Raw genomic sequence first — 72,089 nt, 5'->3', positions numbered from 1 at the left:
AGGGCGTTCAATTGTGTTTTTACCTTTCTTGAAGTAATAAAGCATAACATGCTAAAAACGTTGCTATTTTCTTCCATCTTCAATATTAAAATGATTATACAAAAATTCATCGATTTTGATTTTTTTAAAATGCATGTTGATATGACAGCTGTCACAATACAATATTACAAAATTGTTGCAGATGAAGTTGGAGACAACTAAGCACTACTAGAGCCATCTTAAGGAAAGAAATGAATGAACTTTTAGGCCAACCCAATATCTCTCAGCTTGATTTGTATGTCTGTTTGCCTCATGAGATAAAGATAAATATGAGGAAAAGGACTCCCACACACTTTGAAAACTTAGTACCACAGAAATATGGGTAAAAATCACTGGCATAAAAACTTACAGAATTCTTTAGACCAACTTTGTTACTATAAGACAAGTAGAACCCTAATCTAATACATAACCAAATTGGAATTTGGCGGAAAATAATAAGGTCCTAGTTTTCTTGTTCAGCATTTAGCATAAAGAGATTTCAATCACTGTGTAGAGGTGTCCTTTCCATTGAAGAATGCCTGGCCCCACATGTAAATGGTCCCACAGTCAATATGAGAGAGATGCGGCATTCCCTTCTGGAACTTCCCAGATGTTTTCAGTGCATATGAATTAATAGATATGGCTTTTGTATGACAAACACAAATCTGGGGACAAGTTCTGTCAGCAAATGTACTCAATTCTGATGTCAGTTGATGCAAACCATTAATTCATAAAATGTTAAATGTGGCAAAAAATAAAATAAAAGCAAGTGGTTGTCTGATTTTTAAAACTAGATATTTTTTGCTGTTAAAAATCATAATTATTTTTTTATTTTGCAGAATAGTTACACTTTTTTCACTGTTAATATCAAAAGTAAATGCAACAATTTATCTCTTATCATTTAAAATCTGTGAACAATATAAGGCTTTCTTTGAGTTAAAAAAATAAAAGGAAAGCAAAACAAAAAACCCCAAATTCAGAAACTTTCAGATGAGCAAATAGGATTTTATTTGTTTGCAGTCTGGTCATTTGATTTTCAAAACAAGGAAATCAGGTATTTGGAGAAAAAAGGTAGGCAATTATCAGTAGTAAAAATACATATAAATTTCTATTTTTATATACTATAGGGCAATTTTAAAAATAAACTGAATTCTTTTGAACCCACTTACACTTATGTACCCCTATTTACTGAATATGGACTGCTTAGCAGGTACTCAGGATATAAAAATATATAAGATGTTTAGAGTATGTTAATTTCTGTTCACAAATCCAGGTGGATAAGAAATAAGGCATTTTAAATTTTGTTTTAATCTATTTAATATCTCTCTTGAGTCTATTCCTGCTGTGTTGGCAAGGCAGTCAATCTCAATATATCCGGGTTTCCCCTATCCTGTTTCTATAATGCTATAAGCAATCCTAAGAGACATCTATGATTATGCATCTATCTGGAGAGAGCCCCCATTTATTATATATCTCTGATGATGACATATGTCTGTCCGCTGTTTGCATGGTGCCTGTAGGTCCTTCTCACCCATCATGGGACGAAAGCAATCTTATGAGGCTGGGGACTCTGGTGTCTCCACGCTTATCTTGGGCCTTGCTGCCAGGCACCTCGGGGGTCCTGGTTCTGTAACTGCCAGCCACAGACCTCTCTCCCCTTTTCAGCCCAGGCAACCACCTTTTAGAGTCTGGAGAAATCTCTATTTTTCTCATTTCTTCTTGCACACCTGCTTCACCATGTACTTCCTACAAACTTTATAAAGTCTACTATGGAGTTGAGTTCTTGGAAACAAAAGCCAAGGTTATAAGCTGCCTCTGCTTAGGGGCCCAGCCACAACTCCCTTGAGTCAATAATAATGAGTCTTCTCTTCCCCATACTTGTGGTTCTAATTTAGAACAGCACAGTGTTTTAAGAACTGTTATAATTACTTTCTCTCTAATTTTAATTCTTTTGCTCCTTGCACTCTAAAGCATTCCAGTACATAAGTTATTTTCCCCAAGAGTAGTTCTGATATTATGATCTCTGGTTTAAAAATATTTCCTCATTTTCTAATACCAATGAAATTGTCTTCTCATACCTCAGATATTTGAAATCTTCCATGTTAGTCCTAACATGACTCTTAAAATTTTCTCTTCCGCGTGTCTCTTTTTTGGTCCCTGTGCTACAGCTACACTGCAAAACAACATATACGCACTTCCCTTTTCTGTCTTGATTCATGATATTCTTTCTGCAAGAAAGGCCCCCATTCCCTTCATACTGATTTCTATATGAGAAAATCCTGTCTGTCTTTCAAGGGCCAGAAACCATGCTAGGTCCTTTATGAAGCCTTCTCCTATTCTCAAAGAACGCTAGCTTTAGGAAAAAGAATAATGAAACCAAAAACTGAAATGAATTTATGGCTGGTACCAGAAGAACAGAATAGGAAGTTAGTTTGGGAATAAAAGGAAACATGTGCGGTAAAGTCATAATCCCATAGCAGATATCAGGATGAGAGTGGATGGGGCCTGAGTGAAGGGTTATGGGAGACTAAGTGGTAACTGCCCCTGTTGAGGCCTGGGGTGGGAATGCTCAGCAGAAGGGCCAGGTACTGAGGAAGGGATGTAACAAGTCTGTTCTATGGGGCTGGCCGACATTAGCGCTCTTTCTAACTCCAACCTTGGGCAATGCTGTGCTCAATTTAGTGGCAACGCCTCCTGGTGATTTACCTAAACTCCAATTGTACTTTTATTATATCTCTTTTATGGCACTGAATTTAATAATAATATAATGAAGTCATTATTTATCTCTCCTATCTCTACTACTGGATTATAGACCCCTCAAAGGCTCACACCTCCTTCATTTTGGTGTCCCCTATCACAATGGGAGAGTACCCTACACATGACTCCCAGCCCCCCTGTTTTAAAAATGGAGACATCAAGGCATCAATATCCAGGATGGGGTCAAAGCCATCATAGCATTGATACAACAGTAAATTCAGAGACTGGTGAGGCCAGTGCCATAAACATGCCATCTGACTTGGCAGTCTCTAGATGAAATGGTGATGTTCTGAAGTTACCAGATATAATCTATCAATACAGCACATGCTAACTAGACAGCAAGTTCCAATATTTCTTTTCACAGTTCTAATTGTAGTTTGACGCTGCAGGTAAGTGAAGCCTGAGAGGTTCAACTCCTGGCTTATTAACCAACATCTGCAGGTGTAATAGGCAAAGAGCCAGATTCTCCATGTGACCTAAATCATCCCAACAGCAGGGATGAATGCAGCCAGTACACTTACCGTACTGAATAAATAATTTTTTTTCCATGATTGGAAAAAACACAAAGCTGCTTTAAAAGTCGACCACATTCTTCTTTAATGGAATGGAAAACCCTTCTCCATCAACTAACCTGTGAGCACTTATGACTTACTTTATAAATGAGACTCTTGGGATGACTCTGGGTAGAAGCAACATGATGAAGGAAGTCACTTTTGTTAGTTTTTTAAAAGTTGTCTTTTAAAATTGTTTGTCTGTTTTATTTATCTGTTGGTACTTTCCCTAACGATAACTACCTATTTATAAAAAGAGACCTCGTCACACATCAATTCAGGTATATAATACTCCTATCAGCGTTGCTTCTGCTCAAGGACTCTCTTACAGAAGGCTTTCAAACACAGTTCTAGAAGATTCTCCTTTCCATGGCATCCTAAAAGGCAGAGATTTAAATTTACTTTCTGTTATCTTTTAATAAAATCTTTTAATAAAATCTTTTCCCCTCTTTGGAATAAAAATTTTTAATGTGTTTTGGACATCACAGATCCTAACAGTTTCCGTACGTCATTAGTACACCTGACTGAATTAATGCTTTCTTTTAATATTATGCTTTTTACCTTATAACCCTCCTTCCCTGAGAGCCTTGAATTAAAGGATGGTCCAGTAATACATTGTTTGCCTCCCTCTCTTCTCTTTGGCTAAATGCTACATTAATTATGATACTCGAAGTGTTGCCAAATTCAGCAATACAAGCTTCACATGATTTGATATTTAACTTGCAGGAAAGGAGCCCAGATCTTTCTCTCTCTTTTTTATTTCCTCCCTGTGTGTTTACTGAAATAGGAAGTGTCATAACCAGCTTGTCTGTTTACTTTCAGCCCATTGTTTTGGAAAGAATAAGGAGAAAACTGACTAGCATTCAGAAGCCGCAGTCAAGAAAAGCACACGTCTTTTTTCTTCTTATATATCAACTTGTTTAATCAGAGCATTTGTACTTTGATGTATTATTATTATTTCTCTCTATGGGAATTGATTTATAATGTTACCTAATCAGTGTGTTTCCAATTTTAATCTTGGAGCTGAGTAATAAATATAAGACATTAATTTCCATAAGCCATATATATTTGAAAGCTTCATTTACATAGTGAGCAATTTAGGCCTATAAATTCTAATGTATTTCTATTCCTTTTGGGTTACTGTTTGCATAACCTTTTTATAGCTCTGGCAAACCATAATGCTGCCCAGTGTTGACAGATTTCTTGCTGTTGCCCAATGCATAAAAATGTGTTTTAAGTAACTCCCTTACACTCCTCAGTAATTTTTCTTTTTTTCCTCACTCACCATTGAGGGTAATTCCCTTTTATGAGATGAAAAATTCTATTTCTTTTCTCTACTAATTTCAGCATCTTATTTGGCAGTTTCCTCTGTCCTAGTATATGGTTCCAATATAGCTAGAACCAATACAATCCCATTTTTCCCAGGCAGAATGACTCAACTTTAAGAAAGGTGCAGACTCAGCTGTAAGCAATACCACCCTTTCCTCTAAGAGGTGGGGAGCATGAGACTGAGTGTAACTGAGTACGCTTAACACATAACCTGAGCACTTTTCAAGGTGACCTAAGGATGAATCGAAGATCTTACAATGGATAATCCTATTAGCAGTTTCTACTAGCATAAAATTTCAAATATTTTAAGAAATTTGCTTTTTATTGATATCTACCTTGAGCCTAATTAATAACATCTTAATTGTGGATAACGCTTAGATAGCACTTACAGTTTTTAATGACTTTTGTGTGCATTATCACATTGAACTTTATAATATTTTATAAGTTGTTGATATATTCAGGTTAAACATAAGGAGTCTATGGGCCAGGGATTTTAGTATTTTATCGTTATTGACACAAAGGGAATATTTATTGGGTTTAACTGGAGTATAGGAAGAACTGAAATATACACAGGTTGATACACAAATAGTCCTTAAGGTTTTTAAGATCTTAAATAATCTTTAGATCTTTAAGACCATAGTAAATGTTTCCCTGATTACCTGAGCCTTTTGATCTTGAGCGAGGATGAATTACAGGCAAGACACAAGAGCACTGGCTCATGACCTAAGCGTGCTCTCCTGTGATTCCATCCCAACAACTTTGCCTGAATCTCATCCAGGTGGCTCATGAAACAAAATCATTAGCTGCTGTTTCACAAACAAGGTGAAATAAATCAGGGGTCTGAGCTCAGTTCCTAAAACCCAGAGTCCATTTCACCCTTCTGCCTGTTTTAGGCACTCCTGGTGGTCAAAGATTAATTGGTACATGAAAAGAGTGTTCACTGCTCTCCATGGGGTCAGAGAGATTGATGCTGAAGAGGACGCTGTTCGTGTTTGGTAGATAGGATCAGAGGTAATGCAGCTCAGAGGCAAAAAGGCTTACAGGGAGGATGCTAAAAACCAGCGTACCACACTGCCACCTCATTGTTTCTCTGCAGGAGTGGAATTAGGAAGGCAGGGCGCTTAAATCAGACAAAGTTAGGTCCTTGCTGCCCCACTTAGGTGCTGGGCCCTTAGGCGTGTTGCTTTAACCTCTCCGAGCCTCAGCATGGAGAATGACTCGGCAGCAAGTGTGTACAGGTTTTTTCCTGCTGTATAATGAATTGCCACCAATTTAACATCCATTTATTATCTCACAGTTTCTGTGCATCAGAAGTCCAGGCACAGAGTAGATGGCATCTGCTCAGGTATTCAGGGGACTGAAACCAAGTTTTTGACTAGGGCTGCGGTTTTTACCTGGCACTTAGGATCTACTTCCAAGCTCACAGACCATGGGCAACATTCATTTCCTTGTAACGCTGCGGTCCTCGTTTGGCTGTTAGCTTCTGGCCTGCAACTGCTGTTAGCAACTAGAAGCTGCAGGCAGTTCCTTGCCATGTGGTTCCTCTGTGGCTCACAAGATGGATGTATGCGTTTTTCTAGGCCAGATGAAGCATACCTCTCTGATTTCCTCTTTTGCCACTAGCCAGAGGAAAGTCTGCTTTTAATTGGTTCTTATGTTTAGGTCATGCCCAGATGGATAATTTTCCTATTTTAAGGCAAACTATTAAATATAACCTAATCTCTGGAGTAAAATCTATTATATTCACAGATCCAGGATTTTGCAGAGCATACATGTTACTAGCAGGATATCTTGGAGACACCTTCAAATTCAACTTAATAAAGTGATACAATTTATGTGAAAATCACCTAGCTCCTGGCAAATACTTGGCATATAATAAATGATAATTCTTTTATAAAAGGAGGTTAAGACTTGATAGATTTTTAAAAGGTATGATTATTCTTGTAACTGTTATATGTATGTTTCTCATCAAGAGAAAAATTCTATGTAAGATACAGTTCTTCTTTCTCAACCACACTGCCTAGCTTACTACCGAGTACTTAATATGTGCTTAGTAAAGGTATTTAAATAATGTGAGCTATGTATGAGAGGTAAATCATCCATTCACACTAAGTAATTATCTTGACATTTTGAAGACTGTAGACCATTACTCAGAATTCTCTTGGGGCATTCATATTCATACTCACAGTTTTAACCAATATTCATTTATTAACAACTTACGCATTTTGATATACACATCAGACCACTGTCAGCTCTTGGACCTCTATCTACATCTGCATGCTCGTCATTTCCACCTGTGTGTTATCTACACATCCCAAATTAAATATGTCGTCACCCATGGAACTGTCCTCCCAAATCAAGTCCGTTTTTATAACTTCTATCTCAGTGAATGAATATATTATATTCTCCCCAGCTTCCAAACCCTGAAACCTGAGAATCATTTATTTTAGACTCTCCTTTTGATCCAATTGGCCAAGTCATGTCAAGTCTATCTCCTGAATACTTTTAATTATTTCTCTTTTCTTTGGCTGCACTAGCCCTTACCATTTTCTATCCGGCTACTGCAATGATATATTCCCATTGAGGTTTCCTATTCTCAGGTTCCCCAATCCATCTGTACATCGTTGTCTAAGTTATTTTTCAAAAGTATACATCAGATTCTATCTCTCATCAGTTTTCAATGACCCTCAACTGATGCTAAGAAAAATAAAATATGGCCATCCAGCTTTTAGTTCCTCTATTTGGCTATATATGAATTTCCATATAACAAGAGAAAGCATCCTTAAAAATATTTGAGGCATAATTTAAATATGATAAAACACAGGTATTGTATATGTTTTGATGAGTTTTAACAATATATATGTATAGATGCATATACATATTTGTGAAACCACCATCCAATTGAGATATAAAACATCAAAGTCATCTTTTAAAAACAAATTATGTTATGTTACTTGTCATAAATCTCAGAAAATCTCACCACGGAATGAAATTCAATTTTATTTCTTTCCTATGTAATTACACATGTGGGACCCTGTCCATCTCCCTTACCTCCCCCGCACCCCTGCAGCCAGGCCCTCATGCACATAGCTTATGCCTTACAGTCTTTCCTAGTTTTCTCAGATATCATAAGCTCATCCCTGCCTGTGCCTAGAGCATTCTTACAGCTTTCCCCACTCACTTCCTTCTGTTCAAACGCCACCTCCTCAGAGCTCAATCAACCCTCGTTTAAATGACTTGTGCTTTGGCCCTGGCTGGGGCAGCTCAGTTGGTTGGCTCAACGTTCCATGGACCAAAAAGTTGTGGGTCGGAACGCCTAGGAGAAGGCAACCAATCAATGTCGCTCTCTGAAATCGATGTCTCTCTCTCCCCACTTCCCCTCTCAAATAAACAAACAAACAAACAAATAAATAACTTACTTGTGCTTTGGGGAATGTTCTTGACCACCCTATTAAAAGCGGCACCCAAATCTCAGGCCTTCTCTTTACAAATATCACCATCTGACACAATTTGTGTGTTTACGTGTTTGCAACAGAATGTAAGAGGACTTCGAGCCCGAGTTTACTGCCATATTCCCAATGTTTCAAAACATGTCAAAGAATGGGTTCTCAATTAATATTTGTGAAAGGAAGGGATAAAATATAAACTCCATAACCGGACGTAAAAGGTCTTTCGTTATCTGTGACTTCCCTTGTTTTTTTATTTCACTTTTATTTTCCACTTCCCATACGCCCTAAGCTAACAGTCAGTTTCAACTACCTGCAGTTCCCTGAAGACAGCAGATTTCCCTTTACTGCTGAGCACACATTCTCACAGTTTCTGGACTGTCCGCACCCTTTGTCTATCTTTCCAATGCTTGCCCCTTCTCAGCTTGAGTTTCTTTCTCTCTGAATATCTCCCTGACTCCTTCAACATCCTTAGATCTTCCTGCTCCACGCCTCCTCCTCACATAACTCTTCTTAGAAAAGCTCCAAGAATGTCCAGTAAACATTCATATATCAGCAGTGTTTTTCTGCCTCTATTTGAGCTCTTTGAAGATATACGTATGTCTTTTCATCTTTGCATCACCGGTACTTACCTAGCTTACTATAAAATTTGAGCTCAATAAATGTTTTGCTAAAAGAAGATAACAGAAAACAAAAGAGGAAAGAAATAGGGAAGACGTAGGTAAGAAGAGAGGAAGAAAAGGGAAACATTAGAAAAGAAAACCAAGATAGATATTTAGTTAACAAAACACAAAGATTTGAATTTAGTCCATCAAATGTAAAGAGTCACAGGACTCAGCAACATAATCTATAGTTAATTCATGCCTATTCTCAGTTGTTAAATCTAAGGGTTATTTGTATTTAGAATTTCAAAATTCTTCTTTCTTTTTGGTGAGTGTGTGTGTTTCTAAAGGGAAAGGGAAAGATTGTACAGAAGACATATTAAATCGTGGTTTAGCCCCACATCAGGTTTAAATACTAGAAAATAGAAACATACATCTGTGTGATGTTTATACACATACAACCAACTTCCTAATGTTTTATGTAAATGATGGGAAACACAGAACATAGTCAAATGTGAAAATAATCTGTTTATGTATGACACCCAGTGAAACCCTACCTCGTTCATTCCTTCTCAAGGAAACCACAGTAAATTTTGGGGCCACTCTTTTTCTCTTTCACTCCTCTGCCTCCTGACCAACCTGGGTGCTTCCCCATGTAGGCCTTCATGGCATGACACGTCTCCTTCTCTTGTGAACCATGAGTAATAAAGCTTCTTTCAATTGCAGTGGCATCTTTGTGCCGTCACCTCTATAAATTAAAACCAGTCTTTATAAATTAAATTCCAGGTACATTCAAGACAGTAATTCAATGTAGGTAAAACAAGAACTAGTAATGAATCCTCGAATAATTTGAATAACTCTAATTATCAGTATGCTACATGCCCTTTCCCCCAAGTGCCTGTATTAGTAAGCATACCAGAAAAATTAAACATTGCCTGTAATATTAATCACACTAGAATAAAAGGAACTATGAGGAAAAGAAATGGAGGAATTCCCTGGGAAACACATACAGTACATGTTCACATCATTCTCTGGACAAAATCCATTTAACTTGTTTTCAGCCATCACAGTTGTTTTTCTGAATCATAAAATTCCCATTATGAAATAAATCCTGACATCAACTTGATTAGTATGATCATAAATCTTAACAGCAGCATGCATGCTTTAAACTGCATTTTTTTAGGCCACAATTACAGATTCTATTATTCCCCCTACCTACTGAAGTAATTAGATACCATTTCAATGTACTGCCAAATGTTGGCAATGCTTTTTTAATGCATGTAAAATAATCATTGGTTTAAAACCACTGGAACAAGGATTTTGAGAACTCAATGGCAATATATTAATATTAATTTTATTGATTAATTTTGGATTCAATTAAAAAGAAACCAAAATTATTCACAGTCTTTACTTATAAATGTATATACTTTATATATAACCTTTGAGTCCTTACAGGTATGGGCTCATCTGTATATAGATAACTAGTTAGTTACATCATTTGGATATGTTTTTAAAGGTAGCTTTGTATTTTAAATCAAAAGCTTTGTAATAAAGACTTTTTTAGATCACATTTACATAAATTTCATAAAGCAAAATGAATATTCATCAATAGCGTGCTGTTAAATGGGCTGTTGCTACAGGATGCTGTATGGGCATTAGTGCAAAGATGGAAGTTTGTAATTCAGCCTTTTGTAACTGGCTTGGTTAAATTGCTGAAGACAAGGAGTTTCCAGCTGATCAGAAGACACAAACAATATCAGTGCTCAGAATTTCCAATTGCAATGAAACCTACCTGCAATAGACCAACTTTGTTCCTGGATTCCAGGTGTGCCATTATTTGATTGTAAGTGATCTTGGTTCTGTCACATGACCTGAATAATCCTAATTTCATCATTTGTAAAGGGAGAGGTTAAAATTAATGATCTGTAAAGTCTTTTCAACTGCTAACCTAACAAATGTATAGAATTAAAGAGCTGCATAACATAAATATCTGGACTGCACATATAAATGGAGATAGAGAAGGTAACTCTATCATTCACTATGTTATTTACACACATTCATTCATTATCTCATTCATTCAGTGACTCATCATCCAGAAAACACTTGTTAGGTGTATATTAGAAATGCAAGAAAAATAGGATGAGTTACTTGCTTCCACGATGACCTCTCTCTACCTCCCTATAATCTTTGTTATAGCTAGATTATTTACTTTGAACTCTAGCTCATCAGATAATAGATACATAAATTGTTGAATAACTAGTGATCTTGGTGAGGACAATTTTTACTTAACGTTAAAAATTATCTTCAGTTCTTGTTCAACTTGTCTTGTGAAGTACAACCATGAGAAACTAAAGAGTAAATATGTTTTGAAATTTGTTTTTATGTGGGGTTGTTTTTATAATAAAGATGGCTGAATAGTTGAATGGGATTCCAAGCTAAATGATCAAGTCTTTTATTCAAAAACAGACTGGATTATCAATTATCCAGAATTATCAATTCCAGGAAATAGAGCTGGCTTTCATAGGTCCCTCAATAACAGGTACACCACAACCCAGAATCAGTTCAAAGATAAGGCTATCTAACCAATGAATAGAATAAGGAAGGAAGACTAAAATGAGTTTTATTTATGGACCACAAACACAGAACCTCAGAAACTCAATTTTCATTCTACTTTAAGAGATAACCCTTAACGATTAAAAATCAAAGTTGAAATAACATGACACCAACCCTCTTTCTTGTCTCTTCTTTTGGGACTCATTCACCTAATACATTCCTTGACTACTGGACACACACATACACACACACCCACACACATGCACACACACCCCCCATAAAGCAAGATGCAAATTAAGCAGAGAGTGGCCCACTGTGGACTGTTGACAGATGACAAAGGCCTGCAGCCGAATGCCTGGTGGAGAGAAGTCTAAGCTAACTGACTAAATATTCAATGTGATCCAAATCCTGATTATCAGAACAAGAGCTAGAATAGCTAATGCACAAACAGGCTCAATTTACCCTAATTAGTTCAGAGGCAGGCTACAAAAGACTTAATTAGCAGTTATTAGGTGCTGCTCAGAGAAGGAGCATAAATAATGGTTGGTAGCAAGCTATGCTTAAAAGTCTCCTGGCTGAGTGACACCAAAAAAAAAAAAAAAAAAAAAAAGAAGAGGAAGAAAAGAAAAAGTGAAATCAATTTTCCTCCATTGGATTAAATCTAAAATGACAATATGGCTCTTAACTTAAATTTCATTTATTCAGAGTGGATCATTGATTTAATTTTTTTTCTGGATTACTCAGATGCTTCAGGAGACGTTTGAAATTGTGGTGGTTACACTCTACTACAAAGAGAAGAACACTGGCTGTTGGGATGGTGATTGGCTAACAGTGTTCAGAAGAAAAGATGAGAGGTTTGCCCTAAACATTTCAAAAGTCAGCCTTTGGAGGGCCCCACATTGAGAAGGACCAGATGGGAAAGGCTGATGTACAAAGAGAGCAGGGAAACAGTGATGACGAGCTTAAGTATAAACTGGTGACTGGGGATAGCTCTGACTGGTCCAAGCCTGAATCCTGGCTGCACATGAATTGGGTTCCCTTCAGTTTAGCACAAATCCCCCTTCCTTTTTCTTGCCCCATTTACAGTAATCCCTCTCTATATCGTGGTTCACTTATCACAGCCTCACTGTATCACAGGATTTTTTAAAACATTATATTTAATTATTTATTACAGATTTTTTGCTATTTCGCAGGATTTTGCAGTACTGTATACGTATGTTGTTGAAGTTATGTAGGTTTAAGAGTGTAGAATATGTGTAAGAACATAAGTAGTGTTTATAAAAGTATGAAAAAGGTTAATAAGGGAGTGGGAAAGGTTAATAAGGGACGGGGAATGGTTTATAAGTGTGTGGGAAGGCTTTATAAAGCCTTAATATATATATAAATACTAAAATAAATGTAAGGTTCCTACTTCACGGATTTTCACCTATCGCAGGGGGGTGGGGGTGGGGCGTCTAGAACATAATACCCGCGATAAGTGAGGGAATAGTGTACTCATCATCATGTTTTTCATAGGGGCTGAAAGTTAAGTCTCCTCTTACTTCACAGTAAAATAATTTGTACCAAAAATACATAATGACCACATTAAGCCAAAAATAACAGGAATATGATATACCCTTCTCTACCATCTCAGTCTCTCTCTTGTTCTCTCTTTCTCTGACACATTTTTAGAATAATGATAACCTTCAGAAAGGTAAAAAAATTATATTATTCCTTTTGAGTTTTATAATATCCTGCAAAAAATATGGACTTGACATGAGTGAGGCCAGAAATTTGTTTTAGAACATTACAGGGTTCTTACATTTTAATGCATATTTGATTATATTTACTTAACATAACTATAAATGTTATCACTCATAAAACTGTTCAGCATGATCATAAATTATTTCATAGAAGAATACTGTTTGTAAGTGTATGTAAACACAGAAAAGCTGTCCTTGGAGAGTCTACTTTAACCAACCATTAATTTTGTATAATAACTGGCTTCCTCTTTAAAAAAATGCCAAAGGGCCACTTACAAAGAATGAGGGTGTATTAGTTTTCCACTTCTGTGTAACAAATCACCACACACTTAGCATATTAAAACAACACTCATTTACTAGCTCACAGCTGTATAGGTCAGATGCCCAAGCTGACTTGGCTGGGCTCTTTAGAGGTCAAAATTGAGATCAGGCTGAGCTTTTCTCCAGGAACTGAGAAAGAATCTTTTCCTACGATCATCCAGGTTGTTATTCACAATCCAGTTTCCTGTGGCTGTGGGTCTGGGGTCCTAGTTTCTGGTGGTTAGTTAGGCAAAGGCTGCTCTTTGTTCCCCAAAGTCCCCACATTCCTTCTTGCATGACCTGTACCATCCAGTGCGACAATGATACACCAAGTCCTTCTCATGCACTGACTATCTCTGGCTTCTCCCTAAGCTATGAGCCAGAAAAAACTCACTGCTTTTAAGTCCTGTGTGAGTAGATTGGACCCCTTTGAATGATCTCCTTTTGGATGAACTCAAAGTGAACTGATTAGTAACCTTCGTAATCTCTTAAAATTCTTTTTGTAACGTAACATAATCACAGGCACAATATCTCATCATATTTATAGTTTTAGGGATTAGGGATCAACCTTCCTCTGCATCCACACCTGCATCTGCTGGGGGAAGAGGGTGGGAGGGTGGCCTGAAGCAGTGGGAGAGCAGGTGGCTGAGCACATCTCCTAGAGACACAAGGAGGCCCCCAGGGGGAGGAGCACTACACATGAGCTGGGACTTCAAACTTCCAGTGTGTGCTCCATTGTCTCATTGGATTTCTATTACAAAACACACATTCAAAGATGCAAAAATCAAAGATTATGAAGAACTTTAAGATGGTGGCTACAGAATATTAAAACCCAGTGGGGGTGTTGCTTCTGAGTGTAGGAACCTGGGAGACTGTACTCATCGCATAGCCATAAAGCTGGTGATAGCTGTACTATTTTGTGGACATCAGTCACTTAGCAGACAATGCTTTTTTGCTTCAAAATACCTGTCTTATTCTTATGTTGCACAGATGTACTTAAGAAATGGGGCCTGATACAAAGGCATCTTATAGTCACTGAGGCTGTTCCAAAGGGCTGTCTATAAGAACTCCAAACCATTGACTTAAAGTATTTATTCTCATGGTGAAAGTGCCATTAGCATTTTACAAGGAATATGCAAAATTACCCTCTTTTCTATCTTTTTCTGTTGTTCTAGGTATTGTCTTAACTCCCAAGCTGGAAATCTAGCTTGTTTCACCATCACTGAAGTTAATTAAAAATAAATCAACTTGAACTTACATTCACTTTAAGTATTTCTTTTTTTTTTTTTAGCTTATCACACAATTCAATTCAAATTCTATTCTGTAAGAGAATAAGTTATGAGAATTGCACATAGTTTTCCCTTTTTTCTTCCTTTGCTGTCAAAGCTACTATAGATGGTACAAGCTTAATCCCAAGGAAACTAATAAAGTGAATTGTTCACACAATTACATGTTATTTTTCCTGTTATGTACAATTCTCTCTGGGTGCCTAATGCTGGATGATTGATCTATGAAGCCAGAGTCCTGTCTGATTTTTAGTTTGAGTATTCAACCACCTCTAAATTTTTGACAAGGTTGTTTAAAGAGTGGTGTGACTGAATTATAAGACCACTCAAAAATGACAAGACATGGTTTGTTCTGTGTGGGAAAAACAACTCTCATCATCTACAAAAAGAAAAAAGGAAAAAACGTAACAAAAAAATTTTTAAGTGTTGAGCCGAGGCAAAGATGATGCATTTTGGAGAGAATGGATCTGGGCTCTTGGCTAATATAAAACAATGAATCACAATGCAGCAGTGACAGCAGACAATGGGTCTAATTATCTCAAGAGAGAGGCATTAAATGTCTGGACTCCAGCTGTCAAGCAGCTGTAAACTTGTCATGTCTAGCATTTGCATTTTTAGAGTGAAACAGCAGAACTCAGTTTCACCAGAAGACCATAGTGTCAATGCAGAGCCAAGCCAGTGGTGCTCTTTAGGTGCTAAGAGACTTGCCTTAACAAATCTGGTCACATTTCCAGATACATGGCTCTACTCTAAAACATCAAATACTCATAGTGACACCTTTGAAACTTTCAAACAGTAAGCAGGTTCTGATTCTAATACTTGTGAGATAATTGATCAATACCATTGAATTTAATTCTACTAACATTTATAGAGCACTTTATATGGGGAAAGCATCATGCCAAGTGAACAGCTTCACTTGGTGGTTAACAGCTGGATTTTTCCTTTTGTGTCACCTGGGACAAGTAGCCTCATCTCTCTAAGCAAGGAAGTTCTCATGTACATCACGGCAAGAATAACTATCTAGATAGTGGTTGTCTTATTTTCCTGTTTCCCTGGAAGCAGACCCCCAAATTAGAATTGGATATAAATAGTTTAACTGCAAGGTGATCTCAGAAACAAGAGAGCCAGGGAGGGCGGGAAGAGAAGGCAACCAATGAAGGTTAGGCTAAGAAGCAGGTTGTCACTGTGATATCTGGAGTAAGGACTCACTCAAAGTATGGTTCATTGTTGACAAGCATCAGCATCATCTGGGCAATGACTAGTTAGAAATGCAAATTCTCAGGTCCCACTTGAAACCTACTGAATCAGAAAATCTGCATGTGGGCCCATCAATCTGGCCTAAAAACTCTGCAGATAATTTTGTTGCTCACTCAAGTTTGAGAACTGATGAGCTTGGAAACTTTAGGAGCATGTGAAGAATGCCTTTCCAAGAGTTATTCTGTTAAGGGGGAAAAAGTAGCTGGGATATTTATACACCGACTCTTGTCAGTCAATACTGAGGACTGTTGGAGAAAGAGTGTTGGAAATAAACATTAATTCTCCAGCACTTTCACCTGCAGTACCTTTGGGCAGAGTGGATTTCAGAGTAATTTCTTGGCAAAAAGATGTTGGTCCTGGCAGCAGGAAGTCCTAGGAGCATCACAATTTCCAGGCTCAAGGACATATGGATGGGACATAAACAGCTACAACTGGTGTCTTAAAGATTGAGATAATGCACCAAAGGGCATAATGTAGTGCCTACAACAATAACCCATTGTATATAAAACCTAAGAGTAATACAAAGGTTGTCAGTAAGCTGCAATTTTGCCTTCAAAGAATAGACAGTTTACAAAGAGAGTTAGGATGCATATGCATAAGTAGAATCCAAGGCAGGATGCAATCAAGGTCACAGGTGGTGGCAGTGCAGGAAAGAAGAGAGCATATCTGATTTGAGGAGGAAGGAAGACGCTCATGAATCGGTGGCATCTGAGATGGGAGGGGTAGGCTTTTTGGCTGAATGAGATGAAACAAGAGAGGCAACTGAACTGTGGGGCAGGACACGGGTCACCGTTATCACCTGCTCAATCGCTAGAACTTGAGCGTCTGTTGTATCGGGATATCTGAACTGCAAGTATTCATTAAAAGAAAATGCAGGTAACTTTCAGGGCTAACAAATTCAAAATGTAAGGATGCTAAATGTTAGTATTTCCTTACTCCTTCACATCTCCAATAGCCTCACTAGTGATTTTCTGGGAAAGAATTAAGGCTTCATGGTTGGAAAAGCACAGAAAGATGTTTCAAGCAGCTGCACAGATGTGCTGCTTTCCTGGGACTTGTATGGAAATGAGAAAGTGCTGACTTAATTTTTTTTTCAGTAGAATTATTACCATTATAACATCACTTTTATAGTCTCAGGCATAGCTGTCAATATGTACTGTGAGAATTTTGCACATATAAGTTAAAAAATCAGTTCTGAGGATTCTGAGGAGGAGGGTGGGATGGAGAGAGGAAATAGGTTAAGTAGAATGAATACAGAATTCCATATTTTTGTAGACTTTTTACTTGGGTTCCAGATCTCACAGCAAAATATATCCCTTTACTCTGCTACCCTACTTCACAGATTTCCTTGGTGTCCACCCCTCTAAAACCACTACTATGGACTAAATGTTTGCGTTCCCTCCCTCTGTACTGATACACTAAAGCCCTAACTTGAAATGTAAAGGTATTTGGGGAGTAATTCGGTCATGAGTGTAGAGCCCTCATACTCATAAATAGGACTGGTACCCTCATAGAAAAAGGCACAAGAGAGACTATATCTCTTTCTACCATGTGAGGGTACAATAAGAAGGTGGCTTACTGCAAACCACAAAGAGGATTCTCACCAGGACAGAGGAACTGAATAGATATTTTTCCAAAGGAGATATACAAAGGTTAGCAAGAGTAGGTTTTTTTATATATATTTTATGTGTGTGTGTGTGTGTACATATATATATATATATATATATATATATATATATATATATATATAAAATCTTCCTAATCTATTTATCCACTGACAAATATATACATATATGTGTGTAATGCACATATATGTATATACATATGCATATATGTAAATACATATATACATGTATATATACATATACACATATACACATATATTTAATATATATCCATATATATAAGGTGTGTGTGTGTGTGTGTATCTACGAGAAAGAAGAAAATCCTGCCATTTGCAACATGGATAAACCTTGAGGGCACTATGGTAAGTAAAATATGTGAGACGGAGAAAGACATACACTGTATGTTCTCATGTATATGTGTAATCTAAAAACCCTATGTCATGGAAACAGAGAATGGTGGTTACCAAGGGCTGGAGGTTGGGGGAAATAAAGAGATGTTGGTCAAAAGGTATAAACTTTCAGTTATAAATGAATAAGTTCTGGGAACCTAATGTACAGTATGGTGATTATAGTCAATATTTTATTATATGCTTCAAAATTGCTAAGAGAGTAGACCCTCAATGTTTTCACCATATAAAAGAAATGGTAATTATACTACGTAATAGAGGTGTTAACATACCAAGGTGTTAGCTAGTTCTTTTTTTTTTTTTTTTTTTTTTAGTCCCAGCTTCTTTTTTCGTTAGCTAGTTCTATGATGGTAATCATTTATAATATATGGTTGCATCAAATCAGTACATTGTACACTTTAAACTTGCACAATGGTATATGTCAATTTTATCTCAATAAAACTTGAAAAACATAATCTTTGCCTATAAATACATCCTGATGTAGTTGTATATGGGATAAAGCTAGTATATATACTATGTGATAAATGGTAAGTGGTATATAAAGGCATGTATTTAGTCCACTATATATCAGAGAGGGAGGGAGGGAGGAAAACGAGAACTTTAGTATAAAAGGTAGGAATTTGGCAAATATTAAGCTGTACTATGGTAACTACATGGGTTTACCAGCTGTCACAGAGAAAGCCCCCGTGTGGAAGGTGTAATGCGTGTCTTAACTGGCTCAATGTGCAAGTGTTCATATGAGAACTGGGTACCACTTCATTAAGATACAAGTTCACAGCTTTATGGAAGCAGTAGCAGTCAACAGTTAGTCACTTCTCTTAGGCTGTATAAGAAACAGATCTACTTAATGTACAGTGTAACTCAAGTTATAAAATTTTAAACAGGATACAAATTTTATCCTTCTTTTTTCATGGACACTCATAAAAATATTCCCTGTGCTGTTAATGAAATTTTTAACTCAAATGGAATATGCAATATGCAACACTGCCTGCCATGCAAATTTAGTTTTCATATGTACAATACACAAAGGTGTTCCTAAAGTTAGCAAAAGGAAATAAATTATGCATAGGCCTGACCCTTCTCCCTTAGCTTATTGTATTATATTTAGGTACTATGACATATGTTCAATATATGGAATAATTTTAAACCTTGACCTACTGTTATAGTTATATATCACACTATAACAAACTATTGCAAAATATAGTGACTTAAAACAAGATTTAGTATGTTGATTCATGACTGACTGAGCTCACATGGGCTATTCTTGCCTGAGGTCATTCAGAGACTTGCAGTCAGATGATAGAAGGGGACCAACTGAAAGGGTCAGCTTAGCTGCATGTCCATGATACTTCTTCTTCTTCTTCTTCTTTTTTCCTTTTTGAATTTTTACAGGAGTTTAGTTGAGCCAAACTGATGGCAATATGTCAGGAGGCAAGGTCTCAAATACTCCCCAAGATAGCTTCTTAACTCAAAGTCCTGGGCTTCAACTTGGGACGCGCAGAATAGCTGAGAATAATTGGTCATTTCTATCTATCCATAGAGCCTCTTCATTTGGGTGGATAGTTTTGGCTTCCTTATAGCATGGAGGCCTCAGTTTAGAATTCTTACATGGTGCCTAACTTTCCCTTGAACACATATTCCAGGAGACCAATGCAGAAACTGCGTGTCTTTTAATGACCTGGTCTTGGAATTAATACACTATCACTATGTAGGACATGTTTCCTGGGAAGCATGGTTCATTGCGGAATCCATCTTTGAAGACCAATGACCACCTTTGTCATGCTTTCCTTATTGATATATGATGATGCCTGGCTTTGGGAGACTCTTGTTATACCCAAATCAATCAGAGTCAAAAAGAATTAAGAATCCTCTTTCAAAAGAGTATCGAGAATAATCATTTAAAATTTTCATCAGAGCTTTTAGTAATTTAACAAATTATTTAATTAATGATTATTAATTATCTGCTATGTGTCAGAGACTGTGCTAGATGCTGATGAATTCTGCTAAATGGATTAGGCAACTCCATGAGGAAATTAAAGCTCAGGAGACTTGAGTGTAAGCAGGATTGGCTTCACCAAAGGCAGCAGAATCCTTGCTGATACAGGAAACAAGACAATGAGAAACAAAACAAAATCTTGTATTGCATTTTTATAAATAAGACTTAAAATGAATGCTATAATGTGTTCTGTAGTTTGACGATAAAAATTTGAGAGATGAATTTGTAATGTATCATAAAAATAATCCTTACTTTGTCTTTTAAAATAAACCTCAACTAAAAATATATTTATCAAGTATCATGCTAAGTAGCAGCAGTTCTCAAATTGTAAAGATTCTCAGACTCACCTAGAAAGCTGGTTTAAACATAGATTGCTGAGCCCCATTCCCAGAGTTTCTGATTTAGTCAGGTCTGGGGCGGGATCCAAGTATTTGTACTTCTATCAATTTCCCATATCATGTTGATGTGCTTTAGAGATGATGCTTTGAGAACCACTGCTATATGGTTATCTACAATGTAGATCAGTGGTTAAAAGCATAGATATGAAGTCACAGGCAAGATACTGCGTTGATTCTTAAAGCTGTTATTTAATCTTTTTGTCTTTCTTTCCTGATTTTTATAAAATATAATTAATAGTAGCTCCCTCATTAGATTGTCATGTGGATGAAATACATAGAGCAAGAGTTCAATAAATGTTAACCACTATTAATTATTGTTCTCTACAATATATAGTTTATTCTCATATATCTTACCTGAGGAGTTAGATGCTGTGGGTAATAGTACACTTGTCTGTTCTACAGTTATCTTCCAGATTCCCTCCAATCATCTTCCAGACTACACAGCTGACTGCTGTGAGCACGTCACCTTGCCCTGCCCCCTTCAGAAGAGTAGAAACAGTTTTCTCCCTCATCTACAATGCACAAAATCTAACAACTAAGTATTTAAAATAATCCACAGACTAAAAAATAAATCTTACTGTTTTCAAGCTAAACTCTTCCTGGGTTTGGTATTAAAAGAGAATTATGTTTGCATTAGTTGAGCTTTGCAGGATGCCCTGATAATGCCTCAGCAAACAAAATGTAATTGTAAAGCAGGGATGTTTCAACTGCTGTATGTATGTATGTATGCATGCATATATATATATATATATATTTTTTTTTTCCCTATTCAGTCTGAACTATAACAGTTAAACATGTACTTGCATTAAGGTGAAGATAAAACTAAGTTCCAGATTACTTATCAAGCTGTATGGTCAAGTATACAGCAATAGTTTACAAAAAAAAACAACCCAATAATAAATAAATCACAACATATTTATTCACTGTTAACAAATGTCATAATGCATACTTCTCCAATAACATAATCCTGGCTGGCTATGATGCTACTAGGAGTGAATAGAATGGAAATATAATCATCCTGCTTTTCTTTTCACTGCACCATTATGTGATCTATTGTTTCACATTCAATTCTTTTCTTTGCCTCAGTTTACTGACCCAAACTAGATTGACATTGTTCAAGATATTGTTTGTAGAACACTAGTACAGTGAGATGTTCAGTAGGAAAAGTTCCCTATAGTCAAAAAAGTTCTGGAAGCATTTCAAGCTCTACCTTTTCCTGCATTTGAAGGACTGAGAATCCCTACTGTAAAGAAAGCAGTGGAGAGTGACAGGGGAAAAATTGGAACAACTATAATAGAACAACAATAAAAAAAATATATTAAAAATTAATTTAAAGAAAGGATGGGTTGCAAATCTGGCAGAAGAGAAAGAAAGAAAGAAAGAAAGAAAGAAAGAAAGAAGGAAAGAAAGAAAGAAAGAAAGAAAGAAAGAAAGAAAGAAAGAAAGAAAGAAAGAAAGAAAGAAAGAAAAAGGAAGGAAGGAAGGAAGGAAGGAAGGAAGGAAGGAAGGAAGGAAGGAAGGAAGGAAGGAAGGAAGGAAGGAAAAAGTTTTTCAACTATAATAGACCCTGGATATTCCATATCAACTGAACTTTCAAAGGATATACTTCTTTGGGGAATGTTGCTCCAAGTCCTAATTGCCTTAACTTAGTGGATTGTAGACATTTATGAAGTTTCAATCAAGAATTCTTTATCTAGAAAAACTAGACTTCAAAAATGAGGCAAAATAATGGCATTCCTAGATAAACAAAAACAGAGAATTTTTTGCTAGTGCATCTGTCCTATAAAAGAAGTTCTTTAAGTTGAAAGGAAATGACAGTAGATGTGAAATTAAATACAGAAGAAAAAAAGAAGAGCAGAAATGATAAATATATGGGTAAACATAAAATACTATATATATATTTTGTTTCCTCTTAATTTTAAAAAGATAGCTATAAGATTGTTTAAAGCAATGACTATAACACTATTACTGTATTTGTAGTACGTAGATGTAATATATATAGCAATGATAGCACAAAGGAGGAAGAAATTGAGCTATTTTTTATTAGAATTAGCTCAGTATTAATCTGAAGTAGATTTGTGAGGTGGGGAAATAGGAAGATGTTGGTCAAAGAATACAAAGCTGCAATTATGTAGGGTGAATAAGTCTAGAGATCTAATGTATAATAATGTTCAACAGTATAATACTGTATTGAACACTGGAAATTTGCTAAGGAGTATATCTCGGGTGCTCCACCATATATAAAAAATGGTAACTATGTGAGGAGGCAGATATGTTAATTAGCTTGACTATTGTAATCACTGCATTATGCATACATATTTCAAAATATTATTCTGTACACCTTTAACATATACAGTTTTAGTTTTAAATGCATATTTTAATCCATAGTGTAAACCACTTTGAGAGGTTAACTCAGAAAAATTATAAGCTAAAATCTCAATGAAGTAATTTAAATGGTTTACTAGAAAAATATTGGTTTACTACAAAAAAGGAAATAAAAGAGAAACAGTGGAACAATGACAACAACAAAAATACATGAGACATACAGAAAACAAATAGCAATGTGATAGACATAAACCTAACCATATCAAAATTACATTAAGTATGAATGCACAAAAGACCCCAATCAAAAGGCATGAATCATCAGTATAGATAAGAAATTGAAAGATTTAATTATATGCTTGTACAAAAGACACAGTTTAGACTTAAAGACATAGACAGTTTGAAAGTTAAAGGACAGAAAATATATACAGTACAAGGCACACAGTAACCAGAAGAGACCCAAAGTGCCTATATTAAAAAAGGATAATAAAAAATTTTATTTCAAAATCTATATTTATAAGATGTATTTTTTGGAAATATTTAAGCATATTATTGAAAACGTAGATGCCATTTTTAAATGTACAAGTGGATACAATATATTTTTTTAAATTCTGTTAGGAACTGGGGAAGTAAAAATATTAGAAGTCTGCTCTTCTACACAAATTCTGCCATTGTGCAGAGAATTTATGTTTCATGGGCTTCTGAATGATCCAAAATCACACAGTTAGAGCAAAGTCAATACGAGAAGCCATGCTCTTTCTTGGCCCTGTATTTTTTGCCCATTTTAAAGAGGCACCACAGGATGATGATTAAGTTCATGGAATTTGGAGCTGCATATAAAAAATTATAACTCCAAACCTTGTCAACTGTGTGACTATGTAGAGTTTTCCTACCTTCTCTGTGCCTCAATGACATCATCTGTAAAATGGAGATTACAGTAGTAAATATCTTATAAAAATCCCGTGAGGCAATGCACGTAGAATACTTATAACAATAACTAGTACAAGCAAGTACTTCATAAATGTGAGATATTTTGACTGCAAGCTTTGGAATGTTACAATATGTGTGCAAGAGATAAATCTTCATCACATCTGCCAGCACATTTGCACAATGCTGGCACAGATCTCAGTGCTCCTGCCTCTGATGTTGAACCTACATCTGGACATCAAGCCATTTCAGAAGGCAGCATTAGAGATATTGAGTTGCAAAGAGGCAGCACTGGAGGGAAAACCTTGCTAACAAGCTAATATGTGCTGACCTCAGCAGCTTTTTCTGTTATTGCTGATAAGGGGAGACAGTGCAAAATGTGAGATGTGGGATACTCGGAGGAAAGTCTGTAGGATGCACATAATTTATTGCTTGCAGGAAGACTAGAATGGAACACTGGGTCAGCAGGATAGCCAGATGGCAACTCACTGACCTCAGAAATTCTCTTTGCAAAGCACATTTTTTCTAGTCCTCTGCTCCCCATTTCCCTTCCTGAATTCCACGTGCCTGGCTCTCCCAGACACAAGCAGAATTCTCTTGCCCCTGTGCCCGTACTCACATGGATTACTTGCTCTAAAATGTCTCCCAGGCACATGGCACTTTTCCTCTACCAATCATATTTTGAAACATGCTTTATAGCGTGCAAATCATTCAACAGAGCATTTAATATGTCCTGAACACTGGGATGAGCACTGAGAATACAAATTCACACAACTTTAGAGTTAACTGTGAGAGAGTGCCATTACCATGCTTTATTATGATTGTCTACAATAGAGGTTGGGCCAAGGTGTTCTGTGAGTGTAGACAAAGTATCTCACCCAGCTTGGTGATCATCAGCAACCCCCTCCTGACTTCCTGAATAGTTTAGTGAGTTATGGTTAACTCTAGTGCTCCCATTAGAATCTCAGTTAACTTCTCAAAAGAAATTATGCAGGCAGAAGGGATTAGCAACAAATATTCAACATGATGAAAAGCAAGGACCTATGACCAAAAGCTTCCTATCTAACAAAGCTATCATTTAGAATTGAAGGACAGATAAAGAGCTTCCCAGACAAGAAAAAGCTAAAGTCATCACCAAACCAGTATTATAAGAAATAGTAAAGGGTCTTCTTTAAGAAGAGGAAGAAGGAGGAGGTGGAGGAGGAGGAGATAGAGAAAGAGGAGGAGTAGAAGGAGGAGGAGAAGTGGAAGGAGGAGGCGGAAGAGGAGGAGAAGAAGAAGAGAAAACATGAATGATAAAATGGCAATAAATAAATATCAATAATTGCATCTAAAATACAAAATAAACAAACAAGCAGAACAAGAAAAAGAGTTCAGATTATGATAATGCTCCTCTGTACCTAAAGAGGGCTCTCTCCCAAACTATGGGACACTTAGAGAAAAGTGACCGCGAGGGTGGAGGAACTGAAACTAGGTTTAATGAAGTACGCTTAGGTCAAATTGAGATGTTTAGCTTGCTGAAGGTGATCGTGGCACCAACCTACATTAGCGGTGCAATCTGCTCTACTCAGTCTACCAATTTACATGTTTATCTTATCCACAAATCCTAACAGAAATACCCAAATATCTGGATACCTCATGGCCCAGTCAAACTGACACAAAATTAACTATCACAAGTAAGAATGGTTTCTACCTGTGGACTGGTTGATCTCCAGAAACCATGGTTAGGAATTTTAGTGCAACTAAACACAAAGACTTAGCCGAAAAAAGCCACAGATTCTTAAAAATAAAGAAAAAGTGTCACCATACTCAGAGATCTCTCTGCTCTCAAAGCATGAAGCCCAGCCAGCCATGACATTAGCTAAGGGTGGAAATGACGCACTGCATTTTACAATTGCGGTCTAACCCCACTTCCCAAAGCAAGAGTATCAGCAAAAGGCAAACCCTCTTCGCACCGGTTCAATTGCCATTGTAGTCTTCCATTTTTCTTCTCAAGACCAAACCCAGAAAACAGAAAAGAGAATGTGAGCATTTGAAATGTATTTTTAATTAGGGGACTTTAATCTGATCCAAAGCACAGTGCAACTTCATGCTCTGCCTGTCCTTGTTCCCATTTAATCTTCATTTTTCCATTTCTTGTCAGCTGTGCGTGCAGATGCTAAAATCTTATTTGTTTATCATGGGGCCAAGAAGATTTATGGTTGGGTGCATGTTTAGCTGCCTTCTCCACTCTCCTGGCACAGTTCCTGAGCTGCACAGCACAAGAACACTTAAACAGGCTTAAATGGGAAGTCAGTTCCACATGTTCCCTGTACTTCTCATCTGGTTATTTTTCAGCTTATGCTTTGGTTGAAGTTAAGGTAATTACAAAGTTATTGTTTGTCATTTCCATTATCTTTGGGGTCAGAAAGACATCTGTTGAAAGTTAGGATCATCTGTCATTGATGCCAGATGGTGGTCAGTTTCGAGCAGACAAAAAGAGGGAAGGAACTGAGTGTCTATGCAGTCTAGCCCTGTATGTGTGTTTATGTGTGTATTGTGCGTGCTGTGTGCATGTGTGTATTGTGTCTATCGGTGTGTGTGCATGCATACAAAAGAACTGTACTCTGCCATGAAGTCACAAGAAGTCTGTGCATTCTTGCAACACCACTAATGATAAATTGTAAAGAAACGTGAAATGCTATTGTCCTCAATATTCACATGGTTTTCAAGTCACTAAGGTAGAGAAAAGTAATGAGTCAGAAGTATTCTGAGTTTCCTTCCTGCTGAGCTATTTATTTTCTTCACTAACATGCTGAACATAGTTCTCTTTGCAGAGTTAAAATGAGAAAATGGTCTAAGATTTGACATGCTGTATCATTTAATGAAAAATATGTGATATATATGATTAGTGCTGGCTTTCTGAGCCAGCAAATATTGTAATGTTTGCAAATCCAAAGTTATCGGTTGATCCTTCAGTTCGCAGTTGGCAGACTCTTTCAGTAAAGGGTCAGGAAATATTTTAGGAATTGCAGGCCATACAATCTCTGTTGGAACTACTAAACTCTGCTGTTGTAGCACCAAAGCAGCCGTGGATAATGTGCAAATGAATGAGCATGGCTGTGTTCCATTAAACTTTATTTATAAAAACAGGCAGTAGGACAGATTTTGGCTAATTGGTCATAGTTTGCCAACTCTTCTTTGATTGACATTCCACTAAAAGTTTGTCCCTGAATAAATAGGCCATGATAGAGGCTTAAAATGTGATTGTAGAGCCAGAATGGAGAGGAAAAGAAAACCCTATATCAAACTGTATGGTTTTCTAGGCATTGAGCCTGTTATTGTTCCCCAAATTCTCTTTGAATGACATGTTTACCTCACTCCCTTTCCTAAAGTTTGTATCTACTGAGGCCAAGCAAACTTCTGTTAGGTTTATGTTCTACAAATCCAATTTTGTCCAAGGAGATAAAATTTTGGTTCTTATCTTTCTCTTAGCACCATGAAAATAGGAATGATGTTCAAAATTCTCTAGAGCTGAGCATTCAGATATTCAGAATATGTCTGCAGTCTCAACATTAAACATGTATTGTTTTTGTTTTCAAATCACATCATTTACCAAAATATAAACAAGCAATTGTGGGATCTGTTAATATTCTGTTCATTTGTTAGATAGGAAGAACTTCACTTAATCCTCAAAGAAGATATAGATGTGTTCAATTTATATAAATCAGAAGAAAAAAAGAAATATGTATATTTTGGGATCTAAAATTCCTCAACAAGCTCATTGAAGATATTGCCTTTAACATCAATTAGCTTTAATTAGTACAAACCCATATAAAATTACTTACTATTTAAAAGCCTTAGCTATGCCTCTGACTATATTCCTTCAGTGAGTGTTTCATTAAATTACATATTAGACAGATATAGATAAACTAATATAAATGTAAGTAAAAATGTGGTTATTCTTACTGCTGAGTAAGAGTTTTTGCCTGCATTAAACATTTGGTACTAGCAATTGGTCGATTGTTACAGGGGCAGTAATTGGTAAACATCATACATTTGCATTAATTACAATCACATATAAAAATAGCAATTTAAGATAAAATTTTAAATAATTAAAAGGTAAAAAAAAAAAACCCTATCGAACAATGTGCATAAATTTCAAAATTATAGAAAATTCTTTCACGTACTAAAGATTAATTTACAAGAATTGCTTTTAAGGATGTGTATTCAAAATCTAGTCTCCATGTTAGGAAAAAAGAGAAAGACTTAAATGGTTAAGTTCTTTACTACTGGGGACAATTGGGATAACCAACAGGTGTCAGCATTCAAGAAGATGGTACATCAGAATTATTCCACTACATATTCACTTAGGAGATAAAAGACAAAGGAAGTCTTCATGGAGTCATAGACTCAGTTGTTAATTTCCAGTGTTTCTTATCAAAAATACAAAGATATTGACAGACATACAAAAGTAATTATTAAGAGCTTTTCTAACACAGATTTTGTACTGTTGACCAATTGGAATGTAAATACTTTCATTGAAATAATTACCAGTGAACACAGCAAAAGTATATTATGTATATAGATGGACTATTAATTTGTTAAACCATGATTGCTTCCTTAATGCTTATTTGTGTATGCTATATTGTATTATACTCTGGCTGGTTTGGCTCAGTGGATTGAGCATCGGCCTGCGAGCTAAGTGTCGCTGGTTCGATCTTCCAGTCAGGGCACATCAGAGAAGGAAAACTCTGATTCCAAAAAAACCTCCGCTGCCTTGCAGCATACCTCTTCAGGGAAAAGGCTAAGGGAGTAAACCCCGACAGAAAATCCGGAGCCGGAGTCCCTAAGGCGGTTTGACGTTGTAGTCAACACCAGCAACTCCTGCGGCGCACCTGAAGCCAAGCTGTATTGACTCTGTCTTTCCCTTTGGATCCTTCAGCTGCGAAGAGAGGGGGGGTCTGCTGCATGGGCAACAGCTGGCCCTCCATATCACCCTGCCCAGGCTTTGTAGCTTCACTGGAGAGGACACTCCAGCGTCATCGCAAGATGTCGACTCAACACGGGAGGAGACAGATACCGATTATAAGCTCATCCGATTGGCGAAGGAAATGAGCGCCAGGGGTCTCCTCTGACGGTGGGAGAGGTCATCGCACCTCACTGGACAGCTACCGCCCGCCTCAAGCTGGGCAGCCCCCAGCCAATTAGGTGCCTTCTCGCCATGGCTCACCTGCCCCACTGGGTGCGTGGGGATCAGAGAGGCGTCTCTCAAAAAGTGGGCCACAAAACACTCGCACCAGGCAATTCCAAGCAAAAAAAACAAGAAAGAAGCCTCCAGCTCTTCGCCTCGCTAGCTGGAACATCAGGACCATGTGTCCCGGACTTACTGCAGACCTTCCGTGGATCAATGATGCCAGGAAAACCGCCGTCATCGACAGGGAACTGGCACGACTAAACATAGACATTGCGGCTCTACAGGAGACCCGGTTGGCCGACAACGGAACTATCAGAGAAACCAACTACACCTTCTACTGACAAGGGAAGTCTCTGGACCAACCAAGACAGCATGGTGTTGGGTTCGCTGTGAAGAACACGCTTGTTAACTCCATAGAGCCACCCACAGGAGGCACAGAGAGATTACTTACCCTCCGATTGTCAACAACTTTCGGCCCAGTCAGCATTCTTAGCGCGTACGCCCCAACCCTCTGCGCCACCACCGAAGAGAAAGAACAGTTCTACCATGCACTGGACGAAGCGTTATCCAAGATCCCCAGAAGTAACGCTCTTTACCTCCTTGGAGACTTCAACGCAAGAGTAGGAGCCAACCACATGGCCTGGCCCACCTGCCTCAGAAACTTTGGGAGAGGAAAGATCAATGAGAATGGTCAGCGACTGCTTGAGCTTTCATGTCACCACGGCCTGTGCCTGACAAACACATTCTTCAAGTGCAAAGAGATCCACCAGGTGTCATGGAGGCACCCCCGCTCCCGCCACTGGCACCAGCTTGACCTCATCATCACCAGAAGAACGGATATTGGCAGCACCCTCCTCACCCGCAGCTACCACAGTGCAGACTGCGACACGGACCATGCCCTCGTGGTAAGCAAGGTGCGCATAACGTCGAAGAGGTTGCACCACTCCAAGATGAAGGGTCACCCACGCATCAACACCAGTTGTGCCAGCAACCCAGTTAAGACCCAGCAATTCATCAACAGGATGGAAGATGCACTCGGCAAGGGAACGGCGGCAGATGACATTATCGAATCCAATTGGTCACGTCTCCGCGACGCCATATACAACTCCGCCATGATTGCTTACGGGAAGAAAGAGCGGAAGAACGCTGACTGGTACGAGGCTCACTGGGAAGAAATGGAACCCGTGATCGAGGCTAAGAGGAAGGCCCTACTGGCTTACAAGGTCACGCCCACTCCCAGTACACTTCAAGCTCTACGGGCTGCCAGGAACAAAGTCCAGAAGACCGCCCGCCACTGTGCCAACACCTATTGGCTAAACCTGTGCAGAAGCATCCAGGAAGCCGCCGATGTAGGCAACGCACGAGGAATGTATGAGGGTATCAAGAAGGCAACAGGCCCAATCCCCTCCAAGATCGCCTCCCTTAAGTCCAAGACAGGTGAGGTCATCACTGACCAGGAACAGCAAATGCGGCGGTGGACCGAGCACTACCTCGAGCTGTACGCGACGAAGAACACCGTAACAGACACTGCTCTTAACGCCATCCCAGACCTACCAGTCATGGAGGAGCTAGACACCCCACCTACTGCGGCAGAGCTCGGCAAAGCCATCGACCACCTCGCTTGCGGGAAAGCACCAGGAAGCGACGGAATCCCTCCAGAAATCCTAAAGAGCAGGAAACCAGTCCTGCTACAGCCGCTCCACCATCTACTCTGTCTCTGCTGGAAGGAGGGTTACATCCCCCAGGATATGAGAGACGCCAACATTATCACCATGTACAAGAACAAAGGAGACCGCAGCGACTGCAAAAACTACCGGGGCATCTCTCTCCTCAGCGTCGTTGGCAAAGTATTCGCCCGGGTCGCTCTTGCCCGCCTGCAGACCCTTGCTTCCCGCGTCTACCCAGAGTCCCAGTGTGGCTTCAGAGCTGGCCGATCAACAGTGGACATGATCTTCTCCCTACGCCAGCTGCAGGAGAAGTGTCACGAGCAGCGTAAACCACTCTACCTCGCCTTTATCGACCTCACGAAGGCGTTTGATCTGGTCAGTCGAAGCGGACTCTTCAGCTTGCTACGGGAGATTGGCTGTCCACCACATCTGCTTGCTGTGGTCATGTCCTTTCACAACAACATGCACAGCACGGTGTCCTACAATGGCGCAACCTCTGAGGCCTTCCCAGTCAGCAGCGGAGTAAAGCAGGGCTGCGTCCTCGCGCCTGCACTGTTCGGAATCTTCTTCTCCATGCTCCTCCAATACGCCTTTAAGGACTGCAGCGAGGGTGTCTTCATTCACACCAGATCCGATGGCAAGCTCTACAACCTGGCCCGTCTACGAGCCAAGACCAAAGTCAAAGAGGTGCTCATCCGTGAGATGCTCTTCGCCGATGACGCAGCCTTGACATCACACTCCGAAGAGGGACTCCAGCAGTTAGTCACTTGCCTTTCCCACTCATGCAAGGAGTTCGGACTAGCCATCAGCCTGACGAAGACGAACGTTATGGCTCAAGGCACGGGGACTCCCCCATGCATCACCATCGACGGATACACCCTGGAGGTTGTCAACGATTTCACTTACCTCGGGTCCACCATCTCGAGCTCTCTGTCAGTCAACTTGGAGGTCAATCGGAAAATCGCCAGGGCAGCCACAGTTATGGCCAAACTGAACCGGCGAGCGTGGAACAATTCCAGCCTCACTGAGAAAACCAGACTGCGCATCTACCAAGCCTGTGTACTTAGCACTCTCCTCTATGGCAGCGAGACGTGGACCACCTACGCAAGGCACGAAAGGAAACTCAACAGCTTCCACATGAGGTGCCTGCGACGCCTCCTGCATGTCGCCTGGCAGGATAAGGTCCCCAACACCGAGGTGCTGAAGCAAGTCAACATGAGCAGTTTGCATGCAGTTCTTAGTGAGAGATGCCTCAGGTAGCTCGGCCATGTCAAAAGAATGGATGCAGGCCGTATTCCCAAAGACCTCCTCTACGGCGAGCTAGCAGAAGGCCAAAGGATGACAGGGCGCCCAAAACTGCGGTTCAAAGACATCTGCAAAAAAAACATGACACAATGCTCCATTAATCTCAACACATGGGAAGTTCAAGCAGACGACCGCCTAGCCTGGAGGCTTGCGGTCAGGCAAGGTACGTCCCGCGCAGAGGCTGCGCGCAACGAGGAGGCGGTCCAGAAAAGATCGAGGCGGAAGCAGCGTCAGCAGCAGCAACAACAGCCATCTGCCTTCACCTGTACCAAGTGCGGCAGGGATTGTCACTCCCGAGTCGGACTGCACAGCCATTCTCGGCGGTGCAGATAGACTCTCAAGAAGCTACGCCATCGTCTCTCGAGACGGACGGCTGCCGACGACGACGATATTGTATTGGGGGATTTGAAGGTCAACAGTAAAATATATGTTAGGGTACCATTTTGTGAGCAGGATCTGGGACTTACTCATCTTTATATCACTCATAATGGGTAGAACAGTCTTAGTAATGCTCAGAAGTAGTAATAAGCATTAGTATTTATTAAATGCATGGAATCTACTAGGAACACATCATGTATAGATAAAAAGAAATAAGCTTAAGCACTAATATTAAAATGATCTACTGACCTTTAAAATATAAAATTAGTCTATATATTATATATAATAAGGTAATATGAGATGTTTACTATGCTTGCCCTCTGGCACCAAATAATATTGTCAAAGTTTCTGATAATGCTTTATAAACTAATTGATCTCTAAACCCCGCATATCTCAAAGACCATAGGGAAATTTGCTACATTTCCCCTCAAAAATGAACAATAAGCATTATTCTTTATTATATTACAACAGATTTCAAATACCCAGCTACATGAATCATTTTTGCCTTTTTTAGATGTACATGGGACTCCATGGCTTTAAAGACACACATCTAAAAGAAATGTGACAAACTGATGAAGATCTTAAAACTGATAAGCCATGTACACGCATATGCGACACAGCACAGTCTCTGAGCACAAAAAGACATACTGATATTTGTGTAACCTAAACCTTACCCTGCTTGGGGAAGCGACCCTTCATTGTTTCCTTTGTTCTTACAAAGGTAAATATGTTTTCACTTTCATCTTCTCTTTCATGGCAAGCATTCAAAAGTCCTGCATACATAACAATGATGTAACTGCAGGACACCCAGAATGCCTAGACCACAGGAACAAAGGACATATGTTTTCACATGCATGCCCATGAAGGCTGCATGTTCTGGAATGCAAAAGAAAAGGCAGAGTGGTGTAATAGAAAGTTAGTGACCCAGGTGTAAGGATACTTGTGTTCCAGTGTTAGCTTGGCAATTTGTCCCTTTTGGACCTTAAGCAAAGACCGTAACTTCTCTGAGCTTCAGTGATGTAATCTGTAAAGGGACACTGTGGCCATGGCTGAGAAGTTGGTTTCTAATACCACTCTCCAATAAAAGAAACCAGGGCTACTTAAAAAATATCTGATAAGAGGATTGAAGAAGAGAATATATCAGACAACCCAAGAACATCTTGTAGTGACAGAAAGTAAGAAAGACCTCCAAAAACAATATGATGAGCACAGGAGCCAACTGAAAAAGCTGCCTATGTCTAAAGCTAAAGCAATCTAAGCAACAAAATATATGATGTTGGGTTAAAACTCAAAGTATAAGCCAGAATATAAAATACCTATCCATGAATGTATACTTACATAAGTAAGTAATTGGATAAATAAGTAAATAGGGGCTAAGAGACACATCTCCAAATAATTTCCATAGGTTGTTCCCCCTCAAGGGTATAGTATAACTTCTTAGTCCTTAAGTGATGGCTACACCTTGTGACTTGCTCCCAAAGAGTACAGTATGGGCAGTGAAACCAAAAGTAACTTTAAGTGGAGAAACCTGGCAAAAGATCAAGGTCAAGACCATTAGTGATGAGCCATGTTGGTAGCATGTATGTTTGATATAATGTGATAAGAGGGCACTTTATCTTTATCCTCTTCCTCCCCAAAACTCATAACTGCAGTCTGATGATGAAAAAAAACATCAGACAAACTCAAATTGATAGACATACTACAACATACCTAACCAGTATTTCTCAGAACTGTCAGGGTCATAAAAAATAAGGTAAGTGAGAAACCATCAGAGCCAAGAGGAGCCTGAGGAGACATAACAAATAAATGTAATGTAATATGTTGGATGGGATCCTGGAACACAGAAAGGGGGTTAGGGAAACATTAATGAGATCCAAATAAAGAATGAAATTTAGTGAATAATAATGTATCAGTATTAGTTCGTTATTTGTGACAAATGGACCATAATAATATAAGATGTTAATAGTAGGGGAAATTAGGTGTGGGGTATATGAGAACTCTCTGTACTATCATTGCATCTTTTCTGTACATTTAACACTAAAATAAAATACAGTTAAGTATTTTAAAATGACATGGTTGAACTAGATTCTACATATTAGCTTTTTATTGTTCTATGACTTCAATAAGCATTATTCCTTTGTGAGTTGGGACCAGAAGAAATCTGTTTCTTATAGTTCATTATAAAGGATACTGAGCAATGAAAAGCATAATACCTATCCTAGCGAAAAAAGTCTGGTGAAACTACATAAACAGGTAACTTTATTAAGTAGAGCTATATTACTTACTGATAATTTAGATGTATAATTACTGCCCACAAAAAGGAATGAAATGTTTTTCACTCCATGTTTCCTGACAGGTACTTTTGGAATTGGGAGGGGGAGGGGGATTATTCACTGAACATAGCTATTACATGTAGTACAGGAAATGCCACTAGCACTTCCAATTGCGTAACCAAAGCATAGTAGTTTGAAAGGTGTAAACTTCCTGCAAATCCTGGTGCCAGGGTTTCTTTATGGGTTAAACCAGGCTAGGTCTTTGGAAAGACATCTGCCATCTTTCTTAGTGGCAGAAACTCAAGGAAAAGAGGTTTCTCAGATATCTTCAAAAATACTGATCTACCAAATAAAGAATGACATAATATGAATTTTCCTTTCCATTCCTAAATGATAATGAATAAAAAGAGGATTTTAGAAGGAATATATTTAGTAGTATAATTTTGACACTGGAAACATTTTAGCATTTTTTAATTGAATTTATTTGGGTGACATCAGTTAATAAAAACATAAAGGTGTCAAGCGTACCACTCTATAACACAGCATCTGCATACTGCATTGTGCACTCACCACCCAAAGTCAAGTCTTTTCCCACCACCATTTATCCCACCTATGTTCAATGCAGTGTTATTTACAATCGCCAAGATTTGGAAGCAGCTCAAGTGCCCATCAGTAGATGAGTGGATAAAAAAGTAGTGATACATTTACACAAGGGAATACTACTCGGCTGTAAAAAAAAAAAAGGAAGGGAATCTTATTTCAGCATTTCTGATTTTTTAGGGTGGCTTTGCTTTGGACATTCCATTATTAACTTTGCCTTTTCCTGTCATCTCTTTATCCATGAGGTTCTCTAAGTTCTCCACTCCAGGGCATGATTAACCAAACCATGTCTTGTCCTCCAAAGTGCTGGAAGGATGAGTAAGTGAGGAACTGTCAGGGGCCTTGTGAGATGTGATCTATTTAAATATGAAGTTATTACTGAAATCATCTCCATCTTGTTGATAAAAAGCAAAAATCTCAGAGCAGCACCTATATTTGCCAAACATGTCAGACAGACTGAGATATGATGCTCAGTGAAGGACACTTGTTGTAAGTAAAAGGAGAGCAGAAAAAAAAGTATGAAAAAGGAAAGCATTTTCCAACGGATTTTGAAAGCAATACTGCAATAGAAAGATAAAAAGGATATCTAGGGCACATATTTGATGATATTTTTTACTTTCTCTTTCATGAGATCTCCTGTCATCAAAATTTTGTTTCACTTTGAGTTAATACTTTTCTTTGGTAAATTTTATTTAACCATATTACACTGGCTCAGAATTGGTGATAAATGGAGTAAGACTAATGCTACTACCTTAATATTAACTCTATGTTTATTATTTGATTTTTTAAATATATATATTTTTATTAAATGGTACCAACACGTTTAAACTATTTGAAAGAATAAACTTTTTGTAAGAAGTATCAAATGCTTTTTAAACTCCTATTACTAATCTTAATTTTAGGTTATTTTGAATTGTTGAATCTTTAAAGATTTTCACTTTGCCCCTATAATCCAAATTGTCACAAGTCCTAATGCATAATAAAATTGTATTGATTTGAAAATACCCTATAAGTCATCTCTTTTGGTACTTCAAATTCACCTTGGCCCAAAGTATTTGCATTTGCTTGTGTGTTGTGTTATAAATGCTAGGGTACTGAACTCACATGGTTATGCTTTGCCTCTTTTGAGTTTCTAGGATTTTGTGCTGTCATGGTTGGGGTGTTAGTAGTAAAAAAAAAAAAAATGGTTTTCTTTCAACAGATATTATTTTTATGAATGGAATTCTCTCTCTCTCTCTCTCTCTCTCTCTCTCTCTCTCTCTCTCTCTTTTTTTCCTGCTTGAGAACCTGGTCTGCACGATGTTATCACTTGACTCCATGGAATTGTTTGTGTTCGCCAAGGAAAAGGTTAAAACATTGGGACTCTATTAATCTGTAATAATAGGGTGAAAGGGAAGGTCCTTTGTAGTCACCTGCCTCTTCTTTTACTGATAATAAAACTGAGGCTCAAGAAAATCCAGAGGAGACTTATCCAAGCCCACCAGAACCAATCAAGTCCATCTGAACCCAAGTTTCCCAGAATATGTCCCACAAGCTGTTGGTACTTCTCAAGAACTCTCTTGGTGCCATTTACCACACTCTACCCATTCAGGCCCATTACATGGTGTCACTATTTTTTTTTTAAGTTCCTGTCTAGGGTAAGTTGCTCTCCAGAATACCTCTCTCTGGAGTCTTTCTTCTTGCTGTTGTTGTTGCAGTTGTTCTATTACAGTGGCCCCTCCCCCCACCCCGTTGCTCTCCCCTGCCTCTCCGGGTTCTTTTAATAGAGTGAGCTGTTCTGTTGCTTAATACTAGAAAGCTCAGATTAATTTAAATGTGTTTACTTCTCACCCAGACTAACCATAGGCAAACTATTCTTGTTATTTCTGCCCTTGGATGTTGCTATGGAGCTGCTCTCAGGGGGCCACTCCAACTTTGGCAAAACCCTTTCCTCCTTAAGGAGGAAGCAGAAACTGGAGAGGAAATCATCAAGGCATGTGCATATCAGACCACTGATTGCCATGGAGCCTTACTCTCATTTTGCTGTTGAAGGAAATCAGAAAATATACGCTCAAGAGCTGTCTTTGTTACTTTCTGAGACAAGCTAAAAATTGAAAGCTCACTTCTCTCTCTCCTTCATTTTACTTCTGAGGAAACTTCAGAGAGTTTAGGTTGCTTTTATACATCTTTGCTGTTGTCTGGAAAGTATCTCTTTAATTCATTTTAAGAAGATTAAATCTCTGAGTGTAAATTATAAGGTATACCAGTAGACAGAGAAGCCCATTTTTAAGGGACATCTTCAAACTGCCCTAATTTAGAATAAATTGATCATTATAATACAGATTTTAAAAATAATGAACTTATGGGTTCAGTGGTATTCTATTTCGGCTGTGTACCCGGATGCTGTACTGCTCAGTTCACCCAAAGAGCCACTGTCTTCTTCCACTGTTTTTTCATGCCTTACCCTTCCAAAGCTGAGAGCTTGGTCAAAGAGGATGGGCTTTTTTTCTAATGGAGGAGAACTATATGTATTTAGGAATAAAAGTGCAGTTTCAATGAACTTCTAAAGCCTTCACTTCAGCAGCTAAATGCCATTTATTGAAATTCACAGGAAATAAATTAGAGCTGAGAACTTTTAAAGATCCATATTCATATATTCAGTTCTTAGTTAGGTGTAGTAAACTTAAAAACTTTGAGAAGCATACACTCTCTAATTACCTTAACCTATCCACCAACACTCCACCCCCACCCCCCAGGCAGGGTTGCATAGGGTTACTACAATAAGGTCAAGTGAATTCTACTCAAACATCATTCAAGTTTATGTCCAAGCTACCAACTACCTTCCCAATAGCTTAGCAATGCCATGTTTTATAGCGGTTCTGAGAGGGTGCCCTGTGGTCCTGTGTGTGTATTGAATGGGCATCTTTATTACATTTTAAGTGAAATAAAGATTAGAAAACATTGATTTACATGGCGGGTTGGTTCCCAGATAAATAAGTAGCAAAATACAATAATCATTTGTATGGAAAGAGTTTCTCAGTCATATTAGAAAAGACCAAGAGTGCAAACATCACATATTCCAGTTTAAAGAAAGCATAGTCACTGATAATAGCTCTGGATTAAAGAATGAATTAAGTTGGCAACATTAGTCTGACCATAAAGTTACTCTAAAACATTTCTGCAGTGAGAATCATATTCTGGAAATATTTTATTGGTTAGCAATTTGTGATTTTCTTTCTTCCGTAGCATTTCTATCATTAAAGCTAGACCATGAGGACCATGGCCCCAGGGAAAGGAACAACAATATATTAAAGGGTTTGCAATAGAGAGCTATAGAACTGGAGGTACGGCTGCACGGGAAGAAGATAGACAGCTTCTAGTGGCGAAAGGAAATGGCAGTAGGTAGTGCAAGGAGCAAGAAGTCATATTTGAGTTCTCTGTTTTCCCCTTGAAATCAAAATCTCTTTGGAATGAAGGGGATATTAATATCTAGATTGTCCTAAGTAAGTCCCAGTGGGTGATTTCAGTTCTCACTCCTTGGGATATGTGAGATTGAGAGCAGAACTAAATCAATTGTATAAAATAAAAAATTAAATCAATCATTAAAATAAAGAGGTTTATCATCATCATCATCATCATCGTCATCACCATCTAATTTTATTTAAGTGAAGTGAATTCATTTCAACCCTAATTGCTCATTTGCTTATTAACCCTGACTTCTTTGGTTTATTTCATAAACAATTTAAAAAATGTATCTACTTTTCCCCTCAATAACTATTTATGTACTTTAAAGCAAAAAAAAAAGAATCCACAACTGAAATTTTGAAATTGATGACATGATCTTTGGGTTTTTTTCTTTACTTTATTCAAGCATTTATGAAGTATTTGTCATTTTCCAAAGTTCTAACTAACATGTGAATTGAAAGCTAATTATACATATAAGTACTTTTAAATTAATACACTTATAAATTATGGATAGCAGCCAAAGGGGGGAGATCTACAAGAGAACCTCTTTATAGCCTGAGGCTCTGCTGAAAGGGGAGTCTGACATGGAGTTAATGCTTTCACATCTGCCCCTCCACTGGGATGGGCAGGAAGCGAAGGGGAAGGGGAGCATGAGACAGGGCATGTGTGGTGCATGCACAGGTGACAGAGAGAGCAGGAGAGTGCAGAACTTGTCCAGAGGGCCACTGGGGCCACCAGCTCACCTTCTCGCTAGAAGAGTGGGGAGAGGTACATTTCTGAATCAGTTATGGTAATAACGGTTTTTAAATGAACAGAACTACTGTTTTAATAACCAAATGTAATTGGAGATTTTAAAGTTAGACTTTATTTTTAAAAATAAAACCTATTATTTAAGAAAGGTGGGCAAGAGTTCAGCTGAACAGCTAGCTTGGGAAAACCAAAAAAAAAATTTTATGTTTTAGTCCAATGAGTTGAAACCCTCTCTATTGGATAGCAACTGTTCTTATTGACGGTTAAACCTTTGTACAGGCTTCTTTGTTTACACTGTTAATTTACTAAGAAAAAAACATACATTTACAGTCTTAAAGTAATTAAGCTTTAACCCAACACATACTTAAAATTTTAATCAGAATAGTTAGCTATCAAATTCTAAGTGATAGTTTCAACAGGGTGAGTTGTCCACATAACTGTGTAATAGCATAGGCCTGTAATAATTCTCTAAGCAGTGGACATAAAAAAGAAGAAAAAAAAAAACCTCTGTAATTTAATTTCCTCCTGCTTCTTGCCCTTTCCTTCACTTGATGAGTAAGTGAATTAAATGTACTAAAACCCTCATCACAATTTCCTCCCCGCCCCATGAACACAGGTCTGGCTCCTCTCAGAAATAATTGCCTTCCTTCTTTTTACATGCATCAATAAATCGAGTTACTGTGAACTGACATTGGTTAGAGAGAAGGAAAACTTCAGGTTCAGAGGTTTAAAAAAAATAGAGCAACTAAATGTCGCTGCTTATACAAGCTTCAGAGAGACAGCACCAGAGCTACATACTTGGTGAGCTAATCTTAGCAAGAATGATTTTGCAAACTGAATCTATTATGATGCATTATAATGTCCTTACTGGTATTCTTTGAGGTCAGAAGGACTCTGCTATTAAAGGCTGCCGCCTAAGACTGACCCTGCAGGTGCAGGAAGGAGGGAATCCTTGGCGTGTCAGGGATGTACTTTGTTCTGTGCCAGTGTGAATACTGTGGAAGTCTTCTGTTGATTCTAGGGAAATTTTCAGCTGCCTTTTAATTCAGATAAATCTGACCTAAATGTCTTCACTCAGAAGAAATAAAGAAAGGAAGAAAGAATGAAGGAAGACTAGCTTATGGCATGTGTCCTTGGTAAAAACCAAATGAAGGGCATTTAAAAAATCTATCACCCTCCTAACACTTTTGGCTTAGTCTAGAACAGTAAGTTTTAGAAGGCGTGTTAGCTGTTGAGAGGACCAAATCAATAAACAACACGGAGCGTAGGGCTTAACTACTGTTCCCACAAGCATACCTAGGCCAACTGGAAGAATTATTGGACAACAAATACTGTTATGTGACGATAAAAAGGACAGAGCATTAGGTGAGAAGATGACTGAGAACTGGATCCTGAAGCAGAAAAAATAATATTAATGGAAAAACTGGTCAAATTGAAATAAAACCTGGGATTCAGTTAATATATCAGTGTTAGTTCCTCAGTTCTGACAAAGGTGCCACAGTAGTGTAAGATAACACCAGGGAATGCTGAAACCAGGTGAGGGGTATACAGGGACTTTCTGTACTATCTTTGCAAGTTTTCTATAAGTCTAAAGTGATCACAAACAACACGTTTTTCCAAAATTATTCTAAACAAACACAGCATTAAAAAAATAAAGTGTCTGGGGTATTTTGAAATCCTGTCTTGTAAAGACGGTGCCTCAAGACCTGGACTGGCCAGCAGGCCACCTGCTTTTATTTTGTTTGAAAGTGAAACAAGCCTCTTTAATTCTAATGGTGTGCATTGTAATATTGACAATTGCAGTGGAGATACTCAGAGTCTGAGGTGTTTGTATGTAAAGGCTTATGCCTTTGGAATTGGATCCTGAGACCATAATCTCCCAGTCAATGAGGCATAGACACTGGAATGACGGGCGGCGCTATGAAAATTAACCTACTGGAATACCATGCAGTGAGGCAGCTTTCAGGTCTTGAGAGAGTTTTAAGTGAACTTGCAGAAGGCCAGGAAGAATCTGTGCTAGTTTCCCCAGCTACTAAAGAAAGCAGGGGATGTTGTCCAAAGATATTTTCAGAATGAGACCAAGTAAACAAGCTGTCAAGTATAGCTCTCCTTGTGGTAGGTGTGACCTCCTCAAGGTCACCTACTTGCCATTGAGAGGCTCAGGCATTCAGGCCTTCGGAGCCAGCCCTCCACCGTACAGAGACAGAAGGCAGGCAAATGGCCAGGTGGGCCAGAAACCTGCCTGGCTAAAGCTGAAAAGGGCTTGCAATTCTCATTCCTCATTCATTTCGGTTCGACTAGATTTTAGAAAACATTTTAAAATGTTGCTTCGATGAAACAATGTGTAGGCAAACAATATCCCATTACTAGAGCAAGATTAAGAAAGACTGAGGACCTCAAATCACTTTTGACTCATGGGGGTTAGGAAAAGTGTAGAAGAAAAGGGGCCACGTGAGAAGCCTGACAAGCTCTGGAGACACCAGTGTGGCAGCCTTACAAATGCAGAGACCTAAAGTAACCACACAGGATGGTCTGAAATTAAAGCCTTCTGAGTAAAAGCAGTTCATGATGAGCAGTCATATCATAGACCAGTATTTTTCCCTCGCAAAGACCAATCTTTACCTTAACTGAGCCTGCCTGTTGTCTTTTTGCCCCTGGGATAATGAACCTTTGGAATGTCAGATTTCCTTTTCCCAGGATCCCCCAAGCACAGAAACCACACCAGAGGGAGACCACAAATCCCCTCATTGTTACTGTTATCAAGTTAATTGTCGACTATTAGCCATACTGTACTCCCTTGTATAATAAGTGTCTATCATTTTACTCTCACTCCAGTCTCAGAGGTTTTCCTGCTTTGATTTCTCCTGCCTCTCTATCCTATCATGAATGGATTACTTGTAACCCCTTAGGCCTCATCTTTTGATTGTAATGTATAAAATAAGGTGTTAACGGCCCTGGAGCATTTTCTCAATTCGTTGAGATTTTGCTTCTTAGCAATTGTCTTCAGTTTGGCATTGAATTTAAAAAATATACTCACAAAAATTCTCTACAGCTTTGAATGTTTCTTACATTGACAAAAAGAAAACCCTGAAGCTAAGGACGTTTATGATTATGACATTTGCCCAATCTTAGCACAGACCCAGTTCTCATTTACTGTGAGTTTGGGATTGGAGAAATAGTTCTAGGTAAGATCTAGAAGCAGAAAAGTTCAGATAAAAGTCTGAAGATGGAATGTTTAGAACTGCTAAGAGCAGTTTGTGGTACCAATTATTATTTTTCCTGAGCTGTCCGCATCCTCTGTCAAGGAACAGAAGGACCTTCAACTTCAAGACCAAGTCCAAAACTGGTTAATTAGAATATTTGTATGTCTAATTAAATTTGAGAATGGCTCCTAATTATCGATTTCATTAGCATTAATTATTACTTTAAGTGGATAGGCATAGATTATTGCCATAGATTAAAATACATTTTAAGGTCAGTTCACAAAGGTTTTTTTTTTTTTTTTTTTTTTTTTTTATGCATAAGCACAGAGGAGACTCACTTTAAGTCATCTATTCTATTCAGGGTTCTATATGCTCCCACTAAAAATTAAAATTTTCTACCAGCAGAGAAACGATTTCAAAATTCCAATACCTTTCCCAAGGGCAGAATATTGATATTTACCTCTCTTAGAAAGGCTTCACCCTGGGAGTGCTTACAAATGTTACCTGAATTAGCCATCTTCATAATGAAGCTGACAGAGTCAAAACTGATCATCCTTGAACAGGTCCTATAAGTAGTAATGACACTTTTGATCTCCCTCCACAGTTCTTCCACAGAATAACATCATTGCCTTCTATATCAAATTCAAAAATGCCAATAAATAATCAACCAGCAATCAAAGGCCTTCAAAAAAGAGTCCAAGAATGTTCTAAATCTTGATCACAGTTATGAGGAAATATATATTCATAAAAATTCATTGTATGGTACGATTAATATTTCTGTAGCTTACTATATATGTTACCATTCATAAAAATGAGGGCAAAATAACAGTGTAAGAGTAAAAGGAATCCACAAAAATATAGCATTCACTTAAAAATTTAAATTTATATTGTTATCTTGTTTATCAAGTTTTTCAAAATTCTGTATACAAATTTCTTTGCCTTTATATGGTGTCTATTAGTGGGAGATGTGAAATGGGGATATGTGGTTTGCATTTCTTTACCATTCACCTGGTAATTTCTTCTGAATCTCTAATATTCTGTTCCTGTAGAACCCTGTGTATACACCTATTACATCACACATTATATTATGCTGCAATCACTTGTCTCTCTCTACAACTAGACTATAAAGAAGGGACTGTGTCTTGTTTATTAGAATATCTAGCACAAGCCTTAGATCATAAGAAATGCTTAATAATTTTTTTAAGTTAGCTTTATGGACATAAATTTACCATACCATAACAATGATCAGTTCTGAGAGTATATATAAGTTCCAGATATGTAACCATACCACTACCAAGATACAGAGCAGTTCCATCACTCCAACACCCCCTCATGACCTCTGTAGTCAGTTGCTTCCCCTACCAGCTCAGAACCCTGGAATCGCTCATCTGCTTTGTCACTAGATTTTAAATTTTCTAGTATTTTATATAAATGCAATTGTAAAGCATGGACTCTCTCTCTCCCCTTTTTAATTAGAATAACGCTTTCAGAAGTTTTCCATATTGTATAATGTATTACTAGTTCATTATTTCATATTATTGATTAGTCTTTCATTGCATGGATATACCACAATTCAATAGTTTATCCATTCAATAGCCAATGGATATTTGGATTGTTTGGATTGTTTACATTTTCTCACTAGCATTCTTAATCCTGCCGTGTATGCGATTCTGCCTGAAAACTTCCTTTAACTTCTCATGTGCAGCAAGTCTGTCAGCAAGGCTTTTTTCAGACTTTATTTTCTTGAAAGTATTTTACATTCATTTTCAAAAATATATTTTTACTGAATATACAATTCTAGGTTAATAGTTTTTTGTTCTTTAAATATTTTTTAAAAATTCCTCTACTGTCTGCCCTGCATAGTTTCTTACGAGCAGTATGTCATCATTTTTACTTTTTAAACTTTTTACATTATATATCTTTTCTCCTCTTACTGTTTTTAACATTTAACTCTTTATCACTACTTGTTGATGATTTTATTGTGATATGCCTTGGGGTTGTTTTTTTATGTTTATTTCTCATGTGATTTGCAGAGTGTATTGGATCTGAGTTTATAATTTAAAAAAAAATCAAATCTGGAGTGTTTCCAATATTTATATTTACATATATTTTTACTCCTCCCTTTCTGGAAGTCACATTACATATGTTAGACTTTTTTGTATTGTCCTACAGCTTACTGGTGCCTTTTCATCATTTAGCATTCTTTTCTTTTTCCTCTGTGCCATTTTGTACAATTTCCATTGCTGGGTCTTGAGTTTTATCAGTTTTTTCTTTTGTATTGTCTAAGCCATTGTTAAACATCAAGTGTATGATCTGCTATTAATTCGATCCAGTGCACTTTTTATTTCAAATACTGTATCTCTAATATGCAGAAGTTTAATTTGGGACTTTTTGGTGTCATTTATTTCCCTCCTAAACATGTTCACATGTTCCATTCTTGAGTATATTTAGTATATTTATGACAGCTGTTTTAATATCATTATCTACTAAATTTATTATCTCTTTCATTTCTGAGTCAATTTATATTGATTTCTCCACCATACTATATTTTCTTACGTGTTGGAACACCTGGTGATTTTCTATTGGATGTCAGGATGATAGAGTGATTTATAAGAAATACAGGGTGCGGTGGAAGGAGAGTCATAGTTGTGAGTACTTGAAACACAGAATTTATTCTTGTACAATATTATTATCTAATTATTGCATTATTTTCCATAGAAAAAACTGCAAACCTATTTTTTCCCCACCCTGTATACATTTGGCCATTTCTCATATATATTTGGTCTTCATCCATGGTTCTGGGCTCACAGTTCACAAAACCTTTGTAATTTCCTCAGTAATAAGGGCAATAAGAACATGTTTGTTTTAATATTGGTCTCTTGTCCTCCTGACAATACTTCAGAGCCCTAAAGATAAAATGGGTGTCTTGTTATTCTCCTGTGCACCACAATTGAGTTGATGTCAATAAGGTGATTTTTGGAAAGCAACTAAGGATAGGGAATGATTGATAGGGGGAACAACCATAAATAAAGGGGTAGAACTTTCAGTCTCATCCCCTGATTTGGGGAGGGGAGATGGGCTAGAGGTTGAATCAATCACCAATGGCTAATGATTTAATTAATTATGTCTATGTAATGAAGCCTTCATAAAAACCTAAAAGGATGGGGTCTGAAAAGCTTTCGGGTTGGTGAAATAGAATACTTCCACGTGCCACCATGTTAGGCCCAAGCTCCACACGGACAGAAGCTCCTTGTTAGAGACCTCACCCTATGCATCTCTTCATCTAACTGTTTATAGGTGTCCTTTAATACCTTTGTAATAATCCAGTAGTCTAGTGAGTTCTGTGAGCCACTCTAGCACATTAATTGAACCCAAAAACAGAGTCATGGGAACTTCTGATTTATAGCTTATTGGTCATAAATGCAGGGGACTGAGCTTTTAACTCGTAGACCCTGATACTACTTCCAGGTAGATAGTGTCAGAATTGTGTTAAAATTCTAGTGTCTGGAGACTTGCTTGTTGGTTTGCTACCGCCTTCCTCCTCCTACACACACACACACACACACACACACACACACACACACACAATGCATTTGGGTGCAGGATGTACATGGTCAAAGATTGTGAATTGTATATTCTCAATTCTTGGTTTTGTTTTATTCAGGTAAATGGTATTGCATTTTTTCCAGGAATGCAATTAAAGTATTGGTGTCAGTTTGATCATTTGAAGTCTTGCTTTTAGAGTTTGTTAAAGTGGGTCGAGTTTAGTCTTTAGTCTTAGGTTAATTTAGTTCAGTTCCTAAGGTAGCCTCTCAGGACACCATCTGAAGCCACGTGCACTGAGATCATTTCACTCTCTAGTTGGATTGTAAAATATTCCCATTCTTATGTGAATTTGAGAATTATTTGTCTTAGAGCTTTGTATGGTTCTTCCATGGCCTTAAATATTACTTTCCATATATGCCAAAGATTGACGGGGACTCACTACCGGTGCAGATCTCTGGAGTTCTCTCTATAAGGTTTCTCCTCTCTGGTAATCTGCTTCACAAATTCTAGATTTTGTTGTTGTTGTTGTTGTTTATCTTTTTAAACTCGGATCTCAGTCTCTTCAACTCATGTGGGTCATTAGGTTACAACTACGTATCCTTTCCCTACGCTGCAGCCTGAAAACTTAGTTTAGACAATAAATTAGAATAAATTTGGGCCTTATTTCATTTGTTTCTCTTCTTTCAGGACTCAGCCTCAAACTGCTTATTGTCCAAGGTCTGACACCATCATTTTATATATTTCTTCCAATTTTCCAGTTATTTAAGGTGTGAGAGTAAATCTGCTCCCTATTCTTTTCTCATGCATAAAATCATTCTTACTCTTGATAATTTTTTGAATGTAGTGAAGACACAACACATCACAATCATTTAATGTGCAAAGTACAAAATTTAAGAGGAATAGCTAAAAACTTGAACAACAGAATCAGTATTCAAGGATATCAAAATTATTCTGGTTAATATTAATTTCCTCATTTAGTCTCAATTAAATCAATTGTTTAGGTAAAATGGAAGGGGAAGTAAGGTATGGGAGCCAGATCTGGTTTAATAGCAGTTTATGTAAAATTATCTCAGGGTTTTTGATGATTTTAGAAAAGTTCTGTGTAAGGTGATTTATCAAGAAGATTATTTTTTTTAATGCAGTCTTCAAAAAAGGCCTTCATAGAAATATGTGATCAGATTAAAGGAATTAAGATTATCACTCTGTAATTTTATACTCAATTCAATTTTCTTAAAAATTTGAACATAAACTTAACATACAACCTAACAATTATACTCTAAGGCATACCTAAGGGGAAAAAGTGAAAACCTGTTCATACAAAGATTTGTATGCAAACTTTTTTAGCAGCATTATTCATAATAGCCCAAAACTGAAAATAATCCTAAAGTTTTTCAGCTAGTGAAAAGATAAACAAAACATTGTGTATTCATTTAATGGAAAATTATTTAGAAATTAAAAGGAATCAACTATTAATACATGCCTGTTTAGAAGACACTTTCATAAATATGCTCTACCACCTTTAAGTGGGTATTGATACACTAAATGTTTCTGGAAGAAGAAAACCCTGGTCTACAGTAACAGACAAATGTAGTATTTTTACAATCACCAGATACTGATTCAGAAACCAAAGATTTATCACTTCACATGATCTAGTCTCTATCTTCTCCTCTGCAATAGTAGTTACAATTCTGTTTTATTCTCTCCTCATTCTGATTTTTCTTTGCTTCTGGTGTTTTTAGAAATTTTGATAATTTATTTGATCAAAGGATAATTTTGTCTAGAAATCACTGATCAGAGAAACTTAAAAAGAGAAAGTGAGACAATGATGTATAAATCAGAAACATTTTAATTTTTAACTGACAGAAATTCAATTCAAATAGAGACAAAATATGAATAGAGATTATGTATTGGATGACTCAATATTTTTAAGATGACAAGTCTCTTCAACTGATCTACAGGTTTAATGCAATTGCTATCACAATCCCAGCAAGCTCCTTTTTAACATAGAATTTGACCTATATTTACATATATACACATGTACATGTATATATACATAAGAAATAAACTTAGATTTTTAACTCATTCCACAAATAAAAATCAATTAAAATGGATCATAGACCTACATGTGAAAACTAAGCTATAACATTTTTAGAAGAAAACGAAAGACATCTTTGTAACGTTGATTAGGTGAAAATTTGTTGGATATAAAACCACAACAAACACAATCTATACAAGAAAACAACTGATAAATTGAACTTTACCAAAATAATAATATTTCCTTTTCAAAAGACGTCATGGTGATAAAGGAAAAGCAAACCAGAGAACCTAAGGTAATATTTACAAAATATCTCGTGTCCCAAATATGCAATATACTCTTACTACAATTCAGTTAGAAGACAAACAACCCAAAGGGATCCATATAAATGGCCGATAAGCACAAGAAAAGACGCTCAGCATCATTAGTCAATAGGGAAATGCCAATTAAAATCACAACGAAATAACACTACACAAGTGCCCAGCAAAATAGGCTATGACTTAAAAGTCTAACAAATCAAGCATTGTCCAGGGTGTGATGAAATATTATTGATAGGGATGTAAAATGATAGAATCACTTCACAAAAACAGTTTGTTTCATAAGAATTTGAACATAAACTTACCATACAACCTAACAATTATATTCTAAGTTCTAAAAGAAGTGAAAATCTGACCACACAAAAATTTATATGCAAACTTTTTTAGCAGCATTTTTCATAATAGCCAAAAATTGGAAATAATTAAAATGTTTATCGGCTGGTGAAAAGATAAACAAAATATGGTACATTTATATAATGGGATATTATTCAGCAATTAAAAGGAACATGCCTCAACATAAAGGAACCTGAAAACATTATACCAAATGAAAGAAGTCAGACTTAGAAGACCAGACACTATATGATTCCATTTGTATAAAATTTTATAAAAATCAAATCTATAAGGGACAGAAAGCAGATCAGTGGTTGCTTGAACCTGAAGGTAAGAATAGGAATTGACAATAAAACAACACAAGAAAACTTCTGGGAGTAATGGAAATAATCTAAATTGAAATGTGTTTTTAATAGTTTTATAGCTCTAAAAATTTACTAAAAATCATTAAATTATATACCTAAAATGGGCATATTTTAGGATACATAACTTGTATCTCAATAAAACTGTTAAAAATGAGAATAAAAGGGAGAGGTCATCCAATCAAAACAAGTGGGTCATGAATACAGCTAGTTCTTTGGGAACCACAGTAACCCTTAACTTGAATATCATAAATCAATCTCTATAGCTTTCACCTCAACTTCTATGTGTGTGTGCATGTATACATGTATCTATCTGTGTGTCTATGGGTGTCTATGTTGCTGATCTATACTTCCTTCATGCCACTTTTTATTGTAAGGAAAACATGGCTTCTTGGCTTATATTTAATAGTATTTTCAGTGAAGGTTTACTGAAACCAACTCATTCATGGTTAAAAATTCCAGGAAAGAGCGCTAATTGTCTTAGTTTGGGTACTAATGTTCCTTTGTGTCAATCAATAATCAATAGCAATTAGAAAGCCAAGCTCTCTGTGCTATATGGTGTATATGTGTATGTGTTTTGTGTGTGTGGTCTTAATTACACACATGCACACACACACACAGAATCACTCCTCCATCTATTTAATCTATTTAACCTTAATTAATTCTATGAGGTAGATGCCAATATTTCCATGTTACAGACAGGGAAATTAACATGTAGAAATGTTAAAATACATCATGAAGGTCATATACCTAAAATGTTGGTGCCAGAATTTGAATGAAGTTTGTTAAGCATTGTCTGTTTCCCTAAAAAAGCACCTCTTCTTTTATCATTTCCTCTACTAAAAATTTGAGTGCTACATTAGTCCTCTATTAATATGTTAGATTGCCTCTAATTTTTCTAGAAAAAAGCATTATTTTCTGAACCCATCTTAAATATATACCGGTCTCCGAAATCTGAATAAATGAATATTTTCTCTCAAATCCAGGGCTTTCATTACCACAGTTCACGTGTTAGCTCCTTTTTTGCTCCATGCCACTAGTTCCCTGTTTTTGTTCAGGCTTTCTAATGTCTACTTTTCAACAGTTTTCTTCCAAATGAAAATCACTATTGGCATGGTAAGCATTTGGAGTTTTATTATTGATTTATGCCTTGGGTGAAGAGGTTAATTAAATGTGAATTTTAAGCCGACAACATGATCAGGAGAGTGAAGCAACTGGAATTCATGAATACTTTCAGTGCCATTAAAACTGTTTAAAATGAACAATGACTTGGAGGTGGGGGAACAGAGGTGGGGTGGGAAGATAGACCAGCCCTCTGTTATTTGTGACTGGATTAATGAAATTCTGAAGAATAACAAAGAAATCTTTCCAAGGCTTTTCACTTTGCATTTATATTGACATTAGCATGGAATATAATACATTCCTAATAAACCACTCTTCCGTATTCTTTTTGTTTCTTCTGTTTCAAACTGCAGCATAGAACATTGAGTTTACCAAACCAACTAGGAGGAGGGAGGTGGATTCATGTGTTATTATGTTAACTCTTAAAGACTCCTCAAGACAACTCTGTAAAGCTTGAAATGGATGTATAGACTCAGCATCTTCATTCTCTCTTTTTATCAGAAAGACCTTTTGGAGGTTATAATTTGAAAACCTGAATCCAGGGTGAATCTTATCTCAAACAGTTGCAGAAAAATTATTACACAGCAGTAATTAACATCAGGGAATGAGAAATCTGGATTTGGTTTCAAGGTAGATTATAATTCCCCTGTATTTAAATACTGGTGAATTTTGCACACCATTTATAACTGTAAACTCCTTCCTCTAAATCCCAGGCACAGAGTGGACAATCAGTTCTGGTTAATGATGTTCTAAAATCCTAGGAAATTTAAAAAAATACATGACAGTATTACATAAACCTAGTCACAGATACAAAAAAATAGGCAAATTGTCTAAATCAAGTGAGGCAGTTATTCAAGATAACTGAAAAATTACCAAAGACAGAATACATAGATATTAAATAATTACATGGCTATAGAAAAGGCATCTATTTTAGAAACAGAGTAGATGATTTATGGTATTTCAGTGTTATTGCAAAAAATATGTCCTGAACATTATCAACACTGCAATAATACTTATTGCATTTTAATTTACAGTGGACACAGCCCTATTAACAAATAGATAAGTAACTATAATACAGGATGTAGAAATGATGCAACATGCTAAATAGCACAGCAACACTTCAGAATCAATCCTAGAATACCAAAGAAAGCTACTGTCATTGTGATTCCATCCAGGCAAATATCAAGTATGCCAAGATAACAGAAAATATATAGACATGTACTGAGTTGGAATCAAAGACTCAGCAAAATGCAAGTTAAAAATCAGCCTAAGGATCAGATATTTCAGATAAAAGGGATTAAAAAACCTGACAAACACTAAACTAATAGCTAGATAAGGCTGAGGAATGGGAGCATGAGACATTTTCTTGTTAGAGACTGCAAAGCCATTTACGTAACCCTTATAAAAGGTCGTGCATTTTATATGCACAGGACAATGACAACAGCTAGGTTCTGGACGTGAGGTACTGACTTTGTGCCTTGAAAGCTGCTGTAGATGAAGGTCTAAGGCAATTACATCCAAGTCCAAGTCAAGGTTGCCTGCTTCAGAGTGGTCTAGGACTCATAGAATCTTGGAAGAGTTCTGCTGACCGGAGAGGCTAACTGGTCGAACCTAATGTTTCTCAGTCACCAGAATGATAAAAGGAACCCAATTTCCCTTTCAAATTTTCCTCTCCACTCCAGGAAACTCCACTGTATCCACAGTGAGTGTCACACAAGCACTTCTGCCACTCACTTGACGTGGCTCCAGGTGGCCAGTCATGCCTTCCCATGTGGGCCTCATTCTGCACCTCCTACAGGTCTGAGGCAGCAGGCTATCCTAAGAGCAGGGTTTCTCAGCCTTGGCACTGCTGACATTTTAGACCAAATTATTCTTTGTTTTGAAGGTGTCCAGTGCATTACAGGACATTTAGCATAATAATCACTGTCCTTTACCCACTAGTCTCCAGTAGCACCCCAGTTACGACAATAAAAATGTCCTCACATGTTGCCAAATAACCCCTAGAGAAGCAAGAATGGCTTGCCTTGTCTGAGAACCACTGCTCTAGAGGTTGCTACCTTTAATACACTGGCTTTGGGAGTCCAACTCTCACCCCAGCTAACTCCAGATTGTGTAATTATTAGGACAGTAAAGAACATTTGAAGATTAAAGAATATCTTCAACCAGAAAAAATATTGCAACTGACTCCTAAATGGAGCTGTTTTCAGGACCCATAGGCCCTTGAGTCTCTTAACAGAAGACTTCTTCAAGAAATTACAGAGCACAACCTCCATGTCCAGTCACAAGGATGCTTTGTTGCAGATTTCCTCACCACCTAGAAGTCGTCGGCAGCCGTCCGTCTCGAGAGACGATGGTGTAGCTTCTTAAGAGTCTATCTGCACCGCCGAGAATGGCTGTGCAGTCCGACTCGGGAGTGACACGGTATCTGTCCCCTCCCGTGTTGAATCGACATCTTGCATGAAGCTACAGAGCCTGGGCAGGGTGATATGGAGGGTCTGCTGTTGCCCATGCAGCAGACCCCCCCTCTCTTCGCAGCTGAAGGGTCCAAGGGAAAGACGGAGTCAATACAGCTTGGCTTCAGGTGCGCCGCAGGAGTTGCCGGTGTTGACTACAACGTCAAACCGCCTTAGGGACTCCGGCTCCGGATTTTCTGTCGGGGTTTACTCCCTTAGCCTTTCCCCTGAAGAGGTATGCCGCAAGGCAGCGGAGGTTTTTTGGAGTCAGAGTTTTCCTTCTCTGACCACCTAGAAGTATACTTAAACTTTCCTATATTTCTAGCAGACTAGTCTCCATAAGTCTGTGTCATAAATCTCTTTTTCCAGGCTCAGATTCATTTCAGGTGTAAACATTCTCTCCCTTCTGGGAAATCCTATCCTCTACCAATGTGTGTGATCCTGCTGTATGTTTTTAACAGAAAATTACTTCAAAATATAATAACGTGCGTGCACACACACACACACACACAAACTATACAGAAAGCAGCAAATGGGTAGCTTTTTTATATCTATTCCTTCTTAATTTTATATAAATAAGTGGTAACTTTTTTCATTTGTAACATTTATCAAAATTTTCTCCTGTGGAGGATTAAACTACATGGTGACAAAGAGTAATAAAGGACCAAAGGATGAGACTTGTAGGAGAGAGATTTCATGTCAGTAGAGATTCTAATGTGTAGAGCCATCCAAGATGCCAATGAAGGCAGTATGTTTCAAATCCCTTTGGATATTTCAACCAGATGTGGGAAGATATTGTGAAGGAAAGCCCATGCATTGGCTAGGTGGTTTTTCAAGACTATTCTTTGACAATATCCCTCTGTGGACCCTAGAAAATAATGAGAACATCACACAATCCAACAAGTCAAAATTTCAAGAAGATCTAACCCTCAGGAAAATGGCATACTTTTTTGATTCATCTGAATACAGGTGCCATTTGAATAATATTCAGATTCATTGACAAAAATCAAGAGACCAATTATTTGCTATATTCTGGCATGAGTGTGTGTGTGTGTGTGTGTGTGTGTGTATGTGTGTGTGAATGAATTCAGTTCATTAGGGGTAATTAATAACTTTGGAATCCTAATGAATTAAAAAAAATTTTATGGAAGTAATTATAGTGATATTGTAAAAATGGTAAAATTACTACAAATCTATGACTACAAAAATAAGGATGCATCTTAGTTCGGAGCATTGTATAGCATGTATCTCTCACTGTCTCTCCTCTACTACTGGAATGCCCCTTTTTTCACCAATTATGCCTATGAGAATAGCGTCATCTCCCTGTGCAAACAGGCTGCCCAGAAACAGCAAAGGTGAGAGCCTTGAAAGTTGGCTTAGCATCCATACCTATGGCTTCTAAATCCATAAGGAGGTTATGAAGGTGAAGTATTTAGGTAAAGGAGAGAAGAGGGAGAGAGTATGCTACCAGAAGCTTGATGATAAAGAAGGGTTGGGTACAGAAGATAAGGAAACACAGTGAATAGAAATTTAATTCACCTTTGGTTTAGTTCTTTTTCAGATTAATAGTTAGAGAGGTAGAAATATTTACTATATTATTTTTCCAACGTTTCCACCCTCCAGGTTACCTTTTTACTCTGGATCCAGCAATAAACTTGGCGTTCTTAAGCTATCTTTTTTTAAATTACATTTTATTAATTATGCTATTACAGTTGTCCCAATATTTCCCCCTTTGACCCCCTCCACCTAGCAACCCCACTCCCTCAGGCAGTCTCCACACCATTGTTCATGTCCATAGGTCATGTGTATAAGTTCTTTGGATATGCCATTTATGCCATTTTCTATACTGTACTTTACATCCCCATGGCTATTCTGTAACTACCTATTTGTACTTTTTAATCCCCTCACCTCTTCACTGATTCTGCACATGCCCCCTCCCACCAGGCAACCATCAAAATGTCTCCATATTCAGTCTCCATTTTATTTAGCTCTTTCTGTTGAGTTTTGATCTGTTATTTCATTTGGGCCATGTTTCTTTGTCTCCTCATTATGGCAGCCTCCCTGTGTTTGTTCCTATGTACTAGGTGGAGCTGCTATGACACTTTGTCTTGGTAGTGTGGCCTAACGTAGTAGGTGTCCTGTAGGGTCCAGTGGCACAGCGTCCCCTACCACCCAAGCTGGATGCTTGAGGTGTGCCCCTTGTGTGGGCTGAGTATACATCCTCCTCTTGTAGTTTAGCCTTTCTTGCTATTGGCAGGTTAATGGGAGGGATTCACTCAGGTCATTCAGCTGCAAGGACTGGCTGTGACCACTGATCACCAACCTCTGCCCTCCACAGAAGATCAGCTGTGCAGGAGGAGGGGGGTGGTGCTCTGATGTGGTTTGTAGCTGTCTACTGGGTCTGCAGGCTCTGGGGTTTCCTGGGTGGTGCAGGGCAAGGTCAGCCCCCACCTGTGTTTTGCCTGGGGCCGCACTGCCTGAACTATAAAACAATCTGAGATGGCTGCTACTTGCACTGGGCTTGGAGATTCCCAGTTGAAGTCAAGCTGTAAATCTAGGCTGGCTGCTGCTAGTGCTGGGCCTGAGGTCACTTAACAAGAGGCTCAGGGGCTGGGAACTCACTGAGGCCAGCTCTTGATTATTTGAAAGGATTAGGAAGTTGTGAAGTACGAGCCAAGACCAGCCACTCATATGGAAAAGCCCCTGTTAAGAGCTGTTTGTTGTGTGGGACAGAGCCTCAGGGGGTCTCCAGAGTAGGGGTGGACTGTGTTAGCCAGGTTGATGGAATCTCAGACATGGTACCCACCTACTGGCTCTGTTGCTCTGTGGCTCTATGGGGGGGAGAATTCAGAAAAGGGACAATGGCCTCTGCCCACCTTTCTGTCTAGGAGAAAGATGCCCTGGAGCTCCCACTTTGATGCCAGACATTTCAGTTCCTCCTTGTATGCTACTGGTGCCTTTCAAGCTGCTACCCCAGTACTGGAGCTAGAGGGAGTGAGTCAGATTAAGTCCATGTGTAGGTTCTTTAAGAGAAACTTCTAGGGACTCCAGAAGTTTCTCCCACTGACTTAATCCCCACTAATTTTTGCAGCCAGAAGTTATGGGGACTAATCTTCCTGGCACTGAAACCCTGGGCTGGGGGTCCCTGGTATGGGGCTGGAACTCCTTACTCCTGCGATAGCCCTCCCAAGTTTTTTATCCACTATACATGGCTGTGGGACCAGCCCATTCTGCATCTCCATCCCTCCTGTCAGTCTGGATGGATGCAATTTCTTTAATTCCATAGTTGTCAGACTTCCATTCAACTCTATTTCAGATAGTTCTGCATGATGGTTGTTCTATAATTTAGTTGTAATTTTGATGTGATTGTGTGAGGAGGTGAATCGTGTTTACCTATGCTACCATCTTGACTGGATTCTCTCCATAAGCATTATCTTGTGCAAATCTTTACAATAATGCACCATGGAAATTAGCAATAAAATGGTACTTTTTCTCCTTGCTCAGGGCATAGTGTATGTGGGTGTTTCAATCACACAAAGAGTGGTGCCTGAACCATTTCCATCCTATAATATGCTATTGATATTTGTTTTCTGGTGACTTGTTGGGGAAAACATAGTTTTGTTGATTTCCCAGCCTCTAGAATATGTATTTACCTACTGAAAAGTCAGGTTTCAAAAGAGCAAGTCTCCTGCAATAACTGCTTGCAAGGTAACTGGAAAGAAGCACAGATAGAAACTTCCCAAAGTAGATGAATAATAAAGAATTTTAAAGCCTCGAGAAGGAAAATGCAGAAGCAAGATTGCTTTTTGCGTCCTTCTTTTTATCTACACTATACTTAGAAAGTCTTTTCATTTTGCCACTGATTTCCAGCGCTAACAAAGAGAAAAATCTTGTGGTTATACATGGCTTATTATAGTCTAGTTGAACAGTTCAGGCCAAAAAAAAAAAAAAAAAATCCACTTAAATGACTGAATTGTTGAATTTTTTGCAATGGATTTCTGTATCAACCAGCCACCAGATAATTACTAAATGTCCTCATTTTTTTTTGTCCGTAAGTATACGTACATTTTTTGAATTAGAATAACTAAAACATGAGAAAATATTTACTAACAACTGCTTAAAAGGCATCATGTTTAATACAAAGGCCAATTTGGAAGGTCTCTGAACTAAAGAAAATTTTCCTGCTTATGCTCATCATAAAAGTGAAGAAAGCCTGACCTCCACCAAAAAAAAATCATTTAAGTTAATGGCAACAACAAAATCTCATATGCTTAGCCTCCAATGACTGGAAGATTTTGACATTTCAGATTAAGTGCTATACTACAGATGAGATCAGATACACTGACAAAGGCATGTTGTCCCTTTCCCAGGAATCATGTACCATTTAACTCCTTCTTAAAAACTGTCATCAGTTATAACAAGATATTTAATTCTTTTTCAGTTATTATAGCTCTGAACAATTTTACTCATTTCTAAAAAAAAAATTTTAAAAGGTGAAGTTTAAATTTGATAACTAGGGTAGGAGTTCAATCCACTTTGGGCTATATTTACCATGAAGTAATGAGACCCATTATTTTAGACAGGATGAAGTATGTAAAACAGAATGATCGATTAATCCTGTTAAGCTACACTCACAATAAAGTCATAGCAGTTAATGTAGAATTTACTTTATTAGACACAAAATATCTAATCATTATTGGACTAGAAGAAAAAAATGAGTCTTTCCTGTCCCCCTCCACTTGTATATTGGTGTCTTTTCTTCTAGGTATATGTAAAAGATTAATTCTGTACATTATTGAAACAGTTTTCAAGGAAAAAAAGTTAAATAAATTAAAGCCAAAATTCTCCAGTAGGCCAAATTTAATTACAGAGTAACCTCATCATCTATTTTCTCACATACAATATGTAACGATTTGCCACTCACAAGGTGTGTGCACTGCTATACTGCCTTATGTTGAGGTAGATGTATAAATATTTCACTCAGCATATAGTTAAACTAGATTTCAAATTACTAGAGAGCAGGAATTGCATTATTGGATCTTTAAATATGTTTTTATTTCTCCCTAATTTAGTGACTATGACCTAGAAATAAATATGTCATAAATATGGTTTCATACTGACTCTAAAGGAAATTCCATAGAATATTCTATGTATATATATATTCTATATATATTCTTATATATTCTAAATATATAAGATTTTTATGATTGTTGGTATTAGTGGAATAAGTTTAAAACCTTCCAGATTTACTTCTGTAAAACATTTATATAGATCATTTTACTTCTCTGATAAGCCAGTCTTTAGTTTTTGGTCACACCTCCTATGGTGCATTTTAATAGTAGACACAAATACGTTCTCTGGCACATTTAACCTAACCCATGGGCTTTAATACCTCAAACTGAATTAGAATTTGAGCTTTATCACTTACTAGTTGTATAAGCTTGGACATGTTCCTCAAACTTCAGTTTTCTCATCTATAAAAAAGGAGATATTAAATACTCTTTAGAATAAAAGTAAGTTAAAGGAAGTGACATATGTAAATTATCTAACACAAGTCTCAATATTTAGTGATAACTCCATGAGTAGTTGCTTCTTACCTTACTTCAGATCAAAATGCATTTTTAAAGATATGCCATTGTATTTCTATGAAAACTGAAGGTTATTGAAACAAATTCATCTTCTCTCTTTATTATATCAGATCCAGTCATCTCAATAACTATAATCACTCTTATAATAGTTACTGTATGCAGCTGGAAGCAATAAAACTGTATTTGCCTTTTAAACATCCATAACTTTGGTTTACTTATTGTATGCATTTTATTTTGGCCTCTATATGTCTAATTAATTCTCTGTGTAACTTCATGTGACTTGCTGCTGCAGTATTTCACTGTGTGTTTTATTCAGTACCAGTTATTCAGAATTAAGGATGTTAATTTAACTGAGATTAGAATGGAAACTCTCTGAGGTCTTCTGTTTGCTTGGTCCATGTCTTATCTGTGAGTCTACACAAATCATGACAGGATAATAATTCTGGCAGTGGCTGTCAACACAAAGATAGAAAGCTGAGTGAGGTCTGTGTCTTAAAATGTGTATCCTGAGTTGTTAAGGTTGTTAGATTCAAAGTGTTTCACTTTGAAAAAGGTTTGGACAGAATTTGGCAGACAACTACTAACTCAGGCCTGGAACTCAATTCACCTCTGAAATGAGAAAGGTCACATTTCTTTTCTGGTCCCTCACAAATCCCTCTTCTTCAACCTCATTTCTCCCCATGGCCCAAGGACCAATCACCCAGTAGACAGATGGTGCATTGAGAATGTACACAGGGTGAGCTGACTCAGCAGAAATATCCCCCCTTTCTGGTGGAGGGGCAGCTTCCATTTCAAGCTGGACTTGAAATCAATATGTCATTATAAACACATATGGTGCAGGGAGAGACAGGAAGTGGATACATACCCAGGATAAAGTAATTTGGAAACATTAGTTACTTTGAAATGTGCGGCACACCAAAGAGACATGAACGTTTCACAGTGAATTTCTTTGCCTCCATCACTGTCCTTTCTTTTTCTCACTTGAAGCAGTTTTATAGACAAGCATGGTTACTTGCTTAGGAGAAGTTCAAATTCCAGTAACATTTTCAGACTGCTTGTCCAGCTTCCAACCTCTAATTGTTTACTTTTAACTGTAACCCACTGTATTTGCCTTAGGGAGAAAAATTCCTGGTAAATTTAAAATTTAAAAAAAAAAAAGTTTGCTCATTGCATCCTACAAGTAATGAAGTTTTGCACTCAATTGTTTCTCAGCAGCATAACTATCTTGAAAGTAAACCCTTTGATAATGTTCTTATTCCAATTACCTCCTCAAAAAATTCAATAAGCTAGTATGACAAGCATACAGTCGTACCTAAATTGAGAAAGGAGCTAGAGCAGAATTTAGAAAATTCTCCTCTAGCTTTTCACACCATTCAGTCTTCCATAGATCTCCTTCAAAACATTTTTCTAATAAACTAAGGTACTTTGAACTATCCCACCCCAATTCTCCAACTTCCAAATTCCTTCTGAGATCATAGCTATCATTCCCCCTGTTCAACTGTAGAACAGTTCTTCTTATTTCTTTCCAAGATTTCTGCACTCTCTTATCTTCAGACCTGCCCCAAATTTAATTAGCTGTATTTTATAACTTGATGGCTATTCTGACTTCATTTCTATAAGGGAAGTATTCTGCTTTAATTTCTAAGAATGAGGATACATTTGTGCTGATCCAATTTTATTCTCTCATTGGATTGGGGACTGAAGTTTAGACTTGGAACTTAAATGGAGTCCAGCTAACTGGCCAATGTGGGGATTAAATATGTAACCCTAACCTCATTAACATCATGTTCCAACTAATTGGTTGACATGATTCTAATCTAGGCTGTCTCCATTACGCATTATAATCCCAGTCCTAATTCTAATATATTTTAAAAGACTTAATGTGAATATATTTAGGTCTTTTATGGAAAAATGTTTTAAGAAGAAATGCAACTATTTGTTGAAATTGGTTTTAAAAGATTACATTAAAAACTTTTGGGGACACTGCTAACCTAAGGTTACTAATTCTTTGGTCAGCATGTAGAAATAAACATTTAAAACATAGAGACTTCCGGCCAAGATGGAGGCCTAGACTGACGCACTCCATCTCTCTCCACAACTAAGAAGGAATACATCTACTGCAAAATCAGAAATAACCAGAAGTTCCAGAAAATAAATGGAAGTCCAACACATGAAGTTATAAAGAAGTGGTGCTCATCCGGATGGGTAGGAGGGGCAAAGTCAGGGCAGAGAGGTCAAGCTGTGTTGGTGGCGGCAGCAGCAGCGATGGCGGCAGAACGGCGGTAAGCACAGACACCCTTATTTAAAAAGAGGTGAGAAGTGCCTGGGGAGCACCCTCAGCTGCAGACCAGACCCATCACCTTGCGATTGCAATGCAGGGGGAAGGCATACTCCCATTGCCTTGGACAGTGAGGCCCAGAAGGGGTGGGGATAGAGAAAGAGACTCCTGGTCTCTCAGTGGAGAGTGAACAGAAGGAATCCATCTTGGACCCCCATCCCCACAGAAAACACCGCAGCGTGGTGGGAGGGGTCTCCTGGTTGTGACCAGTGCATGGGGCTCTGCCCCCTATAGCATAGGTGTGACAGCCCCACCCAGGAAGCAAAGGTAAACACAAAACTGTCAGGATGACACAGATCATGACAGAGATACTGGTGATGCAGCTGACCAGACAGCAAATATCTAACCTAATGAAGCAGCAGATAGGAAATCTTTCTGAGGCACAGTTCAGAGCTTTGGTTATGAAAATGCTTACAGACCTAACAGCAGATCTTAAACAAGATGGGGAAGGAATGAAGGCTAGACCAGCTGAAATGAGTGAAAACACATACAAAACAAGTGGTGCTGGAAAGAAAACCATGGATCAAATAAACAAATTAGAACATAGGGAAGGAACAAACAGTCAACCAGTGCAGAAAGAGGAAACAAAAAGAGAAAAATGAGAAAAGGCTCAGAAAACTATGGGACAGCTATAAGCGGGCCAACATCCGAATCATAGGGTTGCCAGAAGGTGAAGAAGAAGAACTAGAAATTGAAAAATTACGTGAAAAAAATAATGAAGCAGAGCCTCTCTAACTTGGGGAAGGAAATAGACTTACATGTCCAGGAAGCACAGAAAGTTCCAAAAAAAAAACTAGACCCAGGGAGAACCACACCAAGACACATTATAATCAAAATGTCAAAAATTAAGGATAAAGAGAGAATCTTAAAAGCAGCAAGAGAGAAGAGAATTACATTCAAACAGGTCACAATAAGACTATCAGCTAATTTCTCAAAAGAAACTCTGCAGGCAAGAAGGGACTGGCAAGAAATATTCAAAGTAATGAAAATCAAAAACCTACAACCACAATTACTCTATCCAGCAAAGTTGTCATTCAGAATAGAAGGGCAGAGAAAGTGGTTTCAGGACAAAGTAAAACTGAAGTTCATCAGATTCAAACCACTGTTATATGAAATGTTAAAGGGACTTGTTTAGGAGAAGGAGGATCAAAACTATGAACATTAAAATGAAACTGTATCACAACAACCACCAACAGAAGCTAGGGAATCAAAACAAAGGCAAACTAAGTAGGCAATGAGAGTATGAAAAGAATTATAGATATGGGGAACACTATGGGGGGAGGCCAGCAGGGTGGGGAAAGGGGGGAAAGGGAGGAAGATGGTAGAGAAATTAAGAAGCATAGTAGGATGAAGTGGAGTAGAGAGGAAGATGTTGAGAAGAACTATATGCACAACCAATGGGCATGGACTAAGGGGGTGGGGACAACTGGATGGAGGGGTGTCACTGGGTAGAGGGGAACAAAGAGAAAAGAAATTGAGAAAACTGTAACAGCATAATCAATAAAGCATATTTAAAAAAAGAAGAACAAAAATAAATAAGTAAGTAAATAAGTAAAACATAAACCTATGTAGTAAAGATTAGCTTGACATCAAACAGACTTTTCAATCCTTTGTCTTTTTTAGTGGTATAGTTGCTTACAATATCAATTCAGTCAAAAATGAAGAGAAGACTTTGGCTATCTAGATGGATCTAATACTAAATGCAAAACTTAAGACATCCTATGCTATTTTGTTTGCTGATTTAGCCAATTTAGAAGTTTCCACATTTTAAGGAAATAGTTTACTTAGCAAATCTCCAAAGATTGGTTTTAAATTCCAGTTACCCTTGTACCTGTATTCTCACCTATTCTTTCTTTCTTCTCTCTCTCTCTCTCTCTCTCTCTCTCTCTCTCTCTCTCTCTCTCTCTCTCTCTCTCTCTCTCTCTCTCTCTCTCTCTCTCTCTCTCTTGTTTTTTCTTTCTTTCTTTCTTTTCTTTGTTTCTCTCTTCCTTCCTTCCTTCCTTCCTTCCTTCCTTTCTTTCTTTCTTTCTTTCTTTCTTTCTTTCTTTCTTTCTTTCTTTCTTTCTTTCTTTCTTTCTTTCTTTCTTTCTTTCACCAATCTAATATGTATTGAATACTTGCAAAGTGGATGGCACTAGGCAAAAAATTGTGTGAAGATCTAGTGGAAGAATTGAAATATAAGCAAACAACTACAACACAGGCATAACATGATAGATCTTACCAGAAAGGCATAGAGGACTGTAAACATTCATATAATGAAAGAAGGTAAATTCCAGATATGGAAGACTAAGAGTCTTCCACAGAGTGGACTACCTTGCCCATAATATAAAGAAAAAGAATCTGGACATACCCAAAAGAAAGGAAAAGAGGAAGAAACCATGTGCATAAGTTAGAGAGCAGAAGACCTTGGTAGAAATGGAACTTATAGGTTTGGCTGGAGTACAGTTTATAGAAAGGTAATTTGAGATTAAATTAAAAATGAGCACTAGATTAATGAGACTTAAAAATTAGGTTAGGTTTTTTTAGATGGTCATAGAGAACAATTTAAAAGAATCTTATTTCTCATTTCCATTTTAGCAAGAAAATAATCTGTAAGGAAATTAGAAAACATGACACCATTAGTAAAGAAGTTCTGAATAAGGTAGCACAGTGAGAACAAAAGGAAGGAATAAATTAAGACATGGTATAATTAAAGTTGTGAAGTCCAGTTTTTAGAGGGATGAAGGCAAAAATGAGACAAGTTCCATATTATTTATAGAGTAGCACAAAACAAACACACACACACACACACAGAAAAATGAGGAAGATTAATTTAAATGGTCTATCACTCAAATAATTCTCCAGTAGAGGTTATATGGTCTGTTTTTGGATCATTCAAATGTATTAAATTGCTTTCAAAGGGAAGGCCATTGACTCTGAAATCTGATTGCTTCAGCATGAAAACTGACCAACCACTCATCCAATGGAGCAAAGGATGTCCTACCTGTTCCCCAAAGCAAGGTTTGATAAAGGTCAAAGTCATTCTTATGTTTTCAGCTTCATGACAATAATCGGGTCTTGGCTTGCAGACTTTACAGAGCTAGACCTAAGTTATATCTATTCTATGCACAGGTCTTGTACTAGATGCTAATTTCTGCTTCCCAGAAACTCATTGTTCAGTTGGGAAGAAGACCATTTTTTCTTCATTTCATTTTACTTCTTACTCCCTACTCATTTCATAATCCTATGAAATCTGATTTTTGTGCTCACTACTCAGCTGAAACAGCTATTTCAAGTTATGTCAATATAGTCACCACATTAAATAGCTTGTACTAAGTTCTCATGTACTGTGATATTGGTAATTACTAATTACCCTTCTGGCCTCTATCTACTTCCTCCCTACCACCCTTAGCATTTTTAGTGCAAGCAGATACAAAACAAACACACACATATTTCTTTTTCTTCTGCTCTTCCATTGATTTCTGTGACACTTTGCTCCACTAGTTTTTCTAACGATTCTCTTTTTCTTTCTCATTCTTTCTCTGGCCTTTCTCCTTTCTTTAATCCCTTTAATATACGTTTCTGCCATGTTTTTTTTCTGAGTTCTTCTGTCTCCTATTTAAATGCTCATTTCTTCATTGACTTATTCTACCCTTAGAGATGATCTCCCTCCTCCTCCTTTATTTATTAAGATATAATTGACACATAATATTTACTGTATAAGTTTAAGGTGTACAATGTGATAATTTGATACACAGATATAGCAAGATGATTACCACCATAATGTCAGTTAATATTGCCTCACACACTGTGGTTGTTGTGGCGGTGAGAATACTGGAGATCCTCTCTCTTATCAGCTCTCAAGGACTCAATACAATATTTTTTAATTTAATCTTTATTATATTGTTTTTGATTATCATTTAGTCCCCTCACAACCCCCCTTCTACCCAGCAATCACACTCTGTTATCCATGTCCATAAGTCATTTTTCCCTTTTGCTCAATCCCTCATCCTCCAACTTCCCCCGACACCACTAACTGTCATCCATTCTCCATCTATGAGTCTGTTTCTGTTTTGCTTTTTAGTTTAGTTTGTTCATTAGATTCCACATATGAATCTTATGGCATTTGCCTTTCTCTGACTGGCTTATTTCACTTAGTATAATTTTCTCCAGGTCCATCCATATTGTTGCAAAGGGTAAAATTTTCTTCTTTTTTATGGCCAACTAGAATTCCATTGTGTAAATATCCCATAGCTGTTTTATCCACACATCAATTGACGGACACTTGGGTTGCTTCCATTTCTTGGTGACTGTAAATAATGCTGCAATGAATATAGAGGTGCTTATGTTCTTTTGAATTAGTGTTTTGGGTTCCTTCAGATATATTCCCAGGAACGGGATCACTGGGTTAAAAGGCAGATCCATTCTTAGTTTTTTGAGGTATCTCCATCCTGCTTTCCACAGTGGCTGCACCAATCTGCATTCTCATCAACAGTGCTAAAAGTTCCCCTTTCTCCACATCCTTGTCAGCACTTATTGATTTATTGATGATAGCCATTCCGATTGGTGTGAGATCATATCTCATTGTGGTTTTAATTTGCATTTCTCACTAGTGATGTTGAGTATCTTTTCATATGTTTGTGGGCCATTTGTATGTTCTCTTTGGAGAAGCATCTATTCAGATCCTTTGTCTATTTTTTAATTGGATTTTTTTTTTTTTTTTGGTATTGAGTTTGTAAGCACTTTATAACTTTATAAATTTTGGATATTAACCCCTTATCAGATATATCTGTGAATATGTTCTTTTGTTCTGTGGGTTGTCTTTTTATTTTGCTGATGATTTCCTTTGCTGAGAAAACTTTTAAGTTTCATGTAGACCCATTTGTTTATTTTTTTCTTTTGTTTTCCTTGCCTGGGGAGATATACCCAAAAAAAATTTATATGAGCAATGTCTGAAATTTTGCTGCCTATGTTTTCTTATACGATTTTCATGTTTTGGGGGGTCTAACATTTAAGTCTTTGATCCATTTTGAATTTATTCTTGTGTGTGGTATAAGGAGATGGTCTGGTTTCATTTTTCTGCATGTATCTGTCCAATTTTTCCAACAGCATTTATTAAGTAAACTATCTTTAGCTTATTGTTTGTGTTCGCTTCCTCTGATGAATATTAATTGACTATAAAAGTGTGGGTTTATTTCTGAGCTTTCCATTCTGTTGCATTGATCTATGTGTCTGTTTTTATGCCAGTGCCAAGATGTTTTGATTATTATGGACTTGTAGTATAGTTTGATATTAAGGTAGTGTGATTCCTCCAACTTTGTTCTTCTTTCTCAGGATTGTATTGCTATACGGGGCCTTTGTGGTTCAATATAAATTTTTGAAACATTGATTCTAGTTCTGTGAAATACACCATTAGAATCTTGATAGGAATTGCATTGAATCTATAGATTGCTTTGGGTAGTATGAACATTTTAATGATGTTAATTCTTCCTATTCATGAACACAGTATGTGCTTCCCCTTATTTGTGTCTTCTTTTTCTTTTTTTAAATGTATTTTATTGATTATATTGTCACAATAGTTCTAATTTTTTCCCCTTTACTCCCCTCCACCCAGCATCTCCCTCCCCCAGCAATCCCCCCCCAAGTCCATACCCATGGTTCGTGAAAAATAACTATCCCTCCTTCTCAGATATTAAGACCCTTTGTAATCTTGTAAAGGACAATGGGCGAAGGTCTCAAGCTCCTCTAGCTGCTTCAAGCTAGACATGGTCATCATCCTACCTACCCTTGGGTCCAGAAAACCCTAATAATAGTGGGGGTGTGGAGGGGAGGGTGGCCTTCCCACATGGGAAAGGATCGTGCAGTCTCCAGGTCAGTTGACTGTCCTCGGGCAATGGCATGCTTGGTTTAACAGGCTGGCATCCTTGTTGTGTTCTGGGGGCAACAGATTTGGCGAAAAGGGTTAAAAGACATCATTCAACCCATAACTATGAGAAGACAAAAGGCAGTGATTAATTTTTCAATGTTCCACATTAGGAGAAAGAAAAAAAAGAAAACAAGGGCTTCTTTGGAGGAAGGTGTGCTAGGCACTTCTCACCTGTCTAAAACCCTTTTGCCCACCATACTTAGTTTGGGCTGAGAGAAATAGTTTAGGTTTCCCCCCCTCTCAGACCTCTGGGCCCTTTCTGTCCAAGCCATTAGGATAGAAAAGAGAAACCAGTTTTAAAGTGAAGCCCACAGACCACCCCATTCTTCACCAACCCAGCCACTTAGTTCAGCCAAACCGTTGAGTCTCAGGAGGCAGCGCTGCAGACAGGATTAAGTGAGGCTTATGCGTACAGACAATCACTCAGGTAATGCGGTCATAGGCTTATGCCCTTTGAAAACAGAAAACACATGTTAATTTATGTAACATAACCCACATACAAATCTCTAAATATGTAGGACTGTCTTATCAGAAAGACATCCAGTTGCAAGGCACTTGACATTCTACTTGCCTGCAACTTGAATATCTTTGATGATATCAGAGACATGGTTTAATTTTCAAGTGAAACCATTTTTTAAATGAGAAGAAACTTTTAAGACTATTAGTTGCCCTACTTTATAGTTACTACTGATCATTGTGATTTTCCTTGAATAATGATTTTTCTCCCTAAGATTACCCTCTTTGTCTTTAAAGGGACTACATTAAGTCCATTTATAATTTATCCTGTTCATTTGCATAAACATAACAAGAGCAGCAAATGATCACTTATGATCTTTAGTTCTGTTTTGCTGGAAGTTACCCAAGGAACATTTAGGGTGACCCTCAGTCTGCTCTTCATGGCACAGAAGCTGAGCCACATACCTGGCATTCATCCTTGCCTGTACACTAACCTGTCCTTTCCAAGTCTTTCTGGTTTTTCATTGTGCCTTAAGGTCCCTTCTAGCCATCTTTCAGGAAAACAACCTTCATTCCTTCCCTGGAAAGATTGCTGTGGACCGCACAACCAACCAAGGTAACAGGCCTTTTATCTCGTGGGCTTTTATTACCTTTGAAAGTGATTCCCAGTTCCTCAGGGCTTTTTGGTAACAACCTGAGCCCAAGTATGTCTCCTTTAGGCTTGACATTCCAGTCAAAGACTTGGTCAAAAACAAAAGAAAAACAAAGAACCTCTATTAACAACTGGTCTTATTAGTTCTATGCAAAGAAACTTATGTCATTACTTACTTGTTTAGAATGCCAAACTCTGGAGAGATCAAATAAGGAGAAAAATATACAACGTGAAGGAAAATCTTTGTCCTAATATTCACTGAACTGGCATTTCCATTCTTCATATTTTCATTTTTCCCCCACTAAAAAAAAAAAAATTTTGTTTCTTTTTCCATTACAGTTGTCTCACTTTTTCCCCCTCTTGCTTCCCTGCACCCTTCCCCCACATTCAGTCCCCACTCAGTTGCCCATGTCCGTGGGTCATTCATACATGTTTTTTGACTTGACCCTTCCCCTTCTTACCCCCATCTCTCCCTCCCCCCTCCCCCCCGTTACTGTTAGTCTACTTCTTGTTTACATACCTCTGGTTCAACTTTGCTCATTTGTTTGTGTTGTTCATTAGTTTCCTGTAATAGGTGACAGCATAAGGTATTTTTCTTTCATTGCCTGGCTTATTTCGCTAAGCATAATTCTCTCCAGTTCCATCCATGTTGTTGCAAATGGTAGAAGTTCCTTCTTTCTTTCTGCTACATAGAACTCCATTGTGTAAATGTACCACAGTTTTTTGATCCACTCATCTACAGATGGGCACTTAGGTTGTTTCCAGCACTTGGCTATTATAAATAGTGCTGCTATGAACATTGGAGTGCATAGGTTCTTTTGAATTGGTGTTTCAGGATTTTTCGGATATAATCCTAGCAATGGAATTGCTGGTTCAAAAGGCAGTTCCATTTTTAGTTTTTTGAGGAAATTCCAAACTGTTTTCCATAGTGGCTGCACCAAGCTGCATTCCTACCAGCAATGCACCAGGGTTCCCGTTTCTCCGCATCCTCTCCAGCACAAGTTGTTTGTTGATTTGTTGATGATGGCCATTCTGACTGGTGTGAGGTGGTATCTCATTGTGGTTTATATTTGCATCTCTCTGATGGCTAGTGATGTTGAGCATACTTTCATATGTCTATGGGCCCTTTGTATGTCTTCTTTGGAGAAGTGTTTGTTCAGGTCCTTTGCCCATTTTTTAATTGGGTTGTCTGTCTTCTTGTTGTTGAGTCATATGAGTTCTTTATATATTTTGGAGATCGATCCCTTGTTTGAGATGTCATTGGCAAATATATTTTCCCATATGGTTGGTTTCCTTTTCATCTTGCTGATGTTTTCTTTAGCTGAGCAGAAACTTTTTAGTTTGATGTAGTCCCATTTGTTTATTCTTTCCTTTATTTCCCTTGTCTTAGGAGATATATCAGTGAAAAAGTTGCTACGTGGGATATCTGAAATTTTCCTGCCTATTTTTTCCTCTAGGACTTTTATGGTATCACGGTTTACATTTAAGTCTTTGATGCATCTTGAGTTTATTCTGGTGTATGGTGTAAGTTTGTGGTCTAGTTTCATTTTTTTGCATGTCACTGTCCAGTTCTCCCAACACCATTTTTTGAAGAGACTCTTTTCACTCCATTTGATGTTCTTTCCCCCTTTGTCAAATATTAGTTGACCATATGAACCTGGGCTTATTTCTGGGCTCTCTATTCTGTCCCATTGATCTATATGTCTGTTTTTATGCCAGTACCAGACTGTTTTGATTACCGTGGCCTTGTAGTATAGTTTGATGTCAGGTATTGTGATTCCTCCTACTGCGTTCTTCCTCAACATTGCTGTGGCTATTCGGGCTCTTTTTTGGTTCCATATAAATTTTTGATGTATTTGTTCTAGGTCTGTGAAATATGTTGCTGGTATTTTAATAGGGATTGCATTGAATCTATAAATTGCTTTGGGTAGTATGGACATTTTAATGATGTTGATTCTTCCCATCCATGAGCATGGTATATGCTTCCATTTATTTGTATCTTCTTTAATTTCTTTCTTCAGTGTTATATAGTTTTCTGAATACAGGTCTTTTACCTCCTTGGTTAAGTTTATTCCTAGGTATTTTATTTTTCTTGTTGCTATGGTAAATGGAATTTTTCTTTCAGTTTCTATCTCTGAGTTTTTATTGTTGGTGTATAAAAATGCCTTCTATTTCTTAATATTGACTTTGTATCCTGCTATTTTGCTGAATTCACTTATTAGGTTGAGTAGATTTTTTGTGGAGTCTATAGGGTTTTCTATGTACACTATCATGTCATCTGCAAATAATGACAGTTTTACTTCCTCTTTTCCAATTTGGATGCCTTTTATTTCTCTTTCTTGTCTGATTGCTGTGGCTAGAACTTCCAAGACTATGTTGAATAGGAGTGGAGAGAGCGGACATCCTTGTCTTGTTCCTGATCTCAGGGGGAATGCTCTCAGTTTTTGCCCATTGAGTATGATGTTGGCTTCAGGTTTCTCATATATGGCCTTTATTATGTTGAGGTATGCTCCCTCTATTCCCATTTTGCTGAGAGTTTTTATCATAAATGGGTGTTGTACTTTATCAAATACTTTTTCTGCATCTATTGATATGATCATGTGGTTTTTGTCTTTCATTTTGTTTATGTGGTGTATTACGTTTATTGATTTGTGAATATTAAACCATCCTTGCATCCCTGGGATAAATCCTACTTGATCGTGGTGTATGATCTTTCTAATGTGTTGCTGGATCCGGTTTGCCATTATTTTGTTGAGGATTTTAGCGTCTATGTTCATCAGCAATATTGGTCTGTAGTTTTCTTTCTTTGTTGTGTCTTGACCTGGTTTTGGAATTAGGGTTATACTGGCTTCATAGAACGAGTTTGGGAGTCTTCCCTCTTCTTGTATCTTTTGGAATAGTCTGAGGAGGATAGGAGTTAGTTCTTTCCTAAATGTTTTGTAGAATTCACTTGTGAAGCCATTCGGTCCAGGGCTTTTGTGTGCTGGGAGTTTTTTGATTACTGCTTCAATTTCACTAGCTGTTATTGGTCTATTCAGACTTCCTGCTTCTTCTTGATTCAGTTTGGGAAGACTATAGGTTTCCAGGAATTTGTCCATTTCCTCTAGGTTGTCAAATTTCTTGCCATACAGTTCTTCGTAATAATTTCTTCTAATCCTTTGTATTTCTGTGGTATCAGTTGTGATTTCTCCCTTTCGTTTCTGATCTTATTTATTTGGGTCCTCTCTCTTTTTTTCTTGATGAGCCTGGTTAAAGGCTTGTCAATTTTATCTTTTCAAAGAACCAGCTCCTACTTTTGTCGATCTTTTGAATTGTTAGTTTAGACTCTATGTCATTTAATTGTGCTCTGATCTTGATGATTTCCTTCCTTCTGCTTGATCTGGGCTTTGCTTGTTGTTCTTCCTCTAGTTCTTGTAGCTGTAGGGTTAAATTTTTTATTAGAGATTCTTCTAGCTTTTTTAGGTAGGCCTGTATTGCTATGAACTTTCCTCTCAGGACTGCTTTCGCTGTATCCCATAGGTTTGGGGTTGTTGTGTGTTCATTATCATTAGTTTCCAGAAACTTTTTGATTTCTTCCTTGATGTCATTGTTAACCCATTCATTATTTAATAGCATGTTATTCATTCTCCATGAGTTTGAATGTTTTTGAGTTTTTTCCTTGAGGTTGATTTCCAATTTTAGCCATTGTGATCTGAGAAGATGCTTGATATAATTTCAATTTTCTTGAATTTACTGAGGCTTGTTTTGTGTCCTACCATGTGGTCTATCTTTGAAAATGTTCCATGTGCACTTGAGAAGTATGTATATTTTGCTTCTTATGGGTGAAAAGTTCTATATATATCGACTAAGTCCATTTGATCTAGAGTGTTGTTCAGTGCCTCAACATCTTTGGTGTTTCTTTGCTTCGAAGATCTGTCCATTGTTGACAATGGGGTGTTAAAGTCCCCTACTATGAGTGTATTGCTGTCTATATCTTTCTTGGAGTCTTTCAAAATTTTCCTTATATATTTGGGTGCTCCTAAGTTGGGTGCATATATATTTATAAGGGTTTTATCTTCTTGATGGATTTTTCCCTTAAGTATTATGAAATGCCCTTCTTTGTCTCTTTTTATGGACTTTGCTGTGAAATCTGTTTTGTCTGATATAAGTATTGCTACCCCAGCTTTCTTTTCATGTCCATTTGCTTGAAATACTTTTTTCCATCCCTTTACTTTTAGTCTGTGTAGATCTTTTGTTCTAAGGTGTGTCTCTTGTAGACAGCATATAAGTGGGTCATTCTTTCTAATCCATTCAGCTACCCTATGTTTTTTAATTGGAGCATTTAATCCATTTACATTTAAGGTTATTACCGATAAGTACTTATTCATTGTCATTTTTCCCCTTTGTACTCGTGTTCTTCTCTGTCTCTCTCTGTTTCTTTATCTTCTTAAAGCAGACCCTTTAGCATCTCTTGCATTGCTGGTTTGGTGGAGATGTATTCTTTTAGCCTTCTTTTGTCTTGGAAGCTCCTTATTTCACCCTCCATTTTGAATGAGAGCTTTGCTGGGTATAGTATTCTAGGTTGTAGGACTTTGTTTTTCATTGCTTGGAATATTTTTTGCCATTCCCTTCTGGCTTGTAGTGTTTCTGCTGAGAAATCTGATGATAGCCTTATTGGAGCTCCCTTGTATGTT

Source organism: Furipterus horrens, unplaced genomic scaffold (assembly GCF_987537825.1).
Source record: "Furipterus horrens unplaced genomic scaffold, mFurHor1.1.pri manual_scaffold_12, whole genome shotgun sequence".
Taxonomy (NCBI): domain Eukaryota; kingdom Metazoa; phylum Chordata; class Mammalia; order Chiroptera; family Furipteridae; genus Furipterus; species Furipterus horrens.
This window is presented reverse-complemented; position numbering follows the sequence as displayed.